Consider the following 72089-nt stretch of genomic DNA (forward strand, 5'->3'; position numbering starts at 1 on the left):
TTAAGAAATTAATTACATTAAGAAATTAAATTTCAAATCTTAAATATGATTTAGAGAAGCGATAGCATCTGCTCTTACTCTTTACTCTTTGAGTGCTGACATCCGTGTCAAACACTGTGTCAGGCTTTTGTTTTGACAAACTGCAGCCTAAATCCTCTGTGTTTAGCTTAAGGATTACAATCAAGAGAATTTAGTTTGCGCGTGTAATCCATAATTTGGATCGGCGCTTACAATTTGCCAACGTGACGACTACAATTTATCGAGCAAATGGCAGCGGCCCTACTGTCCTTCACAGGGGACAAAATATTTTTACAAAGCAGGAAACACAGCTTTTTGACGCTGCCTTACATTTTTACAATCTTAATAGCAACAGACATTCCTTGAATTTACGTGGCAACATACTGTATCGCTGCTTCGAAACAGAGAACAATATGGATGATGGAAGGTGAGAAAAGGAGTTGGAGGTTACAAATGACAATCCATCTACTGTACACCGAGTCAAATAACATGGTTTCACATATAAAAAAAATCCATTCTTTCACTTCTATTGGCACAGCCCTACTGTATACAAAAAATATTACACGAGGATTGATCAGTTCACATCATTAAACTAAACGAAAAATAAACCAATTCACAAGAAAAAAAAACGTTTTTAAAAGAAAAAGAAAGTGTACGTATAAAAGTGCTTGATAATGTTGATAAAACAGCACAAAATTGCTATAAAAAGGTAGAAGAACTCTGTGAAGCGGCACCATATTGTTGAGTATTTGCACCTGACAGTTATTCAGTTTAGAGAGGTGGAAGCCGAGGAGGAGAGTTACCCGGCCTGGTCGCTCTCCCTCCTTTACAGCGACCACGCTTACTAACAGTTGTACAGTAACGTCATTGTTCATGATGAAACTAGAAAAAAGTAGCTCATCACAGACTTTGATCTTAAGTTTTTTCTTTTGAATGACAGAAAACATCATCTCCCATGTGGCTAGCTTCACTTTCTGTTTGTGCAGATTCAGACAGTGAGCCTGAGTGTAGCAAGGCTGAGATTAGAAGAGCACCAGTACAAACTTGTGTAATAGCTGTAAAAACGCAGAAAAGAGTATAAGCTCTATTTTGCAGTCAAACGTCGGTCAACCGAACGGCATACAACATTATTTTATTTTATTTTTTTCGTTAAATGTAAAAACGTCAAACAAAAGTTCATCCAGCAACAGGTTAAAACGCTCCGTATTGTCTAAAAATGCATTGCCACATGGGCTATGATGTTTCATATCATCTTGGAGCACCATGGTATTGTAACCATATTACAGTAGTACCTTTATTACCTTCAGTTGTGTATAGAAACTGTAAACAAAGAGGTATATGTGATCTGGTGTTTTGGATTCTCAGAGACACAGCTCTCTTGACACTGAAGGAAACATCCCTGTGAGGCTCAGTAGCTGGAAGCATGGCTGCACTGCAGGTGGGAGTCTCGCAGTACGCTCACACAGCAGAAGCATTTCACATATCTTGAAAAAAAATATCCTACTTCCTGTCTTTCTGATGTTTCCCAATGTATTCCTATCCCTATCTCTCTTACAAGACGTATTTAGCACTCTTCTGTCTTCGTGTCTTGAGAAGAAAGCATAGTCTCAAGTATAGCTTGCACAAACAAATAAACAATACTTGATAACACTGCAGCGGCCCTACTGTAAAATGATATATAAAATTAAATAGAATAAGAATTGCAATTCAAATACAAGAAATAATGTGAAATCTATGTTTCGATTACAAATTATACCAGAGTATAATTTGAGGATCAAGGCTCTTGTTTCTAGTCACAACATACAGTTGTGGTTCCTAAATTATGAGGTGCCGTAAGGGACATTATTACTGAAATGCTCTCACACACACGACTAAAATTTTATCTCTCACACACACTACTGAAACGCTCTAACAAACGCTACTGAAATGTACTCGCACACGCTACTGAAATGCAGTCACACACACTACTTAAAACCAAGGCGTTTCAGCTGGATAGGGCAGTGTTGCCAAATCCTTAGTAAGGAAAGTCGCTATTAGCGTTGTTGTCCTAAAAGTCGCTAGAAGTTGCTAAATATGGTCATCGCCTAATTTGCATAATTGGTCATCCTTATGTAATTGTAACCTATGTTGTAGGAGAGAGAAATAACATCGTGGAAGAGACATAAAGTGGGTAAAATGGATTAGGAATATATTTAGAACTACAAATTAAATTCTTTGAGTAATTATTGTTTTTTTTAATGTCACAATTCTAACCCTCCTCCTTTATCCGGGCTTGGTACCGGCAAAAGTGACCCAAAAAAGGCACTCTGGCGGAGTTACACACACACACACTGTGTGTGTTTAAGTAGTTTTAAACCTTGTGATTTACAAAAAGTAAAAGAAGAACTGACTGCGTTAAAGTCGGGGTGGGAGCAGCGGCTTTGCTCATGCGTGATTCATTTGCAGTTTGGATGGGTAGGGATCAGCATCTCCTGCTCTGACAGCAGCTGGGGGCGACTCCTGCCTGTGAGCGCTTTGGCATGGGCGAAGTGCCCACGGCAGCACCCGCTGCTTGTTGGGAGTAAGACAGATATGTGCTTTCACGTCAAAAAGTGGTCATAGGTCTTCCTAATAACAAAAGCAAAAGTCGCCAGATTTGTCGCTAGTCGTTTTTTAGAGAAAAAAAAGTCGCTAAGGGGGTCTGAAAACTCGCTAAATATAGCGACAAAGTTGCTAAGTTGGCAACACTAAAACACCTTCCTGTTCAGCTGAAATGCCTTGGTGTTCAGTAGTGTGTCTGAGAGCGTTTCAGTAATAATGCCCCTTACGGCACTTCATACTAAATGGTTCTGAGCTAATTTTCTGACTGCTCAGTCACAGGCAAAGTACTCTTTGAGTGGTGCAAACAGGTGGCGGATAACTGGGACGCTCCATGATCTGCCCAGCAGCCTCTGCCTCGCCAGTCGGCTCATGTTGGATACGTCTGTATAGTGGACTGGAAAACCAAAGACCCTGATGTGAGCAACCATCCACACCACACGTGCAACCAGCGAGCAGACAGGGGAAGACAAAGGAAGAAAACCTTGAAATTCTGACCTCTGAAAAAAGCCTACACAGTAGTTGAAATCATTATGTTTACATACCTCTCCATCTCAGTGCACCACAGTATGTCTTCCTTCTCATTCATGTAGACTGGGAAGTGCTGGTCCTTGCCCTGTTTGATGGAATTAGACCTGGTAGTGATAGTCCTCACCTTGCCAAACTGGAGGACAATAAAAAAAAATTTGTTTATGCCATTTTTATGTCCTTGCTGCGTAACAAACTTACAAAACCTGAGATACCTTTTCTAAAATGTTGAGGTTATCGTGATCAGATAATTTGGTAAACATGAGGTTCCATGTGAAGACCTGTCCCTGGATCTTGGTCCCAGAGTTTTGAGTCTTCAGCTTTGTATTTTTGATCTTTATTTCATGATTCTGTATTGGTTTTAGTCCTCTGTTATGAGTTTTTCGTGTTCTGGTTTCTTGGTTTTAGGCTGGTTTAAGAATACCTGGTTATTCCCGCCTCTCGTTTCCTTTTCTGGCCCAGTATTGTTTCCATGTTTGTTTACCGCCCTCATGGTTGTGTCTTCTTTCGTTAAAGTTTTGTTTCCTAGTTTTTTGGACATGGAGTACTTTGTTCTTTGTTGAAGTTTAAGCTCTGCAATAAAGTTGTCTTTTAGTTTAAACTTAGTTTCTGAGTCATGTCAAAGCTGATTTTTTTTGTTAGATAAATTCAATTTGAAACTATTACATCTAGCTGCCACATGGAGCCACCAGTGTGCAGAGTTTTACACTCCTGAATCAAATGAACTGTATTACGAAATCCGAACATGTCACACAGTGGAAATTTGCATTTATCTTTTATATTGGTCTTATTCTGATTCTAGTGTTTATTTGTGAGTGTAGTTTTTATTTGCATGATTTTATTCTGGTTGTATTGCATGTTTTTTTCTGTATACTTTATTAATCCTCTGTAAGAAAATTACTCTCTGCATTTAACCCATTCACTCAGTGAAGCAGTGGGCAGCCAATCCAGCGCCCGGGGAGCAGTGTGTAGGGACGGTACCTTGCTCAGGGGTAACTCGGGGTAGCCGTTCGGTGGATTTGAACCCCCGACCTTCCGATCATGTTTTAATCCACTGTGGACTGGCTGGGCATGGGACAAATTAGCTGATAGCGGTCACCTCCTGAGGCATGGGTGTGTCCAAAGGCGGCCTATCAGCTGTTTAAAGGACCTATTAAAAGGAAGCTAGCTGAGCACTGGAAGGAGAGAGGCCCCAGATATGGAGAGGAATGCATGGAGGCCAGCTGATAAAGAGGGACCCGCTGCCTGATCATAGGGGTGCGACACCTCATCTGGAGACAGTCTGGTCAGCGTGACGTGGCGACCCAGGCCCAACAGCAGGAATGGCGACAGTAGGAGACAACATGTGGGATTGACAGCAGGGCAGAGGTATACCTCTGGCTGCATTTGTGAGTAGTGTCTCCACCGTTGTGCAGCCGTGTTGGGAGACGGTCGCCATGGCTATAAACCAGGCCAACTTCCGGGACGATGGTTCTGGCCCCTGTTTGTTTACTTACAGGGCAATGATGCAAGGGGAGCCGTGGTGGCATCGAGCAACGGACTCCAGTGCAGAATTCGAGCTGGGCAGGGATGTGATGGGACGAGAGGGGGATAGAAGGCTTCTCCTCGTCTTCCTGGGACGAGGCTGGTATGGACCCCGCTCTGGAAGAGGGATTTCTGCCCTGCTTGTGAACACCTAACAAACATTCGTCCTTGGCTGTGGGACAGTTACATTGTGTGACGGGGTGGGATTTTAGAGCGCATAGAACATTGCGTTTTATAAGGTTTTTTTGATATTGGGTTTGTTTATTCCTGGGAATTTTAGTACCTCTACAACATTTTATTGCTTATGGCTTTTAGAATTGTTTGTCATTCTTGCTCCCTGGCCTGGAATAAACCCTTTCTGATCAGACCTGCTTCATCTTTGTGCCCTGGGTTTCTGACTCGCTTGCTCCCCCCTTGTATGTAAAGAACCATCCTCTAGTATGACATTCTGCCACACCAGCTTTAGTGTCTACAAACACACACCATCAACTCTGATATTCTACTGTATTTAAATTGAATGAAACAGATTAACCAGAGAGATTACAGCTGCCAGACTGAGTTTTTGTGTGCACCGGTGAGCGAACATGATGTGTATTGAAAGACAAGCTGCAAGTACCTTGGCTGTTCTGCCATGTTCTAAACAGTCCTGGAGTTCCAGCCTATCAGTGCACATGGCAGTCAAAGGCCTGAAAGAGAGAATGAACAATTTACACTTTAACACGTTATTTAAATCTAACATGCATTTCATTTTTTTCCTGGTCCCTATATACACTTACAATAGTGGATGCTCACATTAAACTTGGACTAAGTTTCAAACAATTACATAACAGGTCAGGGTATGGTGACACGGTTGTCAGCACCGTCACCTCAAAGCAAGAAGGATGTGGGTTTGAGTTCACCAGCTGGGCGCCACGGACCTTTCTAGATGGACACGGGCTGTGGGAGGAACTGGTGATTCTAAATTGTTAATAGGTGTGAATGGTTGTCCGTGTCTCCGTGTTAGGATGGATGGAATGAGTGCAGGTACAAATAACCCTGGTGAGTTCAAATCTTTGTGGACAAAACGTAACAGTCAAAAACAGTCAATTTTCTCATTACTAGGTGTGCAATAAAGCTCATGCTACATTCCTCTGATTACTCTACCTTTTTCTAAGCCCTCCCCTACAACCTTGCATTTAATGCCACATTGCTACGAACTCTGAGTAACTGTCTTGAGCAAAGTCTACAGAAATGCAGACTTGTGAAACTATGGATAACGTCTAGCAGAGAGCTCTTCATGCATTTCATAATGTCACAGTGGGATAGCCTAAGTCTCTGAGTCTGTAAATGTAGACATTGGGATTGAGCCAAGGGAGGAACGGGGCCCAGAAAAAGATAACAAATTATTATTTGAACTGTGAATCATGCAAAGCTACACTAATAGAGTCCAAGAATAAAAATATGGAGCTGGAGGTAGTAAAAGGTCCCATTTACAAATGTGAAAGTAGGGCATAATAGACTGAATTGGATCTGCTATACTACAAGTCTCTACTTCATCGGCCTTTATCTGCAATTTTAAACAAGAAAAAAAATCTCTGCCGGAAGTATGAAATTACTTCTAATCTAGCCACTGAAATCAGTTTCAGTCCATGCCATAATGGCACTTCATTTTGATTCAATGATTTTGGAGATAATCTAATCTAATTTGCTGTTCCATGCTTTGAATGCAGTATTAAGAAAACAGAAGATAATCTGCCAGGACAAGAATAGTTTAAAAAAAAAGAAAAAAAAAGAAGCCAAATCAATTGGGTATGTATGACTCACTATCACTACCTTATCTATAGTCATAGTAAAAAAGACAGTATGATCCTTAAAATTCTGTTTTCCCATAAATAAACTAAAAATAAAAATAATCTGGTCTTTAGCAGGTCTTAAAATATGATACATAAAACCTCAAAGGGCCTACAAAACACGACGTACCACACTGTGTGACTATCTATTTAACAATCAAAAATCAGAAGCAGTGCGTGAGAAACTAAAGCCACACTTCTTCTTCCACACTGCTTCAATAGGAATTAAGAGAATAAGTAGCAGCCAGGTGCTGCTAATCAAGTTCACTCGATTCATTGATCATCAGCAAGCAAGCGCCTCTAAAAAACAAAAGGTTTAGGCAGTTTGTTCATCAGGAACATTCACATGTGTGTTAACACAATGCCAAAGAGGAAAAACATCAGCAATTATTTTCAGCAGAGAAGCTGTTTCCAAATAGTCTGAGGTCTCTCATTCTGCAGTGAGAAATATTATTCACGATCAGAAAACATTCACGACGGCTGCCAATCTCAGCAGTGGCCGGCCATGCAATGCTCAGAGAAATGACAAAAAAACAAGAGCTACGTCTCAGCCTCAACAGGCCTTAATTAGATAGTTAAATTCTACAGTTCAAGACACACTGAACAAATGTGGCTTACTTGGAAGGGTTGTCAGGAGACATCCTCTTCTCTCTAAAAATAATATGGCAGCATACTTAGATTTGCAAAGATGCATCTGAGCAAACCACAAGACTTCTGGAACAATGTCCTTTGGACAGATGAGACCAAAGTAGACATGTGTGGCTATAATGCACAAAACCAAATACAGCACATCAGCACAAACACCTCATACTAACTGTCAGCATGGTGGTGGAGGGGTGATGGTTTGGGTTTGTTTTGCAGCCACAGGATCTTGGCATGTTGAAGTCATTGAGTCTTTGTATACCAAAGATTTCTAAAGCAAAATGTGAGGCCATCTGTTTGACAACTGAAACTTGCCAAAATGATGTCATGCAACACGATAATAATCCCAAGTACAGCAGCAAATCTAAAACAGAATAACTAAAAAAGGAAATAGCGGAAATGCTATACCACATAAATTTACCATATAAATGCCTGCAAATCTCAATGAACTGGAGGAAGTTCCTCCACAGCAACATGAGAGACGAATAAAGTCATGCAGAAAACAAAACACTTTAAATTATGGCACCTAAAAGTTATAATGAATCACAGGGTGTGATTAGTTTTTCACACACCACTTTTTCTTTTGGGCTTACTTTTCTAAAAACAAGTAATAACATAGTGTAACATGTTCTGTGTTGTTGTTCATTTTTAGTTTGTTTTTGCATTATTGTAAGACTTGATACGGACTAAAGAATTTAGGTTGTACTTTGTTGTAACATGACCATATAATTTGACATAAGCAGTCCCTTTATAGTGTTACTTTTTTGTTAAATACTACTTCTTTTCTCACCATTCATACACCAACCTGTTCATGCCAGGAAGGTTACCCCAGAAGTAACGGGCACGGTGGGCAGCTGACACTTCCTTGGCATCGATCATCACTGGGTTACACTGAAAACAGAGATGAGGAAGAACAAGCACCAATCAGGACGCAACAAAGGTAAAAAGCTTGTGATTGCATACAGAATAATACAAGTGTAATCACACAACAACAACAATTTTACTATATAGCACAATGTTAATATAACAGAAAAGAGTCAAAATTAAACTTCAAAATTGTCAGTTTCCTCAGTGGACAGTCATTTAAAAAAAAGAGAGTATTCTAACAGCTAATGAGGGCTTCACCTAACAGATAACCAGAAACACCATCTAGGAGTAGATTGCAGCGCATTAAAGATGGCATGTTAAACTGTTGAATGAAGATCAAGACGTCAGAGCTCCGTTCTCATAATTTTTGCCTAAAGATAATGAATTATTGCCACAAGGGGGCATTCAAAGCCCAACAATACCCACTTCACCAACGGCACATCATACATCTACCGCCTACAGCAGGTAGAGATTATAAGTATCAGTAAAGAAATTAACCTCTAAAAAGCGAGATATGTCCCTCTTGTCACTGACGCCCATAGCAACCACATTTTCAAAGAGCCAGAAGAAAGGCCTGTCTTCCCCCTGCTTCGGCCGAGCCTCATGGAGCAGTCGGTAAAACTCAAAGAACAGGCGTCCGGTGCCCTCTGTGAGACAGAAAGAGGTATTAAACCAGGTGCTGAAGCAAAGCAAAAGACATAAACTCCTTATATTCTAGTGATTTATTTAGGCCAGTGACTTTATATATGAATGAATTTCCCAACTAATACATTAGCAAAGCAAAAAAGCAGTGGACTCATTTAAACTTACCATACAGACCCTTCCTTGCAGGATTGACTATTGAGAGGTCATTGCATGGGCTTCCACCTATAACTAGATCAAAAGGACCCCACTCGTTTATCTGTATAGAGAAAAGAATCAGAGTCAGGATTAGGGTTATGAACTGAACCAGCAATGTACTCCTAGTGAGTAGTAAATACTAATAAAACTAGCAATACAGATGCTAGAGTTTGAATGTTTTATAACGTCTTTATTGTCTTTTACTCTCCACTCTTGGCTTTTAATATGACAAGGTAAAGTGTCAAAGAAGAGCATGGTCTCACTGTCGGTCATTTGTACATCTGGTAAACAACCATACTGTTAAGCCTTAAAAATATCCACATTTTTTGTTTAGAAGAGTCTGCATTTAATTTCTGGTTTTCCACAATAGAAAATGATATCCAATGCTACTTAGTACAAGCGAGTAATGATATATTTGTAAGTTTGTAGCCATTTGCAAGTTTGGTGTCTCTTTTTAGTAACTTATTCTCACTCACATGTTTGCGCGTGATGTTCCGCACGTCTCCAACGTACATGATGCGACCCTCATGCCGGACGATACCCACAGTGATGGAGTCTTCACACACTTCAGAAGCTATGTAGCGACCCACTTGGATGCCAAGTTCTTTGAGCACCAGCAGTCCTGTGCAGGGTGTAGTTAAAGATTTTTTTTAAAAAAAGAAAAGAAGGAGACAGTCTAAAAAAATCTGTCCACTTAAATGATCTGATCTGAAGAACTGGAGCTATCCCTAATAAATAAATCCTATGATGACTAACACAAATATAGCTAATAGCTATATAGCTAGTATAGCTAGTTATATATGGCATGTGTAGTGACTGATACATGGCAACGTTCCGACTAATAAAGGAAGAAAGTAAATCCATCTAATTTTTGATAACACAAACTGGGGAAAATTGTCTAACCTGTGGCTATGCCATCAAATAGTGAAAGGACACGAATGGGCTTCCTCTTCTCCGCCATGACTGGGGCGTAAAGCTTTGGTGGATCCTGAAATTATTGGCAGAGGGGGCAACAGTGAGACACAAAGGAGACAGACTCCTCAGTCACATGGTGATTGAGATTTATGGCCTAAAGGTCAATTACTTACAAAATCTTGATCGTGATTATTTGCAAAGAAGTGCTGGAGACGGCTGGGCCAATCGCTACGACGCTCCAGCAAACCAAACACACCCTTCTGACCGCACATGTAGCAGTTCCATGGGTCTTCTTTGATGGCAGCGTGAGCGGCTCCTTGACCAACAAGAAGGTCCACGCACTCCACACAGAAGCACCTGCGCCAAGGACAAGGACATTTACTTCTAAAATGATAACTAACCCTAACTATTAAAAGCAGTCACAGTGTTAAGTACAGTAAGCGACTAAGTGACTAAATGTGGTAGACTGCATATTTTCCATTAGAAGACCAAAATAAACTATTAACTGTTTAAAATGGTCTTGATCTGAGAATAAAAATGCAGGAAATGTAACGTGCAAGTGAAAAAACTTCTGCATGTTTGATGGGGTTTACCAAGGTTGTCTAAAAGGCCCCAAAGTTCATAGGATAACTCTATTTGAATTCTTATACAGGTGTTTGTAAGTTTATATACACGTTTATATACTGTTCATTTAGCATTTAACCTTCTGTTAGTTTGAGCCAGCCCACCGTCTGGTGATGTCATATAGTTAGTAAGGTGGGCAGTTTTAGTGTGGATGAGCAGTGTTGGTCAGGTGGGGGTGCACTGATTCCTGTGGGATATGATGTGTGCGTGAATGGTAAGTGATTAATAACCTGTGTTGCATTTTGCTTTATTTGTGTTGATACTGTGATATATTTACCATTTAGGAGCTAATCTAGTTCATAGTTGGAGCGGTATAGGCCACGCACGCAATGCGTGAGTTCACCCTCATTTCACATGCTAATTGATGTCAGTTACTTCATCCTGGTTTGGCTTTAGTTTGCCACATGTACGATCCTCAATATGTTTCTAACGTAATTCCTGTGTTATCAGAGCTTCCCTGTATGGTATATGTGGTGCTCGTGATTCTTTAATTTAAAATACGGAGTTTATAGCGGATAATTTGTTCAGAGTACCGCTTAAATGCCGAGCGTAGTTCGACCGGAAGTACCATGTTCCTACTTCCCCTTCGCAATAAAAGCATTACGGCGGATTATAACGGAGAAGCCTTTATTTTCTACAGCTACCGGAAGTAGTTCCTCTGTACTGACGTTAACTTAACCTCGCAGTAATGCTAGTTAGCTGGCATAGTGTAAGCAGTAGAAGTGTACTACATTGCTCTGCTCATTTAAAGGATAGATTTATGTAGAGATACATTTTTTTGTGTTTAGCATTACTGCCTTACACTACTGTGCTCTTTTCTTTATGTATGGTTATGTTAACTATATTGTATTATGCATATATCTGGATATGTCACTTATCTCTTCACCTTATTTATCACTTATTTGTATTATGTACTTCTTTAGTAGAAAACCACACACACACACGATTACAGCCACAGGAATTGAGCTGTGAAGGAAATAAACTTCCTCAAACCAAACCTTAAGCTTTTTTTTCCATGCTCTGGGAGAATTGGTGAAGTGGTGTTCTGGCTGACACACCAGGGTGACCGTAGTGCTAAGGAGTGAATCAGTGCCATAACCGTGTCTATCCCTGATACCTCCACTACACAGGTTATTTGCATTTTTAGGAAAAATCGTTTAAAAAAAAACCTCAACAAATAAGTCTGTTAAGTCTTTCGTTTGTGCCAGTAGGACTGTAAGGAGAAATGTTTGGTCTAGCAGTAATGGTTTAACTAGAAGAGGAACAGGAAGTTGTGACTGAAAGAGCCCCACACACACAGAAGACAGAGTGGTACAATGCCTCTGTTGAAAATTTGATTGCCAGGGTAATTATTAGCCAACAGCAAAGCCAGATGCATCTGGCATAGTTTACTACCAGATTAGAAAGGAATACAGAGGATGGTCCATAAAAGATGAAATATCCAGTGAGCAGCAGTTCTCTGGGTAAAGATGCCTTGTTGATATCAGAGGTCAAAGGAGAACAGCCAGACTGCTTCACACTAATAGGAAACCAACTGTTACTCATATAACCACTTGTTACAACCAAGGTATGCCGAAGAGCATCTTTCAACATGCGACACTTGAAACCTTGAAGGTTAATGGGCTGGAGTGGTAGAAGACCACATCGCGTGCCACTTCTGTCAGCTAAGAACAGGAAAGTGACGCTCACCAAAATGGGAAACTAGATGACTGGAGAACTGTTGCCTGGTCTGATGAGTCTCAATTTCTTCTGCTACGTTCAGATGGTAAGGTCAGAATTTGGTCTTAACACTATAGCCAGTTTGATTACTCTTGCTGACCTCATCCACCCCCTTTATGATCACAGTGTACCCATCTTTTGATGTACCTTGATATAAAGCACAAATAATCTCAAAATTGCGTCTTCAGCATCTTCACTGTATTCACATGGCCTCCAAAGTCACCAGCTATCAGTGTGTGTTTTATGACAGACAAATGTTGCCCTGGAGTCACCTGCTGTAATAAGAACAACCACAACCACAAAAATTAGATTACCGTTACTTTCCCGTAGGAACGCTGCGTTACTAAAACCGTGATTTTTTTGCCAGAATGTCTCATGACAGTGATGTAAGCAAGTGCGACGTTCGTGACAACAGCTGTGTGCAGATCAACAATGGATCATATATCGAATGCAGGAGAGAGTATGAGCATGCAGCGTTTAAAGCGTGGAAGTACTGACCTTATTTTGAGTTTAATTCCATAAAAAGTGACAAAAACATTAGCGTCCATTGTGCGTGGGAAGAAAACTTCTCTTTATAGCGAAAAAAAGCCCTAAACTTCCAAGCAAGCACCAAGTACGCTGAGAAACTCGCGGATTCTTCAACTGACCGCCGCGGCACACCTGCACCAGGGTAAACCTCCGCCTACGCTACTCCTGCTTTACAGGTGAAAATAGAGCAACAGGACCGCTAGTCTTTGATGTTATTTATTTTCTGCTGTGTTTTACTTGCATCTATTTGAAAGAGTGAGTGTAAACAAAAAAAAAAATATTTTATGTGCTGGAATGTGCAGAAAATAAGTTTCAATGTTAAGCAAATTTCTTCCAGTCAGAGAATGTTGCATATAATTACATTTTTGCTTGATGCATAAAGTTAAAAGATTAAAACTGATAAAACAAGTTAAAAACAAGAGACTTTTCCATTTGATTACATTTTGTATGATTGATTATGCAGAAAAAGTAGAATTGGGCTGAAAGATCTATCGCTTTATCACCTATTCAGGTTGTAAATCGTGTTTTTAAAAAGTAACTAAGTAACTAATTACTTTTGGAAAAAGTAATCAGTAAAGTAACGGGATTACTTTTGGGGGGAAGTAATCGGTAATTAGTTACTGATTACTTTTTTCAAGTAACTTGACCAACGCTGGTCATAGGTCAAGAAAAGGTGCACAGTTTCATTATCACTCTTTGTTTTGTATTTAAAAGGTGTAGATAAAAAGGTTTTTAATGGGGTTTGTGGGTTTTGAGAAGCAGCAAGTTATCGGTAACACTATCATCCAAATGTCAAACGCCACCATCCAAAAATAGCATTGTTTGTGATCAGTCCAGCATGCCTCTGACAAAGCTCAATCTGTTCTCAATGGTATTTTTCTAGACTTCAATCTAACTGTGTGAGAACACCAGTCTGTTTCTTTATGTTTAACAATGCTCTATTCAACAGAAATACAGTGCAACCACACTTTATAAAATATTTGCTATCAGCAAGTTCTCCACTGGGCTGCCACGATGTTGCCTTACATCACTGCTACGAGATTAGTGACCCATCACAAAGCCTTTATTGTGCATCCAATATGAGTAGTGAACGCACAATCCTGCTATCTGTGCTGGAAAAACAACTGTAAATTTAGAGGCAAGTACTGTCCTATTCAAAAATAAAAAATATTGCTGTTATTTGCTACACAGCTTCACAATGTTCTTTATTAAGCAATAATTTTATGAGTATTTTTTATGACAAAGAGATTTGAGAACAAGTCAATTGGCTGATTATCCTGTAATAAAGGTGTGAAGAAAGCATATGAGAATTTTGCAAAGATTGCAAGTTTTTTTAAAGACCCTTTAATACTCTACTAACAGTAGATTTAGGTTATGGAAGGTCAGTTTATTTTTAGTTTCTTGTTCTTAGCTCACAGGAGTGCCACTTGGTGTGGTCTTCTGCTGCTGTAGGCTTCTAATGCTTCAAGGTTTGACGTGTTGCAAATTTAGAGATGCTCTTCTACATACCTCGGTTGTAATGAGCAGTTATTTCAGTTACTGTTGCCTTTCTGTCAACTTTGCACCAAGAAAATCCCTCATAGCTATGGTTTTAAAAATCCAACTGTTGTCTTGACCACTTAGCATATCAAAACTATAAAAAAGGCTGTGCTCAGGTCAGGTAATGTGTAGCTGTATATGTAGACTAAATCTAGTTCTACCAGACTCCATACACATCCATGTAATTGCAACACAGGCTCTCATGGTAGAAACCTTACCGACAACAATTGTTGTTCCCACACATGAGCACCTCTCGTCCCCCGCAGCAGATAGTGCAGTATGACTGGTAGCCGTCGTCGTCGTATTGATAAGCACATTCTAGGAAGCAGTTCTGCAAAAAATATCCAAAATATACTCTAAGACACGGGGTCACATCAGTTGCTGCTTAAAATATGTGTTGTTTATTAGGAGCTTTGAAATTGGCTGTGACTTTTAATAACACCCTAGTTGAGTCCAAGTCTAAGCCTTTATCGCAGCTTACCTTGCAACTCTGACACATTCCTCCAGCAAAAAGAGGGTGCTCAAGGCTAACATTCAGACTTCCACAGGAGATACAGATGTCTGCAGTAAGAGAAACACCGTGTTAGTATTTAACAGGCAGAGCTCTGAGAGGAGTGAGCACCCAGAACTCACACCTCTGTGAAACAAGTTGAATATCTATAAGATACAGTTGTGGTCAGAAGTTTCCATACGCTCATCATGGGACACGAAGGGTAATTTGTACTTTTAATGATTTCCTGTTATTTTTCCAGAGTGGGATGATTGTACAGCATACATCTTTGCACTAGTTTTAATTTATTTTGGATTTTCTCTTATCTAAACATGGTCAGAAGTATAAATCTTTGAATAACTGGTGCTGAAGGTTCTGCAATGTCTTTTAACTTGACAAGGCCTGTTAGCTTCTCATTAGTGATCATGACTGGTAGTTTCTCTTTGCCAGCATTACAGAGGATAGGCAACAACACCAAGAAGCATGCTTAGAGTAGTAAAGGTGAGTGTTTCAACCTAGAAACACTTCGCTATCCAGCTGTCAGGTAATTGTCAAGCATGGTGGTAGCATCACCCAATCCTTTAACTTCACCTCAAATCAACAGCTGGTTGAAACTTTGATATAATTGGATGTCCCAGCAGGGCAACGATCCCAAATACACATTAAACTGATTTTAAAATGAATAAAGCAGGCTAAAATTAAGCTTCTGGAATGGCCTTCCCAAGGCTTCAACCTGAACCTTATTGAAAATGTGTGTACTATGTACCAGAAAACCAACAAATTTAAATTAATTCTGTCAATACCACCTAGAAGACCAGTCAGATATACAGCCATAATTATTCCAGAAGCTTGCTGATGGCTCAGAAGGGTTGAGCTGCAACTTGCTAAGAGAGACTGAATGAAATGTATGTTTGAGCCCCAAATTATTATTCATGACCATAAGTGTGTGTAAACATTGACCACAACTGTAGGTCTAGATCTAGTTAGTTTAGCTATCAGGTTATGAGAAAACAAACAAAGCTGCTAATAAGGTAGATGAAATTACAGAAAACCCATTTCCTCCTTTTTACTCACTGTTATTTTGTGAACACAGATGCATGCATATAATCGGCTTTGCCCGTCAACAACAGGTACAAATAAGAGGTGTGTCGTTGCCTCCTGAGAGGCCCTTCGGTGTTGCTACAAGCAAGAGCACACAGAGAACGTTTCACTTACCCTCTAAGCTGCGGCACTTTTGTCTCACTTCATAAACAAGTCGCTCTGACACAGAGAAATGAAGAATCTGGGTTAGTTCCTTCATTTTTTTTAGAAGTAAATTAAAAAAAAATATAGGAAAAAATAAATAAAACTAAAATTTAAGATGGTATCACGCAAATAAAACTTCTTCGCCAAACATGTCAGAAACCACTTAAAGTATCAGTCATCATGATAATCCCTGACAGCACAAATGCTTTCATGATATATAAAGAAATAATGTAACAAACAGATCATTTGATGGGTCAGTCAAAATACACATTTGGTTATGTTATTGTTGGAGTTTCCTCTGTTTTCCTTGTATTACTATGGGATCTTTATTTTACATTATAAAGCACCTTAAGGCAACTGTTGTTGTGATTTGACACTACATAAATAAAACTGAATTGAATTACACTTCTTCTTTTGTCATTTGGAAGAGACGGAGGATGAGTAATACTTGTAATAAAGACAGGGCACTGTCTTTCTAGATAGCATCTATTTATTGTCTTTAGAGCAACCTGAATCTTTTTGCCTTCTCACGTCACTTGCTAATGGATCTCTTGTCCATACCTTACCTCCCAGACCACTATAGTGATGTAAAACACCGCCGCAACCTCCCCAAGGAGCTGGACACAGAGTTCATGACTCCAATATAACCCAATAAATGAGGCACCTTACCTCGTGTTCTCTCATCAATGATGTCCTTGACCTTCGGTTTCTCTGCTGTGCTTTTGCGAGGCTTTTTGGCTGGAGGAGGTGTATAGGCTGCTGCTTCTGGCTCTACCCATATTTCAGGATAAACTTCTTTGTATGGGTTACGCTCCTCTGGGGTGCACAACAGAAGCAAAAAATTAATATTGCACCAAATGTTATGGATGTTTTTAATTACCAAGTGTATAGAATACATCTGCTATGCCATTATATATAGCAATTTTTAACTCTTCCAGATGGGTCATAAATAGGGTTAAAATAGTGATGTCATCTTACCTTCTGGTGGCTCCAAGCCTTTGGGTCCAGTGGGCTGAAATCCTGTCATAGCCCACTCAATCATCTGCTTGTTTAACATTTCCACGGATTTTGAGGTCTCTGTCTCATCACTGTCAGGGCAGGCCATGAAGGCCTTTCCTGCCCGGCTGCTAGCCACCTACAAACACATTCAAAACGTTTTTCACCAAAAATGTATTCTTATTCTATGATATTTACAGTAAAGATCCTTTAGTCCCATTCAGTTTAATACTATGCCTAAAATGGGTGGATAATTTGAGAGGGCTCTGCCTGCGGGGCGTCTTGGATAATTTTGCTCTTGAATTTCTCATTGAGAGCACTTATTTTGAAATTACTTCTTCATTTTTTTTGCATTTGGCTCTCCAAATTATGGTAATTGCAGAAACGTTTCTGCAATTTTCATAAAGCTTCTTAAACACCCTCTTCCTGAGATGCTCAAAAAGACTGGGGAACATGGAATAAAGTTACTTCTTATTCTATATCTGCAAAAAGACACAAAGACACAAACAAGATGTGCCATGTTAATATTCGTGGCCTTTCTAAAGAACCATTGCAGCTGCTTCAACCCTACTTCAAGTCTTTATGCTATGCCAAGCTAAGTGTCAGTAGGCTTTGGTTTAATGCCACAGCAGATATTGAAATCTTTACATGAAAGATTGAAAACATGTAAAAAATATGAATGTCAGATACATTCGCTTTGTAAGTTTAAAGGTTTAACTACAACGAAAGCTGTGCCCTAAAATCTTCTCCCATGCTCACCTGTAAGACTTCGTAGATGGCTTTCCTGTACATGGGCTGCTTGTTGTAAGTTGGTTGGTGAAAGGCATTGTTAAAGGAACTTAAAGGCAATAGTTTCTCTACACAAACCTGTGAAAATACACATAAAAATAAACGATTGTTTACACCGCATGTTTAAAGGAATCGTGTTGAGGTAAAAAAAAACTTTCCGGACATTGAGTTTTCTGTTTATATTCTAAAGGATCATCTGGCTGAGTAAATAAAACCAATAAGCTCATTATAAAGTCTGTGGCTGTCACTATAAACAGACGTCTGTTTTGCTTGAAGAAGAAAAAAAAAAGACCTAACAGCAATATTAATGTTGGCTCTAAAGACTCACCACTGAGAATTTTCCATCTCCAAACCACATGACCCATCTGGTTCCCTCAGCAGCTCTGCTACGTCCCGTCATCCACCAGGATACGATGCGGCCTGGCCACCAAGAGAATCCTCGGAGCTTCCCCCAAACCAGCTCGCCGATGCCAAAACCACGACCGTCCTGCAGCCAAAAGAAAAGACAAATCATCCCCTCTGCTATGACTTGTGGGCAGAGTTGTGAAACCTTTTTTCAACAGCCTGTCTAGGGATATTTTTTACTTTTCGGATGGTTAGATCGCTTAGATAAAAAAGTTTATATGAAAATGGTGACCGTAGCAACATCACAAATCACCTTTTTTTTCTGAGAAAGCTAAACTCACTTTCCCATAAAATTAACAATGCCAGGGATTTTTATGTGGGAGAAAACTATGAAAAAAGTACAGCTTATGAAAATAGGTTGAATAATTGCCGAATTAAGTAATTGATTTACACATATCTACTCCAAATAACCGTTAAATTAGTGCATATTTAAAAACCTGTCATTTATTTGAATGCTTCGTTTGCCCTTTAAAGTTTGCAGATGTCACAATCAGAATTCTTAACAATCCCAGAAGAAATTATGTAAATATCTGAAATGAATACATTCCCAGAACGTGACCGGCTACCTTGCATGATAAAGATGAACCCTCACCGTCAACTGGATCCTTTATCCAGTACAGACTAGCTTACAACCAGACACGAGTCAGTGGGAAACCCAAAATGATCTTACCTCATACTCAGACTCAGTGTCTGGAGTCTTGGGGGATGTCTTGTCTTCTCCTTCGATGGCGACAGGCTCTGGGGTCGTGGCCACAGTGGGGGAAGCTGGGTCAGTAGGCTGTTGCTGCTGCTGAGGTGGCTGCTGATGTTGCAGTTGTTGCTGTTGCTGTGGCAGCACCAGCGGTGATTGCTGTTGATACTGAGGCTGTGACTGAGACTTAGTGTGTGGCTGCGGCTGCAGCTGCTGCTGCGGCTGCTGCTGCTGCTTTGAAGGCTGTGGGTGTTTGATTATTGAGACCTCTTCATTCCGGGTCTCTGTTTCATTATCCTCGTGATCCTTCATCGCGTTCATTGCTGACATTTGTTTGGCCTTTTTCTCTGCCTGAAACAAAGCCAAGTGATAACAGAGATGAGGACATGATGCGTGCAGTCACTGAGTTTAAGTAAGTTTAAGCTAGATATCAAGATATCAGGAATTTACACTATTAGAGGATTTAAAAAAATATAATTTACAAAAAATATGTATAAATGTGACCAAATCAGACATAGCTGTTTGTATATTAATACAAACAGCTGAAGAATAACTGTGAAAAAAGAAGAAAAAGAAGCCACTTGTGATGAAGCTAACCAGTAAGAGCACAAAGCTGCACTTTCTGGATTGGCCAGTTGAGGCTGGCTCCAACAGCAACTCAATAACCATACCCTCCCATGTTAAAACATGGTTTTGGTATTTATAGAAAAATTACTGCCCTCACACCAGCTGTGCAGGATCTGATTTGTTAACACCTCCGTTTTAAATATTATTAAGCCTTAAAATTACAGGTGGACGGAGCTGTAACAGCTAGCTATGTTCCAGACTTCATCTGCATCTCTCATTTTGTGTCTTTTCATGCAACTTTGTAGGGGTGGGCGGTATGAACGGTATACGGTAGAAACGATATGAATTTGGCCAGCAGTAGATTTTTACTATACCGCTCTACCGCAATAGCGCATGTTGATGGTGTCATTATCAAGCTGCGCTTGGTTGCAGCGGCTGCAAACAACATCATCTAACATTGGGTAGGATGTTTTTTCAGGTAGGATGGATTCCCAGAACACCGGGCATAGCAGTAATAGTAATAGCAAAGAGACAAAGCACTTCTGGAATATGAGGAAAGTCAAAAACTGCGCTTCCTCCACTTCCCTACCATTGATTCATTAATGCCGAATTCTCTCGCAGCTGCTCTATTCCCATGTTGTTGCTGTATATTAATCACTAACCTCGTATTGTGGATGGATTATCTTAGTTGTACTCCTGACTGAAGTTTGGTCCGTTTATAGCATCCTGCTATGCAATTGCATTTGTCCCTAACCAGCAGTTATGCTAACGTAGCTGTTTTGCTAGCGATCACGTAGGACATTATTATATACCAGCTAGTCCAACTTCAGTAACCCTACAAACGTCACTGCTTAGTTTTCTGTCTTCATTTATGTTGGAAGTGATAGCAGAGCTGTACGTTTAAATTACTTCAGATATCTCTCAGTCAGAACATGGCATGTCATGTTTAGGTGGAAACCAGCGAGCTAACTTCCTGCTAACTTCTAACTCCGTTGAATTTAATGAATTCTGTTTTCATGGATGCCTGGATGTTAAACTTAATTGTTACAACTGGTAAAGCAGCAACGCTGATCATTTTATTAAAGATGAAATAATTTAGACAGTTTTTAACTGTCAGTAATGCCGCAGTGTTCCTTTGACTTTGGGACCTGAAGCAGATGGAGTTTTGGACCCACATTACCAGGCTCCTGACTACGGTAGCCGTAATGCTCCGAGGCGGTGTGGCTTCATAGCTTACCAAAGTCGTACTAAAACATTTTTGACAGATTCTTGAGCGCCGTGTACCACATAAAATCTGTTTGAGGTCAGTAAGCACAACCAGAATTCATACATAAGGCACACTGTCGATTTTTGAGAAAATTAAAGGATTTTAAGTGTGCCTTATACTTTGTAAAATACGTTATACAGAAGAAAAGAATATATCGCAATATATATCGTTACCGCACATGCTTCAAATTATACCATGATATGGATTTTAGGCCATATCTCCCAGCCCTACAACTGTGTGACAAATACTGACTTGCTGTGCAAATAATTGTACCTTTTCAAAAATTCTGAGCATCAGTTTTGGTGAGTGATACTTTGTTTATATGTTACTTGGCGCTAATTAGCAGCTGTCTTTTTCAGCATGGTAGCACTAGCTAATAACTTAACTAATACCCCACCAACTTGTCAAGATATGTAATGAAGCACAGGAAACCCAGGTACTTGCAAAAAAAAAAAAAATCAGCCAAGCAATGATGAAACATCAAGATTTCAAATATTTGCTGTCTTAACTTCATTTACTACAATATTTCTCAAAACGCTGTGAAAAATCTAGCTTATTTGAACCAAATCCTCATATAACATACCTCTTGGCTATCAGAGCAGAAACCCCCACGCTTTGCAGCTAAACATGGGTGTGTGACCCTTTAGCCTGATAACACTGTGTGGTTTGTGTTTGATGGACAACCTACTGAAGTGTTAAACTGAAGCTTAATCATTTACCAACGTCCTTTAAGTGAGTATTTATCAATTTGCAACATTCTTAAACCACAAAAATAGGCACAGTTTGACATTTTCAAGTTAAAAAATTAATTGAAAATAAACAAAGGTAGATAAATGATGTGTAACCTGTGCCTCACTTCTAGGCTGAGCTACTGTAATTCGTTATAATCAGGTTGCTTTAAAAACTCCTTGAAGAGCCTTCAGTTGATCCTGAACGCTGCAAGGGATGGATCAGGTGACACTGAACCCTTCTTTAGTAATGCTGCAACAGGCTTAGGCTGCTAGGGGGGGCTTCCTGTTGCTCATTCAGTCTGTTTTCACTACCTCTGTTAATACATCACTAAATCACATTTAATCTTTATTAATTATTAAATATCTCTCCCATCGTGAATCTTTTGTCCTGTCTTCCTCCTGTCATGCCCAACCGGTCACAGCAGATGGCTGCCCCTTCCTGATCCTGCTTGTGGTAAAGGTTTCCTCATGTTAGAAGAGTGTATTTCCTTCCTACTGTCACAAAGTGCTTGCTTATAGGGGGTGGTGTGATGTTTCTTTTTGTTTTTTGTTGGGGTTTTTTTTGGGGGGGGGGGGTCTTACTAACCTCAAGGAAATATAGACGCAATATATCAAAGAAGTTAAAAAAAAAAAAAGTAAAACTGCCAACAACTTCTATGGATACAGCTTTTTACTCACAAGGGTAACAATTTGTTACGCAGCCCAGTCTTCCATAAATCTGGTCATGCATGAAATGCTTCCCTCAGATATAGATATAGCTGTACAGAGGCTGATGGATTTGAAGCTATTTAGCTATAGAACATAAGAGGCACGCCTCATTTCTGCTGTGTAAATGCAGAATGGTAGCCTTTGCAAACGCGTCTTTATCTCTGCGTATGAGACCTATTCATCAGCAGCACTGAATACAATAACTCTATAGTGTACAGACCTGCAGTGTATCGTTCACTTGGTTTGTGGTACCTGACACTGAACCGCTAGGTCGATCAGAGAGGACGAGACACAGCCGGGACTTAAGCCTCTCACAGCAAATCCCCAACAGCTGCACTCATTCTGATGTCTCTCTCTCTCTCTCTCTCTCAAACACACACCCAGTAGGGCTGTACTGCGAACACGTGCTAACTTTCTTCTTCCTTTCTTTCTTTTCCTTTGTCACACACAGAATATATGCAGTACCATATGTAAACACGTGCTGGTCATACTATAGGCTCCACGTGAGAGCAGTGCTGCACAGCTGTGCTTACTTTTGCTCAAGTGTTTCTCAGGTTCTCATATCTCACTCAGAGGCTCTGTGGGAAGAGGAGGAAAAAAAGTCAAACAGCAGAGAGGCTGAGAGAGAGTATAGCACAACGCTCCGTCCTCTCCCCCAGTGTGACTAGTAAACAATAGCGCCTTTAAGGGGAGGTAGTGCCGAGCATGGGGAGGGGTGTCGGCGCAGAAGAGTAGAAACATGTGCTCTTCAATCAAGAGGCTCTGCTGTGGTTTATAAATATCTGTACTGTAGTGCGGGATGGATGGTTCAAAGCCCTCGGCCATATGTGTTAGGCCTCTTGGCTCCAGTACAAGAACACTGAAGTTAGTGTTCGAGAGCCCTGCGTGAATGTGCGGTTCCAGTTGGTAAAATACAAAAACTACCAAATGCCAGTTAAGCTGACATAGTTTGCGGTGGAATAATCCGTGTTGTTATGGGCAAGTGAGGAGGGCAGTCACTGGTGTAGCTGTGACGAAATGAGCTGACTTAAGACTAACTGGAAGGGGGGTTTAATGAATTAAACTGGCACAGTGAGTTTCTTCATATTTGTTGACTGGTAATTGCAGGTATACAGAGTTATCTGTAAAAGCCAATGAAGCACCTTTTTCCTGCATTCGTTTTTGTGTTTTTAGGACTCGGCTGTCTCCATGACTCCTTCTCCTCGGAGCCAATGAGAAAGTGACGCTGAAAATGCCAGTGGGGGGAGGAGAGAAAGTACAGTGGCTATAAGAACCAGATATTTGTCTTGCCCCCTTTTGGGGGCCTCACAGTGTGTGTGCAGCTCCACCAGCAAGACAGGCCCTCAGAGTCTAAAGGGGAAAATACGAAAGGAGGTAGCAGAGACACAATGCGGTCTTTATCACTTACACACGCCTGCCCGTCACTGACAGCTTAGAAATACCAGATACCAGAAATACCATATATCCGCTGTCACGCCGTGCTGAACAACAATACCAAAAATGACAGCAGACATACTGTAGTTGTAAAAACACTGCAAAATAAATGTGCTGAAAACAACTACACAATCCCCCTTCCCCCGCCCTCCAAAAAACTATGTTAAATGTTCTAAAGTATCATGCAAGACTAAGCTTCCAGTGATCGTGGACTTTGTTATGAGCAGAGAGAAAACAGAAGCTCTGCAGGCCCCTGGCAGACTGTGGAGACATGTTGGGCGCACAATAAGGGATAATCAGACTTAGAGGCTGTGCTGCATGATACCCTGAGGGCTCAAGGGGTGACAGAGTGCACTGCAACGGAGGAAGAAAAAAAAGAGAAGTGATATTGGTCTCTGGGGTGTGCAGATGATACTTTACTATCAAATCTGGCAGCACTTGTTAACAAAAAGGTCACTTTTACTGCATAGCTGCAGTCAGCAACTGTCTATTATATGGTTATTAACTTTACAAGTTATAGACGTCTCAGTATTTACGGGTCAAAGATTTAAAAGTGCAGTTGCTGAGATGAAACAATATTAAAAATAATATGATCCAGCTACAAAGAGAAAATCAAATCTGATTACAGAGAGAAGCGTGTTAAAACTTCAAGAAAAAATGCCATTTAGTCAAAACAATCAGGTATCCTAAACATTAGATGAAATACACTGTCACAAAAATTACACTGAGCCTTTGAAACAACACAAAAGAGTGTGACCTTTGAATGCAGTAGTCTGTCATGCGCAACAGGCAGGGCAGGCACAGCGGGGACTCATTTGTGTGACTGTGTGATGGATAATGCAGTGAGATGTCTTTTCAGTGCAAAGACCTAAGCTTATCTGCTGAGCAGAACTGCAGGAAAATAATAAAAACTAAAGCCACAACAGGTGTAGTTAACTCCAAATGGAGAATAATCTGATCCTAAGCTTTGAAAAAGCTTTTAGCGTGGAAATACTTTGCAAAAATGCACAAATGTCAGGTTCAGCAGCTACTGCTTTCATTAGGCTGTTTTTAGCACTGATCCCTACAACACGAGTGTCCTCGGAAGAGGGGGTGCGGGGGGTCACATTGCCCAGAAAATACGTTTTAAAAAAGGCCATCTGTTTCTCATTGTATTACATCCCTTTAAGAGATAATTAGGAATTTTACAGAGCTACCCATGAATACATAAATCAACTTCTCCATTAATCCACAACTAGAGTTGTTAACAAAAAAAGCCACTTAAAATATTTCTAAGGGATTGAGTTTTTACAGTAATCTATGTTAGGAGTCAAACAGAACAAAGTGCACAAAGATAGGAAGAAAAGGGCTTTGAGGCCTACACAACAACTTCACTTCACACTTTTTCTAGGTGCATGTTATGTAAGGTGAAGGATACCGGCACTGAGGAAATAAAAAACAAACATTTTTTTCAAAAGTTAAATATACTTCACCTCTAAAAACAATGCTATTCTAACATTTCTAGCTGCTGCTCTGAAGCAGGAAATAGTTTGAGCAAGTATTCAACCCACGGGAAAAAGTTTTTTTTCATGCCAATCAACTTTTTCCCAAACACGGCTAAAGCTCCCTGCTCCCTCTTCCTTTTTAAAGAGACGTTTCCCTTTAAGCCGTGCAGAGCAGATGGTCCACAACAATTCTCGTGGAAATACCTGAAGTCAGCATATTCCCCTCGCTGTAAGCAGGCTAATCAGACATGCACACTATCCCCCTGTGTTATCAAACAAACAATGCAGTGCACATACCCATACACGCCAGCGTGCAACCCTCATAATCCAGTGTGGGGCTGAAGTTTTTTTTCCACCCCCACTCTTGGCGTAGGAGAGATCGCTTAAAAAAAGAAAGCATGAACATTTCTTTGTCTGGGAATTCAGGGTCAGGTGATTGCCGACAGGAACGCTGGTTGGCTAGAGAGGACTTGCAAAGTTTTGGCAAGGAGCCAAGAGGCTCTCTTGCAAGCAGGGTTGGAAATTTGCTGCAAACCTCATCTTCACCCTCATATCCATAGCACAGAGTTCATTTCCATAGCTGGGGGAGGGGTCCTTGGAAGAATGGAGCAGGGAAAAGGAGAGGGAGAGACCGAGAAGTCCACTGTAACACAGGGCAAATGAAACAAACAGGGATCCTGGAGAAAGTGCAAGACAGCCTTTCAACAACATATGGCCCCTGTTGCAGCAGAATGCAACAGCAAAGATCTTTGTAGCAAGAGCTACGGGATATGAATCATATCAAGAAAGGGCTTTTATGTCAAAACAAATCACCCTTTTATGCAAATGAGTTCAAAGCTTGCAAAAAGCCAGATAAGAAAAGGATGGGGAAGGGGGGGGGGGAGCAGGTACATTCAAAATTTGCATCTTGCAAATCCCCGTAAATCCCTGTCTTGTACAGCTACTTCTTCAAGAGTATCCACCTCTGTTTGGAAAATGTGAACTACCCACTTTGTATTTTATGACATTTCACTCGTTGAACTAATTTGGCAATATTTTCTCTCTGGAGACACTTTTACGGTCCCGAGGAGAGCAGAGGGAGAAGCGAGCAGCAGAAGAAATGGAAGACTCCCCATTATGTAACAGATGAAGGTAGGTGCCATCACATTACTATGAGGATTAAGTAAGCAATGTGGAGAATTTTACAATGATGAAGGATGATCTATCATCATTCACAGATGATAAATGTTCTAAAAAGAAAAATCAAGGATAAATATTTGCCAGAAGATAAAAGAGCAAGCTGTGTGATTGTTCTGAGTGTAGTTAATGGATATAAAATATTGTTTGAAGTGTGTTAACAGGTAGCACAGAGGTCTTCATAAAACCTGCGTAAAAATCCCCTCCTTTATTTGGAAGTGGCCACTGGTTCTGGCAAAAATAAGAAAAAAAGGAAGGCCAACTGTACCACAATGCAACATCATCCAACAGTAAAATTAGACAAGTGGAAATTCCTGGTTTGCAAATGCTGTTTGATTCAGCAAGAGTACTATCAGGGACCATAAAAACAGATCATATTTCTCCTATTTCAGCTTCTCTTTATTGGCTTCCTTCTAAATCCAGGAATGACTTTGAAATCCTTATTCTGACAAAGTCCTGAATCATCAGCCTCCAACATATTTTTTTGTATTAGAGCAGTTCACTCTCAGAGTGTAGACTAAAAGTAGAATGGGAGGCAGACCCTTCAGCTTTCAGGCACTTCACCTGTGGAACCTCCCAGTTTGCATTTGGTAAACAAGCATGCTCTCTAACTATCATATTTGATAAAGCTTAGAATTAGCGCTGTACTCGGTGACCCTGGACCTTCCCTTAATCCCCTAGAGACTGAATGGCGACCGCCTGGTCAGAAAAAATATATATGTAATTAGTCAAAAAGATGATGACATGCAAAAAATTTTCTTACAACTGCTTTGGTTGCTAGTATTTCGCTGCAGTCGCCCATACAGAAGAGGTCAGCTTGTCTAAAAGCACTCCAACTACATGCTAAACCATAGGGAGTCTGTGAAGAGTGGAATGCAAACAATAAAAAGGAAACCATTTATTTTCACAGTAAAAGTTGCATCTTTTGAAGTGTGTTGGTTTCAGCAAAAAGGGACAACTTTTACTTGAATAGCAAAAGTTCTACTTTTGCACTTTGCAAAAGTAGAACTTTTTCAAGTTTTGCAACCACATGTTTGCAAATCCATGCAACCACAGCCACAGAAATCTGCTGCTGAACAAACCAATTAGGTTTTTGATGCAGCACCTTCTTTGCATCCAATCTCACCCAGTAGCAGCCAGCAACCTCGAGGAACCACTCAGCAACCTGTCAGGGCATACACATTTTTCTCTACCGACTGGAGATTGGCAGGGGGTTGCCAACCTGTCTGAAGACCTGTGCGACTGAGGCCTTAGTTATGCTGCTACCAACTGAAGCTGCTGGGGGACTTCCCATGATGCACTGAGTGCTTCTTTTCGACTCATGATGCATTTACATGCCACTATAAAATCTACTTTCGGCAGCCCCATTATTCAATAGGGATTGCTACAGCTGGTTGCTCAGTATGTTTGATTTGGCAATACTGTCAGGGGGGCTTTACTTTAAAATACAAAACACCTTGAGGCGATTGTTGTTATGATTTAGTGCTACATATAGCTATATATACAAATTAAATTTACTCTGCAACTGTTGGGTTGAAAGATGAAATGATTGCTACTGTGATTACGTTTCAAAGCAGTAAAGTCGGCTGGTGTTTGTCCAACAGAGGAACTCTGACTTTGTCTATAATACGTTCTGCAGTACAAATAGCAAAGTACACAGCACAGCTGCAGATGGTGGGCAGAGTCAAGCAGTGTCTTCACATCAAGTTGTTAACAACCTTACAAATACATTGCTAGAATTTTTTTAAGTGCATCTATAATACACTACTTTTTTCTATTTGACTGAATACACAGGAAGAAAATGGGTTAATATGCTGATAATTACTTTTTTTACTCCTGAATCCTTTCCCATTAAATTATGAACCCGTGCCATATATAAGCATCCGCGAAAGCTTTGAAAATACTACTCTTACAAGATCATCCTCACACTGGACTTCTTTAATTTTTAAACACCATTTCTTAAATCTAAACTTAGTCTGATCTAGCCAATTAAAAGTACATTCGATATTAACAAAGACAGAGGGAGAATCTGTCCTTAGGAGACTGCATTGGCTGGCTCAGCTTCAACACACCAAAAGCAGTCAGAATGATGCAAATCGAAATGTAACACATTTTCATCCAGGAGGCATGAATCATATCAACACACCAAACGAATGCTATTTACACAGCTGTGTGTGATTTCTTCTCTGCAAATGCAAGACACAAGAACTAAGCCAGGAGACACAGGAGCCTACTGAGCCAGAAAGGCCTGGAAATCCACTGAAATAAATGGTACCTTCATGAGATATCAAATGACCCATCAAATACACTTGGCAGAGCATGAATGCACTACGAGCTCTGTCTTTTACCCTGGCGGCTTTAGTCAACGCCTGTCACTCATCCTGCCGTCTGTGGTGGCTGGGACAGAGCTGGGGTACTCACCTCCATCTTCCACTTGGCCAGCAACTCCTCTCTGGTCCTCTTGCTAATGTAATAAGGGTCACCAGCCTGGAAGGTTATTCTGGGCATGGGCCTCTGACGAAGGCTGATCTCCCAACCAACTCCCCCTCGCAGCCTGCCTCGACCTCCCTGTTTAAGGCGTTAAAAAAAAAAGTTAGCTATTTGTTTTTGATTCTTCTTCTGAGAGTTTCTGTCATAAGGAAGCATCCAGATTTGTAGTAAAATGACTGATCTGTCGCTACAACCTGCAAATTAACAATTTAGGTAACAACTGGGTAATAATAAACTTAAGATGGGGTTAACTACATTGCTAAAAATATGATGTCTCGCATGCTGGTGATTGGTCAGGCAGGAAGAAATGATGTCACCATGTCTAACAGACTCAAGGCCAACAATACCGACTTATACAACAAGCTCCCAAGTGTATTTGATATTTCAAATTTATACACCATCAGGTACCATTTCTTTCATAAGTCCAAAGGCAAGAAAACGAATAGCCTCCACTTGTGTAATGGTGCTGATACAGTTTAGGCTTCTTTGCTCCATTTATGGGAAGGCATGTGGCAAAAGTTTAATGAGTAAGTTTAAAGGAATAGCTTCTCATTTTTGCCATGTTCAGTTCAGAACCCAACCGGTTTGACTTCTGGTTTGACACGAGCAAGGTAATTCACCCACTTCAATAAATGAAGCTACACTTCTGCAACGTGGGACAGTCACCTTAGCTACATTAACCAAAGAATAAAGACACAACAGGACAGAAATCTTACCTCAGTCTTTACCGCATCACTCCCATCCTCCTCCTTGTGCTCCACATCTAGAGAGAAGACAGTGACACAATGGATGGCCTGAATCATTCATAAGAGAGAGGGAGCTGGCATCGGCTTTCGCTGTATCAATGTTGAGCTTCAGTGAGCTCTCGTCCATCACTGAGCCATATTATACATATATTAATCTGACCCCCATAAATGACGTGTTTGATCAAATTAAAGTCAAGTTAATAAACTGCTGAAAGATACCATAGCCACTCCGAACATTCGGAGGGCCTGCCCAAATTATGATGAAGATGGAGGGTGGCCAGGATTACTTGCAAATGTTGTGTTTCTGACCTGATATCCCCCCTTCATGAGAAACACAGCTGGCTGCCATTAACATGGCCCCTCCCTAACTACTGAGAGTGAGTTTTGAAGGCAACAGTACACTGCTTCACGTCTGTGACTCTGTATATAATCTCCCCGCCAATCTCCAAAGCCTGAAATGGATCGACACAGGATTCTCATTTCCCTGCAGTTGTCTTGTGTAGATGGAGATGTATGTAGTGAGGAGACACAATAGCCAGTGCTTGTCAACATTATTTTGGAAGGAAAAAAACTGCCTCCTATTTTGTGTATTAAAGCTGAGGAGTGAATAATTTACTTTGTACCTTAGCTGAGTACAATTTTGTCAAAGCTAAGTTTGGGCATTCAAAGATCACAGACTTCACAGCTAACAGGAGGGTTTCACCTCACAGTTCATTCAGTAGGAGTTTTTATTTTAATTTTATTTTTTTCTTAGTTTTAAAAGATTTATTTTCACATTTGGAACTGTTTTAATAAACCCCACTGAATCAATTTAATGGAAAAATAAAAAAGAATAAAAAGAAAACCTGACAGCTGAGGCCAGCTGGCTACAGTCCAAATGACATCTTAAATTATCCAAAAGATAACTGCAGTGTCATATCTTTGTCCACACATATAAACACACACACCTACACGCACACACGCACACTTACACAGTTACCTGCACACACCTGTTTAATAGACTTCTATTTGATACGCCTTTCCAAGCCTATCTTTAGTTTTCCATTTTAAATATATTGTTTGGGTTTTTTTTATTCCTTTCCACACTACACTCTTCATGATGGAGTCAGGATAACAGCTGGGGGGGACACTTCATACAAATACGCTGCTGCTGCCACAACTCAACTATTTTTCCTTCTTGGTTGTCCCAGTCAATTGGTTTAGCCCATTTTAAAATCCACTGATACCATTTAGACACATCACTTCATGATGCATTCCTGCTGGCTGGTTGGAAGACATTAAAGAGGTTGAAGCTCCAGTGCTTACTTGACCAATACGTAATGAAGTACCACAGGTTTTCCTGGATTGTCAACCTGTCTAAAACTACTGCTTATCTCCACAGACCTTGGAAGTAGGTGAAGCTGTGCTAGAAATGTCCTAAATATTAGACACTGTGAGAATTTTTTTGTCCCAGATAATCTTCGGTTGCAGGACTTCTACGGCGGCCAACATTGAACGCCTCTCGCTGTACAACACAAGAGCACCGTTTTGGGATTTCCATTATCTTGGACACCCCAAAATTGCAAGCTGGCTTTAACACTGCCAACACTATAGAGAAAAAATCCCTCATGCAACCATGGCGATGAGATAAAATGAGTATCACCAGTTTTGATATAATATTTCTGAGGGACTTCCTACAGATTATTAGTACGGTTTACTAGACTACATTCATGCAGCAGTTAAAAATGTCTGATTGCCACTGTACAGCTTTTAGAATATGATATCACACATTAAATTATACAACAGCACAAAAGTAGTTCAAATGTAAGTAGTAGGTCAAACTAGAGCAGGGCGATATGACCAAAAATATTTATCGCGATATACATTTGAAAATTTGTGATAACGATATAATTGACACTAGACAAAATACTTTACAACTCCACAACTTTATTAGTGCAAAAAAAATCCCATCAATGTATTTTTACTTAAACAAGCAGCTGTTTTTATGAGCATTAAAGTTATATAAAAATTTAACAGTGCAAATGCAAATTCCTTGCTGACAGTTTAACCAAAAGGCATTTCCAGTGTAAATTGGCCTCAGCATAACCATGTATAATATCCATAAAACTTAAAAAGAGGTTAAACACACACAATACAATAATATTATGTTGAAGCACAGTACGTATCACTCTGCGAGGCTCCTGCCTACAATAGCCGTAATGCTCCGACAATCGATCAAGCAGTCCGGGTTCGTAGGTTAGCAAAGTCGTATTAAAATATTTGACAGATTTTCGAGCGCCGTGTACGACATAAAATCATTTCGAGGTCAGTAAACACAACCAGAATTCATACATAAGGCACACGGGATTATAAGGGGCACTGTCGATTTTCAGAAAAATCAAAGGATTGATTTTAAGTGTGCTGTATTTTCCAAAAGACACGGTAATAACGACGGCCTCTAGCATGCTCTACCAAAAATAGTGCTTTGTTGTGTGTCTGACAGACGAAAGCTAAACCATTTCCACACCACTGAAGTTGCAGCATTTTTACAAACCAATTCTGGTTCATCCGTTTCATTCAACGACCCGCTTTCGCCCTTCTCATTCTCCGCCATGCTTTTTCCGCCATGTGCGTATGAAAAGAAAGGCACTACGCATGTGCGTTTTACCCATATTCTATCGCGAAATTTCATTTTCTTATCGTTGCCCAACATTATAACGGTATTACCGTAAACGGTATGATATGGCCCAGCCTTAGGTCAAACTATAACCAGCTACAGTAATAATATAGTAATAAGAATCTTTGTAAACAAGCAAGCGTTCAAGAATTTTGAGCAATATTTAGATTTTAAGTGGATGAGTCAATCTAACAACTATAGTCCTTCATTTATAAGCAAAAAGACAACTAATCATGGATATGTGTGGGTTTAAGTGGGCAGAAACTCAGTGTAAGAAGCTAAATTTTTTCAGGGTGCTATTCTTGCCAAGAAATGAGGAGATATTCATATAAGAAAAGCTCTAACCGCTGTATTATGGCATTTTGATCCAAAAATGCAAACCTCTCAACATTACTACTGGAAAATTCTACTCTTCTTTTTAAAAATCTGTAAAAACATTCACGCAATTACATGAAATCATCATGCTTTACCCACCGCTGATATATTATTACTGCTCAAGACGCTAAAGAGTACCAGCAAGTCCAGTGTTTTGCACAGGAAAGAGTGCCTAACTGTACAGAGGAAGTTGCGAAACCGTAAGTGAGAGGTACAGCAGCGGGGTAAAGCTGTCAAAAATGGCACTGAAAATATTTGCTGAAACGTGCACTGAAACCGCAGTCTAATAAAAATGCTTCAAACACAGTAAAAGCTCCAGTTGGGATTTCCCATTAACTTGGCCATGATTTAATGTCTGGGGGTGCACACCAACAACGGCATGTTATTCATTCTTAAAAGGCATTGTTTGCCTGTGTTCAGCGGAGCAGCGAGAGGTTAGCCTGCGAGCATGGATATCACCCAACTGAAACGCTAGCCTGGCAGCAGGGATTCATGATTTATGAAAAGTTTTTCTGCCACAGTGGCTGCAGAAACATTGATAAGCAAGCCAAAATCAGCTTCATCACAGAAGCTCAAACCAGAAGCTCGTGCATTACTTTCACTATGTTTAATCTGAATGAAGGCACGTGTTTTGAAAAGGGCCCTGGCTCAGTGATATTACACCGGGGCAGCATACACACAACATTGAGGCAGCTGTGGCCTGAATTGGCATGATGGCACAGCCAGAGTACACATAACTAGCTGCTGTTTTAAAGCCCAAACACTATCATAACACTCGAGTCCTAAGAGGTTAAGGACAACTTTTGATGGCGTGTTTTCTGCACAGGATTGTTAGTGAAGTGCCCTGCAAACCTGTCCAAACAATAGTCCGCTCTCTTAGCAGCCTCTTCAAGTTGGTTCCATGTGTGGCTGAACTTGCTGCACCACCACCACCACCCCCCCACACACACACCCTGACCCCACCCCTCTCTACTGGTCTCCTTGTCCTCATCGGGAATAAGTGACTATATAACAAATCGGTGAGGCATGCACACTGCCAAGGTCACTGGGTTTGCATGAGGAGCTGGCTAATGTTGCCCACAGAGAGTATACTTTGCCAGTTTGAGTGGGTTCCAGCTCTAGTATTGCTGGAGCTCAGTTCAACTCCTGCTGGAGCTAAAGTCCTTCCTGTACCCTCCAGATGGATAACAGAAACCCTGTTTAGCTGACTATTGATCGACCGCAGTGCCTCCCACCAAGGTCTCTCCACTCTAAAAAGGATATACCAACACATTTTAAATGTTTAGTTAAAACCTTAATAAGCCCCCTGCATGGATTGTTTTGGGATTTTTTTGCAGTCTGATATGCTGTTGAGTATAATGCAATAAGGTAAATGTTAACATCATACATGCGCATGCACGAGTGTTTGCATAACGCCTTGCTGCTTTCACATTTCTGTAAAATGTCACCATCCTTTCTCCATGTTGATTTAAAAAAAAATCTTAAAATCTCAAGCAAACTTTCTGCTGTATCATCCCACATAGCTGCTGGTGAACACCATGATGCAGCCATGTCACTAACATCTGCTGCAGATTTTGAAGGACTTGCAGAGTGCTTGCAAACCTCTACTCTGAGTATCTGATTGTGAAGGTTGTTTGTTTGACTTTGTGGCTAACGGTGCTTTATCACACTACCTAGTTCCTCTGTCTGACAAACTGGTCTGACATGTCGACAACTGGTCTTATCTTGTGAGAGAAACTTTGCTGAGACCTTTCATTTCTGTTACACAGCTAAAGTGGAAAGGAATGCTTATAGGTTGTTTCCTGCAAACTCCCACAATTCACTCTAGATTATCACGGCACAGGGCTCATTAAAAGTGGTTATCGTGGAAAAGAGTGCTGACAACCCTTTCAAAATTTTAGAGATTAGGTCATTCTTTATGTGGTCTTAATGTTTGAAAAATAATTACAAACACATTTGTCACTGAAACACTGGGAATTTACAAAGCTGCTGTTAATTTTCTGAATTAGCATGCTCCTATATTAGACTAAAGTTGTAAACAGTGCTTTAATGCTTTAATGTTGCACTTTCCACTGGTTTCAAATCAGTGTCCTCAAAAAAGACACATTCTTTGAATAGAGGCACGAGTAACACTTTTTCTGACAGTAATATTAGCCTTTTGACAGACTGGTCAAGTGCTTTTCAATAGTTTTAACTTCATGCAGTCCCTAATAGTATACTCCCTAATAGTTTTCACTTCATACAGTCTACTTCTAAGGCTTCTCCTCACTGTAAAAATAAAAAAAGATGCGGTGCATTGATTAGCGCTGTCACCTCACAGCAAGAAGGCCCTGGGTGTGAATCCCAGCTGGGACCTTTCTGTGTCAAGTTTACACATTCAGGTTTAACCGGTAATACTAAATCAGCTGTGGATGTGAGTGTAAATGGTTGTCCGTCTCTGGGTCTCTTCCACAGTGTTTTTTATCCTGTCTTTTGTCCAGGTCACAGCAGACAGCTGCCCCTCCCTGAGCCTGGTACCCCTGGAGTTGTTTTCCTGTTAAAAGGGAGTTTTTCCTTACCACTGTTGCCAAGTGCTTGCTCATAGGGGGTCATCTAATTGTTGGGGTTTGCTCTCTATTATTCTAAGGTCTTTACCTTGCAATATAAGGCGCCTTAAAGCAACTGTTGTGATTTGGCACTATATAAAAAACTCAGTGGAATTAAATTGTCTCACTGTGTTAGCCCTGTACCAAATTGGCAGCCCGTCCACGGTGTACCTTGGCTCTCACCCTATGACAGCTGGGATAGGCTAGTTCTCCCCACGACCCTGAATCAAATAAGCGGAAGAAAATGGTTGGCTCAAAACACTTTCATGATTTATCAGAGAATTACCATCATTAAGGTAGAAATGTGGAAATCAGATTTCCATGCCATCTGCGTCCCATGCTAATGGTGAGCGGCACTGGACTGAGCTTTAAGAAATCTGACCCTTTTTCACCTGCAGCCAATATGCATATTCCTGCCTTTTGCTTGGAAGTGAAGTAACAGATCCTAGAAGCACAGATCAGGTGTATGCAGAGTGCAGACTCAGTTTGTAAAGAGTTCTGGGCACAAAGCCATCCACCTGGCAGGACCCCCGACAGGGAGGTGGCCACAACAGAGACCTGCCAGCTCCCAACAGAGGCCCGTTGCCAGGAGAGAACTTGCTCCTCCCCTCGATTTATTTATTGCACTCATCAAGGTCATAGCCAGTGTGTCTGCCGACTGAGAGCGGAGCAGGAGAGGCACGTGGCTGAGGGAGAGATAGGACAAAAAATGGAGTGCATGTGTGCTGTGATGGGTGTGTTGGGGGGGCTAAGTGATATGGTTAATCTCCATCTTGGCCTAAAACCTACCTGTCAGCAGTATTTTCTCACAACAATGCCCCACTGATTTACATCGCTTTACATGGTTGTTTTATCTCCTGGTGCACTGCGACTGGTGCTGATTGAGTCCAACAGAACAAAAATCTGATCTATACAAAATAATTATATTTGCCCTAATTATTTTGTCAAATTATTTCCTGAAAAATAAATATTTGAGGCATTCTTCAGTACGACATTTCCTTTTTGTCCTAATTTTCTTGCATCCCTCTATTATAAACGATTTAATCCCGCTAATTTTAACTGTTAATGTGGCCATATTTTCAAAATGAACATGAGTAGAGTAATAAATTACATGCACTAATCATTTTGTCTGTTACGTTGTACAAAGTCCAATAAATGCAGCGAACATTCGCATTCGAGAAGCTGGCAGCAGAAACTACTTGTGCATGGAGAAATTATTAGAAAAACTGAACAGACAGATTAATAAATAATTGCTTCTTTAATCTAAAACTGCACACTGGGAGCAGAGCCTGTTCTTGTCTTATTAAAAAGTTAAACATCTGGGCATTTTCCCTAAATTTTTAATTAAGTGTTGTCTTCAAGATTAGTTTGTGAATTCATACTGTCAGAGCTGCTGGTACATGTAGTCTGCGTTTTGATGTTTTAATGAACTGCTGGATGAGTCGAAACCTTTGGGGTAAATTAAATTTGTATTCTTTTATATCCTGCTAAAACGGCACATTGTAATTAACTTAGAGGATAGCATAATAAATGTAAAGTGATCCACTCTTCTTTTCACTACATTATCTGGTAATTATCCCTTTCTTTTTTCATTACATTTGCAATTTCATTTTTGTCATATGGAGCACGCTGAGCTTTTAAATGCCAACTGCTTCTGCATACTGAAAGCATTTGGTAGCCCAAACTGAGGCAAAATAAGCGACATATTGCATGCATAACATTCTGCATACTGTGTCTCACATAAATGTTAACAGTGGAGATCATCATCACCAATTTGCTTTGCAGACTAGTCTGTGCAGCAGCATGAAGGCACCTCTTCGAGCCCAGTGTTACTAATCCTGGCAGCATCAGTCGACCTACTTGGTCTGACATCCATTTACGGTTCATTACTCAACATCTTGTACTTGTCACACGCCCAGGATTTTTTCTTCCTGGAGCCACACAAGACTGATCAAAAGATAATAAACCTCAACTAAAAACTAAAAAAAAAACACAAATGAAAATGGCCAAAATCTTACATTTAGTTGGGTGCTCCAGTTTCCGCCTCCCTCGTTTCTTGCGCGGCGTCATCAGGCAGTCATCATTGGCTTTCTCCAAGTCCTGTTCTTCCCGGCTGGACAGGAATCCGTTCTCTTGAGGATGACTCAAACTCTGCCCCTGAGAGCTGTCCTCCGCACGGCAGGAGGAAGGGTCTCTGGGAATCCCATTCTCGACTTCCCGCTTCTCCTGTTTTGGGAAGCAGGCATCGGGCATCCTGTCTCTGATCCCGCCCATGTCCCCATTGAAGACCTGTGCCATCGCCATAGTGTAGCTGTGGCCTACACTCGCACTGTCTTTAAGAGAGCCACAGCTCTCAACCTGCTGAAAGGAAAAGGGGAGGTTGAAATGTTAACATCCTGATGATCGATCATCCTTAAAGATTCTTACAGCTGTATGCTATAAATTGATGTTTTCAAGTGTACAACAGAGTTGTGCCTCAGCAGTCATGAAATATGACTGGATAGCTGGCTGTGAGATAAACACAACCTTTCTGAATTTACAACAAATCATCCAGTGGATCTGAACGACCCACAATAAAACAGTTGGCACTATCCGTGTCAGGATAAGCACTTTTCAGCGGTGGCTAAATGGCCTTTTTCAAAGAGAATGTGAATGAAAGCATTCATCTCTTTCATATTAGACAAGCCTAATTAAATTTCCTCAGCTCTATCTGGACAGAATCAAACATGTAGCTCAGCCCCCCACGTATTAATCAGTGAATTATGGCAAACTTATAAACTTCAAAGCTGTGCCAGTAAATGTGCTGTACAGCCATTAACTTGCAAGAAGGAAAGGGATTACATTACAGTTCATCAGGTACACTAGTGCACTTTTTGTAGTCATGTATTCATCATTACAGCAGCACAGAAATATGTTGAGAATGTTGGCTGTTTGACAATGGGAAGGCTTTTTCTCCGGCCAGTTTGGAACGCCCAGTCAAGTGTTTCATTCTATAAAGCGGAGTAAATTCAAATAGAGCTGACCTGAAGCTGAAAGTTTCAATGGCAGGAACTCAGTCATCAATCCTTAAATAAAACACCAACTATCTTAGAAGACCTAGAAAAGTCCTAAATGTTTGAAGCAATGTAATAGTGTCTTTGCTACTGCCTAAAAATAGCCCTAAAAACCGAGTTAGTGAGACAGTCCCACTATAGGGTCACTGAGGGGAGAAAGTGGAGTGTGTCTTGTGAGATTAGACTGTCAGCAGTTACGACAGTATCTGAAACTTTTATCTGCAGGTATTTACAGAAGTTTGAGGAAGGGGGAAAGCAATGCCTCAGGAGGCTTGTCTGTCATCGGACGACGTTGAGCAAAGATCCTCTCCAGGAAGGTAAGGATCAAATCCGTAATCTGATTCTTACAGTCGGAATAAGCAAACACAACTTAAATCAAGTTTTAATGTCTGTGTAATGGATGCAATGCAAATTATGAGTGGCAGACATGCGAAAGAAAAAAAAAGCTTCAGTGGAAGTTGCTCTGAATCGTAAAACAAATCTACAGTAAGCCAAAGTCGGTTTCAAAGCATTCTTCAGAGGCCACAGAACTCTAAACGACTTCATCACTGTAGTAACTGAGAACAAATTAACTGTAAACTGAACAATTGCACTCCTACAAAGAACAGCTCTCCAGTAAATCTCTTTGACACGATGAATGAAAACAACCCAGAGCTCAGACATTATTAATATTCTGACTCAGTTTACTACTAGAAAAAGTGGCTACAGTGTGTGTGTGTGTGTGGGGGGGGGTTACGCAAATATCACACACATGCAAAAAAAAAGAAGTAAGCAAAGAGAAAACCCAAAAAACTCATATTCTCAGACACACATGCTAGCAACACACAGAACTCACAGTGAAAGAATTACGCAACAGATTTGTGACATAGTTAACAACATGCGGCCCCTGCTACAGGTCAAAAGTCAAAGTTGGTAAATCAGGCAGCTTAGACAGAGAGAGAGGTTGAAAAAATAAAGACTAATTACCTCAACCAACTTACTGCTACAACACTCACACACCCTCATAGAACTAGGTGCAGTAATAATATGATTATAAAGGTTTCTAAAAATACACATTGAAATTAAAATTAAATGCAGATGTACACCTGAAAATATGAGCTAATAATTCATTACACTGCCTGATAACTTCTTACGTTATTCAATTAACAGCAACTGGAAACTGTTATGCTGCCTTTCTACATGTTATTATCATTGATTGAAGATCTTCTGTTTCTGGAAAGCTAGCTGAACAGGAAATATTATATGTTTATGGGAGTTTTTCTTTATTTTCAGGGGTTTTTTTTAAATACCACTCCAGTGTTTGATCTGTTTAACAGAAAACTAATCATCACATTTAACAGGCAACAGGGCTTTTTTGCAGGCAAGTTTTTGTTTGGATTTTTTATATTTTTAGCCTGAAACTTCAGAAATTCATCAGTTCACGTGAAACTAGTGCAGTGCAGCAATAAAGAAGCTGGGTGCCCTAAAAAAAGAGCTTAGTCATGTTACTTTGTTCAGGCAGGTTTTCTAAAGGATTAGCTCAACATCTTTCCAAGCAAAACCTGTTTATTCATGTTCCTGCCAAGTGCTACGTTCTCATGTCTGTACAATAAGAATTAAGCTATAGCAAGTATTTTATCAAAAAGACTTTACACACCTTATACAAACTTATTCTATACATATGATATAGTCAGTATATAAATGGCTATCTGTGTACAGCTCCTAAGCTATGCTAACATCCTGATGGCTTTAGTTTCATACTCACTTTGTTACCTAGTATATTGATCTTGTCCCTGAACACTTAAAAAGAACGCAAATATATGTAAAGAGCAGAATGAGTGAGTATGTACACAATAAGGACAAAAGTATAGACCTGAAGCAATGGGGCTAAGATTCAAAGATCAAGAGGTTTGACCCAATACTTTCACCCATATACAGTAGTGTGCATTGATAAAATACATACACTTTTGTAGAAAGGACATTTCTGAGAATTTCTCTCCACTGTCTTTGTCCATGTGGGTAAACGCAACATATGAAGAGGGCTAAAGGCTTGTTTACGCTATCCTTTCCAACAATTACCTTCTGTTTTCACTCAGCTTTTGACAGTTTGCATGGAAAACAACATTTTAAAACCAATGTTCCATGTCAGCCTCTTTTCAAAAAAAGTCAAACAAAAAAATTAAAAGAGGCTCTCTGACAGCATTTGAAGTTGGCCAATCTGGCATTTGAGTGACTCTTTTATTCAGAGAATAACAACAACAACTGTGAAACATCTATGTGAGCAGAACGCCTGGTACACATGGTCAATCCCCCACAGCTGTGAAAACACTCAGTGAGGCGCCCCGATTCTGCGTACGGCTTTTCTTAATCAGTTATTGATACCACTCCTCAGCTTCTTTAAATACAGGGGCACAAACCCTCTGGCATATCCCATCCAATCATACATTATCTGTAAATATTTGTCTAATCCTTTTTTCCCTTTTTGGTTTGTTTAATTGCACAGTGAGAGTTAATTAAGATGATTTTCAACAGAAGCTTATGCAAATGCTAACATCTCAGGGAAAGAAAAAATACCCAGAAACATGTTGGCCCTTAGAGTCATTATTAAATCAGAGCTTTTAACTACACAAGGCATCACAAATAGACTGCAAATGGTGTTAGTGTAGTGCATGCATGTATCTTGGAAACAAGGTTCAAGAATATGTCATGTTTATTCATGAGTACAAAGGAGTACACGTTGTGTATTACAGGTTAACAGATTTCTGAAGGCTAAAATAACACTTGTTTTTCTACTGAAACTGCTTATAGGTGCCATGTGCAAAGACAAAACAAGAGCTTTCATTATAAACTGGTACATGCCTCAAATAATGTGGCGTACAGATAAATGATTACTTGACGATGAGGCAAAAACATGGCGAAGGGAAGAATAATATCAAACATTTTTAGATGGGCTTTCCTTACAGGCATTTCCGCCATTATAATCTTTCTGCTTGAATGGAATGATGAGATTCACTCAGTACATCGGGCTTATAAATACCAGTGAATGAAACCGAATATGGCCAGGTGGGATTCACAAGAACAATCATGTTGAAACTGGTCAGATGGTTAAACACATCGTTCTGACGATGCTGGAAAAGGGCTGAATTTTGAAACCAACAGTCTAACAAGCACTTCACGCGAGCTACAGTATGTGAAGGTGAAAAGGCAGCCATCTGTCCTTCTGCCTTCCAGGAGGGTTTCAGTTCAGTAGTTTCAGTTCTGAAACAGCAAACCTTCGGTTGTGGTTGGACAACTTGAACCCATTTTGAGTTCTAAATTTATTTCTTTGCAACTTTTTTTTTTCTTTTGACATTTGACACTGAAGGCAGGAAACAACGCAAGTCAGCGAGGAGGCTGATATGTGACAAAGTGAAGTGGCTGTCTCGCTCAGAGATGAATTACAACAACAGCAACAGTGAACATTTGAGCATTTGGTACATGTGGTCAATTCCCCACGCAGCTGTGAAAGCACTTACTAAGGTGCCTTGATTCGAAGTAGAGTGTTACTATACCAGGTATTAATACTAACTCCAAGCTGCTTTAACCTCCTAGGACCTGGTGTCCACATATGTGGACATCACATTTTGTGTTATTTAGACCAAAATACTCAGTTTTGCTCTACAAGGGCCTGATATCCACTTACGAGGACATTATACTGCTACTGTTCTATCAAAATTTTAAACGAATATCCTCATATGTGGCTCTTATTTTTCTTAAAAACAAAAATAAGTTTTAAAAAAAAATCTGGTAATTCTTTGTTTTTACATTCATCGGGCCCCAATGTGACCAAATATCAAAGAGAAATTAAAAATGCATGCCGTGGAAGAGTTTGGGTCTTAGGAGGTTAAATTTACTTACACAAGCCCTCTGGCACATCATCTGCAAATATTTTTCTAATCCTATTTTTGGGTTTGTTGAATCAGACCTAATCACTGCAAAACAAGTATGCATGCGTGGACAAATGTAATTTGTTTAGACATGTCAACACTCACTGAAAACTGCTTGCGTTTTCTTCCAGGCTTGCTACTTTTAGGTGACTTCTCCTCCATCAGGTCCGAGTCCAGTATTGTTCTCTCACCCTATCAAGAAAAAATGCATGCCACAATTTAGACAAAGTACCTGCAGCTGCTTGGGTAAAGATGCACGTAACACTGAATGATTTAATTAGTGCATTTTTGTGTACAATCAGCTAGATGGCAGTTTCACCTCCACCAAAGATGCAGCACAAGTGATACTAGATCTATAGGAAACAGAGACAACTGCACTACAGTGAAACACTTGAACATTTGGGAGGGCTGGAGCAGGTCCTCCAGTGTCTTTGGTTGAGTGGACAATGAGACAGATAGAAACTGAATGACACATTCCTTTGAAGTAGGCTGAAATGAAAGCTCCTCGGACGCAGTGCTGACCTTCCACAGACAATTCCCTCTTGACACCGTTACAAAGACATAGATCGGCCCCCACCTTCCCCTGCTGCAATTTCCCTTTGATTAATAAAACTGTCTAGCCCCAGGAACAAAGCCCCATGTCTGCCATCACCAAGTACCCCTGGGGTTGACGGGAGAAAAGATGATCCTAATGTAGATGCTTTGAGTTTCAATATTGACTGAATAGAACCACCAGTACCAGGTTTGAATGCAAATGAGAGTGCAACGCCATTCCTGACAGCTGCAGTGGGGGGGTGGAGGGCCGGGTCCTTATTAAATTCCTTCAGTACTGAATGTGAAATTCCATCAAAGATAAACGGGGTCTCTGCACTGTAGGCATTCTCCAACCTCTGCTGACATGTTGATAAGTGTATGTATGTCTAATCTCTAGTGAGATGGCGTAGTACAACATGATAAAATGTTACTATGAGATAGTACAAGCTTTTGTCTATATATAAGGGGTGGAGTTAAGTCTAACAAGAGGAGTTACTGAATTACGGAGGTAAAGTGGTATAAAACATTAATAACTTTAAGAAGCAGCAAACCAGAGTAAAAGCAGTCTCCAGTGCATATCCACAGTTAATTTGTCATCTTAAAGACATTTAACTAGAAATTACAACAATGAACATATGAAACTACGTCAGATTTAGTGTATTTCAATATGACACAGAATTACTGTGCTATGCAGACTATGGAAGTATCAAACTGCAATTAAAGATAAAAGCAATTATGGCATTGCTTTAACCTTGGATGTTGGATCTCATGTTCATACCTGAGCTGTCTGCGCTTCATCAAGAAGGCGATGCCATGAACACAATCCTTCAGCAATACATGGAGTGGAAGGCTGCGACGCGTTCATGGATAGAGCCTGGTGGGTTTTCTATGTATGGCTTGTTTAGGGAGTCATAAATACACAAGACATGTTGCCATTTCAATACTGTTTGTGTGCAAAGGTGGCGCTGGCATGAACTCTCCAACTTTCCAAGTGGCACGTTGACTTGAATGGGCATTCCAGCTAAAACTTAAGAGTCTGGGAACTTCCTGCTTCCGACAGAATGCAGGATAACTGTGGGACTGAAAAGCGAATCCAAGGTGGAAATGCCTTGAACCTTAATTATTTCACAATGACCAGCAGGAGGCGACTCTTGTAGTTGCAAAAAGAAGACTTGCTGTATAATCTATGAGTAAATGGGCCTACTTCTCACTCAATTTATGACCTCAGTAAACACTCTCCTACTGAGTTTAAGACCTCATTCACTCATTTCGCGTGCTGTTTAACACAGCATGACGTTCATTTTTTAAAATTATGGTTCCATTTACAGTAAATTAACAATAAAGCAGGTTATGCTTTAGGATTTGGCTCATAGTGTGGTATTTTGGGGGGGGGGGAGATGGGCGGTGGTTCAGGAGGTAGAGTGAGTCATCTATTTTTTGGAAAATTTAATCCCTGATTCCTCCAACTCGAAGCATCCTTGGGCAAGATACTGAACCCCAGGTTCCTCCCGATGTATTCTTTGGAGAGTGAGTATATGAATGCTAGGTCATAAGTGTTTAGGAATAGAAAAAAGCACTTCTATGAATGTTTGTGTAAATGGGTGAGGCTTATAGTCAGTGTTGGGGAGTAACGGAATACATGTATTGCCGTTACGTATTTAAAATACAAAATATGAGTAACTGTATTCCGTTACAGTTACCGTTTAAAAAGGAGAGTGGAAAAGTACGAGCTGTCAAAGAGCAGAAACGGGAGATGAAAGCATGTAAATATAATAATAACCACTGCAGCCAAAAAGAGTGCCTGATGAGCCCAGTTGAAAGTAAGCTATTAAGACTCGACTGTACACTGTGATCGTATTTTCCTCTAAAACAATAAGTTACGTTGGAGCAGCCTTTCAACGCCTCTCTCTGTCTCTCGCTAGCAAAGCGGACTCAGACAACAAAGTAAAGCTAGTTTTCAGCTACGAGCCCGACATGAACCCGACGTATTAGCCAGAGGTCCCTTTACTACGGTTTCGGAGCCGCGGACCTGTTCTATACACGCGCGGAATAGTTTTCTATATGAAATCGCTGCAAAAAGTGCAGCCTTACCTAATGTCCACCTACTGTTACTCATTTTATATTAAGATTTAAAAATCTAGTTGCTATTGGTATGGAGAGTATCCTTCAGTTATAGTAATAAATCACACAGCAATACTACATTCATGTAGTTGTAAAAAGCATGATAATATATTAAGTAATCCAAAGTATTCCGAATACGTTACTCTCATTGAGTAACTTAACGGAATATGTTACAAAATACATTTTGAGGCATGTACTCTGTAATCTGTAGTGGAATACATTTGAAAAGTAACCTTCCCAACACTGCTTATAGTAAATAAGAAAGCAATTTGAGTCCATATATGCTCCTGTTACATTTTTTTTTTTAAACAAGATGGCAGCAGCAAAATGAGACTAAGCAGCCCACAAATCAACAAGCTGCTTCAAAGTGCATGTGCACGTCTTTTACTTACACTGCATGACTTCATCTGGTCTTCCACCCTGGTGTTACATGAAAACATTTACCTTATAGATTATACTCTAGTGTCATAATGTATTCTGGAATTAAAGAACAGGAAATGAGGCCACAGGATCCATTCAGCATCAGATCTAATTAAATCATTTCCTTTTATCAGCACAAAGGGTTCAAAAGTCAATTAAATGTTCAAATTTAAACACTCAGGGAGTAAGGGGTTCTTGATTTGGGCAAAAAGATTACAAGCTGCTAACTGGGCCTTGGAGTTAATTATTCTTTCCACTGCTGTCTCGAAAGTCAAAAATTCACCTCATATGTTAAACCAAAATGGACGGGATTTCCTTCATTTTCTCAGAAAATTATTTAAACAGGAACAATTTCATTTTAGCCGTACAAAATGTGCCCTTTGACAATGATCTTGTCATGTGAAAAAAAAAACTTGCAGTATGCAAAGTGAGTTTTTACAGTAGCCTTAGTGTTGAGCATATTTCATGAAGTACCTGGTAGCTGTGACATTCTGGGTTTGAGTCAGTCCTACAGTAAAATCTGCAACTCATCCGATTCTGTGCTGATGAAATACTATAACTATATAATATGTTTAAAAAAATACCATAAAAGTACCACAAGGTCTACTAAATAATTTAAGGGCAAGGGGTTTTAATCATTATAGGCAGTTATTTCAACCGTCTGGCCACGTTTCGCCCTCAGTGTCTGCCATAGCCATCAATGCTCCTGGGAGATAAACTAATTTGCATAAGGAAATAGATATAATCAAGGTAAATGATACTCTGATTGATGGGCAGAGGATTAAAACTGGAAGAAATGGTTATAAAATAAGTGAAAATAATGACATTTTTGTTAGAGATAAGCATTTGAACGGTTATTTTTACACGTAGATTTGAAACCTTTTGTAAGAGAATGTGTTTTGATGATGGTTCCAGTTCATTGTGCGATCACTAATAGAGTGCCTGGTGCGTCGGTTTTTCCCTACCAGGGCGGCAGAATTTGCATAGATAATAGCACGTTTTGAGTGCAGCCTGGTGTGCAGGCTCATTTGGGAACCACTTACATGGATGACACAATTCAGTGGTGCCTGGCTATCTCTGCAAGGACAGCACAGCACAGCACACCGCTCCTCCAGTTCTCTGTTAGAGAGCTCAGGCTGAGGTCCTCCGACTGAGGACAACACGCCATTTTCACATTCAGCTTCGCCCTAATATTTTCTGAGAAAAACAACAAAAAAAGCCTGGAATATAATTTGTTCTTGCCTGGAGTGAACCCTACTACATTGTCAATATCTCTGCACTATTTCCGTCTGGGTAGCCAGTTATTTAAGGCAATGTCTGTTGCCAGGCAACAAGACTAAGGGCAGTACTGTGTAATGGGAACACAGAAGAAGAGGACAGATCCCCCCAGCAAAAGAGCTGTCGAGCCATTCCAGCTCCATCTCAACCTACACCAGCCAACGCCCACGTCACCAACCACCATTATACCAGTAAATGTCACAGAATACAGCTGCACCTCCCAACAGCCTCTTCGGTGCCGCTGCTATTGCTGCCACACAGGTGATGCTGCAGTTACACAGAGACTGAAATTACAAGTGCGTCTGCATCATGAAAGGTGACAAGGCACGTCACGTGCTGTTGGATTCTACTGTAAAAATTTGCCCATTTCTTCACTGAATAGAGGAATTCATTGCAATGAGGTCTGCTCTAGCAATTCTTTGGACTGCACAGATTAGTGAGTGTGGGTTAATGATTAACGGGAATCGTAAAATTGAGGAAGATTTGAATTGGTTTTGGCCTGTAGTGACTATAGAAATCAATCCAATCCACTTCCTTTCATTTTTAAGGCTCTATCTGTGTAACAGCACGGTCATAAAAAATACAATTCATGTACACATACTCCGTGCCAAGATCATATGAAAATACAAACAGGCAGTGCATGCTATATCACTGCAGGACGAGCTCAGGGGTGAATAATGTCTTTTTAAATCAGTGCTTCCGAAGACATTAAAAGAAGCACTTTTCAGTGATGGACGAGCAAATCCAATTCAATCTTGAGCTCAAGTCAAGTGATTCAGAAACCCTCCCGACATCTTTTTAAAATCACCAGATCATGAGTTAAGTTCCGCAACGTGTCAAGTGACGCATTTTTTGTTGTTGTCACGCACGTGTTTCTTACCATTGGATTTCCAGGTGAATCAGCAGTGGTGGTGGTGTTGGTGAGAGTGTTGGACGGCATCATTGAGAGTCTTATGAGCTTATGGGTAATGTCTGATGATGGGTAGTGTAGATATGGACTTTCACGTTAAAAGGAAGTTGAAAAGTTTAAAAGAAAATAAAGCAATGACGGATGATCCCCTCTTCTTCCTGCTCTCCTGGAAGTTAAAAGAAGAAAAGCAATGGTAAGATATGTTCAGCAAGTTTGTCTTTAATGTGTTGATTCTTTAGTTCCATGCAGACTAGATAATCCAGTGACATATTTTATGTATCTTCTCTAAAATGAAGTTGTTTTACCCCGAGCATCAGCTTTCTCTTTGCTGAGTACACGTCATGTAGCTATAGGACCCTCACAGGCTTCTATAGATACTGTATGGCCACTATATCCTACAGGCCCCTTTACACCACATGAATGTGTGTTGTGCAGTAGACGACATGAACTGGGTGCATCGTGCAGCCTGAAAATAAAGAGCGCGATGCTCCAAACTAAGCGCAAAAATACTTGTATTTTTGTGGGGACATTTTTCAAAATTCATTAATATTTCATTTCCATCGTGAGAGTCTGGGTTAAAGTTACTCCAGCGGTCTGCCTAACGCGCAAAGCGAAGCCACAGTTACACTGTTTTGCACTCGTGGAAATTTACAACAACAACAAAAAAAACAACAACCTATATTCGTACAGGATGTGTTGAATCTAAGGGCTAAAATGAGACTGATGACACTCGGTTGTGATTTATTTAAAACATGCTGTATGTAAAACACACTGCCGGATTTACGTCCACGCTCGTGGAAAATAAATGTAGGCAACAACCAGAACGTGTTAAAAAATAATTTATTATAAGGCCACACAGGCGTTCAGTGTCACCGCATTTCCATGCCATCAGCCTGCAATCAGGCCACACGCTTACACCATACTACGATCGACTGATGTGCATATATTATTCAACCGGCTATGCGTTAAAAATTGCAAAGTTTTAGACGTCTTTTTACAGCAGGGGAAGTCTGCAATATGACCCAGGGGATTGTGGATCTTTTACAGGCCACGGACACTGAAGGATAACCCCCCCGTTATTTCCTTTAATGAGGCCACAGCTTTGAGAAGCCGCGATGCTGGTTCCGTGCTCCAAAACCGGTCAAGTTCACATCTCGACGTCCAATCAGCACATCTGCAAAAAGCGAACCCTAAATCGCTATTTCCCCATTTCCATCGAGCGCCTTCCGGTCGTTCACGTTTTTTGTTCACATAAAGGTTACCCTTCCTGCGTGGTTGCTCGTGGCGGGTTAAACAAATTTACATGCGTGAGTCACTGTGTGTCATTACCCGGTTTTCCCAAGTCCCAGGCCTGACCCTTTTTGTCTCGCTTGCTCCCGGAGCCTCCTTCCTCTTCTCTCCCCGTCCTCCACCTCCCCAGCCGGCCAGCTCTCTTCCAGATGCGCCGCTCTGACTGCAGGGGCCTGAAGTGTGCCTGCTTTTCTCTGGGTCCTAGAAACAGTCATATATCGTGGACTCAAAACATTTGCAAATATCTACATTTTTGCACGATAATAGGGCTGGTATCGTCACTGATTTATATAATCGATTAGATTCCGATTCACAAGGTCCCGATTCGATTGGATTTCGATTGAAATTTTGCGTCAGATAAACAGCTTAAAAGTAATTTCTTCGTTATTAAACAGCAGAAATAAGCAATAAGCAAGAAAATTATGCAGAAAACTGAGATTTAAGATGGGAAACTATTCTTGAACTACACTGACAGAGAGAGAGAGCTGTGCAGGAAGTGTGATTTTATCCTGATGGAAGCAAAACAGCAAAAATAAGAGTAATTAATGACCATATTTATCAAATTTAAAGCGTAGTTTGATCTTCTTTTACTGCTGGTTCAGTGCATTTTGGTCGGAGAGCGACAAAACCTGCACCATCAAAATCTATGAGGTGTCGAGTCTGCGCTTTGTGTTTACGTCTTTGTGTTAATAAGAAAATCGATAATTGAAACCCAGCCCTACTCCATGTGTATCCCCCGAACATTTGGGATGCCTTCATATGTTTATTCTTGAGTATTTACCAAAGCTATTATAATTAACTAAACGAATATTTGGGGAATGCGTCTATTGAGATTTGTGTACATTGTAATGTGTGCATGACTGTGAAAATAAATGAAACTAAGCTGAATTGAATTGAAAACAAACACTCAAAGTAAATTTTTAAAAAAAAAAGCTCAATTGGAAATGCAAGTCTTTAGTAACTCTGGCCTTTACCTTATACTCTAACATGAGACAGGTAAAGGGGAATCCTGTATAACAAAGATAATTCAGGCTGGGACTCATGCTACCACACTGTGTGCACTGAAGACCACAAGGCTGCAGGGATGCCTCTATAACTTTATTTACAGGTCTACGCATTATTGCACAATTGGAACAATACTATGCTTAGTTTCTAAACTGATTTTACACCAGAGACATTTTAATGGTCCAGATGTCCCCTAAGTGCTGCTCTGGTTGGCCCCAGTGATGTGACCTTAGGGTAAAAATAAGCAGTAAACCAAACCACATTTTTACCACTGCCCCTTAGAGAGTCTCTGCGTGCCTGTGCCAAATGACAATATGCACTTGCAGTCATAACCAGTCCTGAGCTGTTTTGTCCTTTATGTGTGTGTGTAGTCCCCATCTCCTTTTCTGCTCATTGCATATTCAAAAGATTGTCCAAATCTCACATATTAAAAAAAACCTGATGAACCTGATCATTTAAAGCTATCACCAGCAGCTGTTGAAATGCCGTGCACGTAAAAGTGACACACTGACGAAATATGCAAGATAAGTTCTTAAATGTATCAAAATACACAAATACTAAGTTGAGAAAAATGAAACAACCAAGCATGCAACAAGTTTCCTGTTTGAAAATGATTGTTGCATTTTTAGTATTGGCACTGAAACACACAAAGGCTTGAACTTGTTCAAATGTAGTGTGTAATACAAGTAATACATGTGTAATACAAAATAATGACAAAACACACACACACAGGAACCTGGAGAGACTTCCTAGTTTTTATTTTGTTTCTTTTATGGGCCCCCTGGTGGCTGTGGGGCCCCAAGCAGCCATGTAATTAGCTGTTGCCTGAAGCCAGCTTTGGGGTCTGGTGAAGTAACACTTGTGTCATCTATACCTATTTTAATTAAACTGCAATGTGTGTTTTACTTCTTGACGCTGGTGTAGACTTTTTCTTTTAATGCCCCACTTTTTTTTCTTTTTTTTTTTACATATTTATGGATTGTAACATTCCCTGCACAGTCTGTTCATCCCTGTTCAGACCCTTCAAATGACTCGTAAACGTGCCTTTGTTAGATTTAGACATTTATGATTCCTTTTTCATTCTTTTTTTTTTATCCTAGATTTCTTATTCTGTACGCTAATTGGTACCTGCGATGCTTTGTCTCTGGTATCTAATAAGGGATGGGAGGACAACAGTAGCCTTCAATCCTTTCTCGGTCAAATCAACAGTTTTAGAGAAGCAGACAGTTCAACTGGCGAAACGCAGTTGGGACTAATAAAATGTTCAAAGTTTCACTGTGATGCCTGTAAGCGCTGGAGTGGAGGCTGTGACAAATCAAAAGTAATTTCTGTGAAAACACTTTGGTACGTTTCCTGTAAAAGAAAGTTTACTTACACAAAGACAATTTAAAGTCATTTACATTATGCATTAATACATAATAATAATAATAAGGCTTTTAAATGCAAATTACAAGAACAGAACATCAAACAAAAGGAAATAAAAACAAGTTTAGAGATGTAAGAGTAGGATAATTCATGACGAGCTTTTAAGGCTCAGCTGAAGGCAATACACAATATTAAAGGTATTAACATTTAGTATCTGAGATCTTTGCTCGGTTTTACTCAGTAACTTCTAAGTCCTTGTTTAATTTGCCCCCTGGGAACAGTTAGTATCCTTTATATCGCATTAAAGAGTCACATTAGTAGGATTTATTAAGATGGCAAAGCAACACATTAAAAAAGAAGCTGGACAAAGGTATGAGTTTAAAAAAAAACAGTGCAAAGGTCTAAGATTCACTTTATTTCAAATGTATCTTAAATTAAACGTCCAAAAATGCATGCAGTATATCAAAATGTTTGGGACTATAGTCCATATAGAATTCTTCATCTTGCACCATGTCTGTGGTTTTATCATTTTCATTTTATTACTCACTATTGCAAACAACCATCTATACCCGTACATGCTACTAGACGCAGTCGCCCAATGCCAGATTCCAGGAAGGCTAAATGTTCACCGAACAAATCCCTTTGGGGCAGCTTGAAGGCTTTTCATGGGCAATGAGGAAGAGAGGACATGTGTGCGTAGCAGGCAGATGTGGTTCACTGATGTGGAAGTAGCAATGGCTCCTCTTTCTCATAGTGTCATTGGGACTGAGTGGTTCATCTGAGGATAGCAGCAGCAAGACGATGGCACATGACCTACAGACATAAGCAGCGTGCTGCTGGCTGGTGGACACCCTTTGTCTATTCGTGGAAACCCCAAGAGGAGGATACTGAGAGGTCATAGTGTCCTGACCTCATGTCAGCTTCATAGCTTTTGATATGATCTACGCCTGAAGTATTGGGAAAAAGGCCACACTCTTTTTGATATAGAGTTTGGTGGGCTTCAGTTTTTGCTCGGTTATTCTGTTTCTCTGCTTCTTGTTTAAAAGAAGATGCTGAAAAGGTGGTCGCACACAAAAGATTAAAATCAAGGGTACTCACACTTTCTTGTGTCTGCAACTTGGAAATACTTGTGTAAGGTTGGCGAAACAAGCAGTAACTGAGATGTAAAGAAAATAGCCTGTTAAACAAGTAAAATATGGATGGATATTACACTGTAGACTTACCTATATTAACAAAGGATGAAACACTCATAAGACAGCAAGTGATGATTTGTCCTTAGATACACATTGGAGTAAACGGTTTTTTTAATCTACTCTACATGAATGAAGTGCATATTAAATAAAAGGGATGTGACCAACATTACTTGCAAAGTTTATCTATTTCCTTGAACTCTATACTTCCTGTATTAAGTGAAATACATGTTAAAATAGCATAACAGCATGTGTCTTCACCACTAATGCATTGAAATAAAGGAAGTAATACTTTAAATGTGTAAGAATGACCTCATTTACAAGTGTGAACATCAAACTAGACAAAAAAAGTGATCACAGAAACCCAACTCAACATTTGCACTGCAACAAACTTGCAAGTACATTTCAGGATTCAAAAGCAGTTATCTTAATGTTTCTATGCTACAATGAAACCTAAGACTTTTACTGCCCCTATTCTTTTAATTGGTATAATTAATGCTGGAGAACGTAGTCTAATTAAAAATAATAATACTGCTATGTACAATTCAGCAATGAAACACTAACTAAAATTAGTGAATGAGATTTTTGTAAGAACATTCACTATAAATTAATAGTGATGAGAGTTGCTATGAATGATGCTTCCATTATGTGTGAATTGTAGCCTCAGTTTCCTGTTCTTAGCTGACATGAGTGGCACCCAGTGTGGTTTTCTGCTGCTGTAACCCATCTGCTTCTAGGTAAGACATGCTGTATGCAAATTTCTGCATACCTCAGTTGCAACGAGTGGTTACTTGAGCTATTGTTGCTTTACTGTCACCTCAAAGCAGTCTGACCATTCTCCTCTGACCTCTGGCATCAACAAGGCATTTTCTCCCAGAAAACTGCCACTCACTGGATATTTTCCCTTTTCCTGACCATTCTCTGTAAACCCTAGAGATGGTTGTGTGAGAAAAAGACGACAGGCCAGCAGTTTCTGAAATACTCAAACCAGCCTGGCAACAACAACCAAGTCACCTAAATCGCTTCAGTTTGAACTTCAGCACGTCATCTTGACTATGTCTACATGCATAAATGCATTAAGTTGCTGCCGTGTGCTTGGCTCATTAGAGATGCATGTTAATGAGCATTTGCCAGTGAGTACATGTTACTTGCCACCAATGATAGCCGATGTATGCATCGAGTGATGATAAATAAAAAAACGTGACCAGCCGCAGCCATATTTTAAATCTTTTTAATATATCTCACATTTGATTTATTTACAAAAGACAGTGGCTTTGTGACATAAAACTCTGTTTTGTAAAATCAACATGAGAAACAATGGGTACCAGAAGCATAACCATACAGAACACATACATAGATAAATAACATCAGGGGAGCGTTGTCGCCGAGGTTGTCCTCGTTACACATTGTCTCTCTGCAAACATTAAAAGGATCACGATGTATGCACCTCTGTGTGACCAGCTATGTTATAATTGTATTACCCCGAGTTTGGTCTGACAGGGTATGTACATACAGTATTGCCTCTGCGTTGGTTAAAATGACATCAGTGACTCTCTATCAGTAGATCTGGAATGTGTGTGTGGTTTTTTAAATGATCTTTTTTTCTGAAATATTTAATATGAGTTTGTTTGGGGATTTTTTTTCCCCAGCAGATGAAATCATTAAATACGAACATCTTCAGGCATTCTGTGAATAAACTATGAACAACAACGTACTAATGCAGATATACTTTGATATACACCTGGAATTTGACACACAATGTCTGCAAACAGTTTGGCACAAATGTAAAGGCTGAGCATGAGTAAGTTTCCCCCAGAACATAATAAATAAATAAAATCAAAAGCTAAAACAGACATAAAGGCTGACAGTATTTGCTGAATGGTTACTTTGTACAGCACTCTACAGAACAGCTACAGGCACGGACTGAAAGAACAAACGGAAAGCTCAATTTTGCACCGGAATGCATGGTTGAAATGACGGGGAAGACAGGAACTCGCTAAATTTTTACCTGTGCAGTTTTGTAATTTTGGGACCTTTGACGCCGGATGAACTTTTTGACAGCAGGGGTCCCAGAATTGTACTTTACGGCACCTGCTATATATTATATTTGGGCAATTATACAAGTGAATCCTTATTCCAACAAAATCATTACAATAACGATACTCCACTAATATTGTAAACCATAATAACAGTAATGAGAACGCAGAGCAGAAAAGAGAACTTAATGAAAAATGTCACATTAAGAACAACAATAACAGAGGAGTGTCTTTTTGTTGTTTTTCTTGACACAGTGTAACAGGTTGTTCAAACCCTATACTTAGCTTATAGCACAGGCTTAATTTACAAATCTCAAAGCAGAAAAAAAAAAAGGTAAATAAATAGATCACACTTTTTGTAGTTTAACTGAGGCAGACTTTACCCTGTGCTTCTTTCTGGGACTGAACACATCCCTCTTAAACTGCTCACCAATGTTTACCAATCAAGCATTTACTTAAAAACCCGACGTTGCCTGTTTTCATATGAGATGAAAGGCTACTCTGAAGGACAAAACAGTGAGCTAGACAAAAATGTAAAATTAACTGAGACTCACTCTACTAGTGACGTAGGATAAACTTCCTTTCATGTTAACAGCTGCCTCCTTAACAGGCGAATCACTCTGCTTTTCCACAAAAAGTACAAATTCACACACAGACAAACTATATTCAACAACATGCTTCACTGAAATCTCCTTTTCTTCGAATCCAATAAATAAAACAAACTTGACTTGGTAGAATGTGAAACTATTTTGGGAAACTTCAACAAAACCAGTGACCACAACTGCACTATTCTGCAGTTAAATCCTCCATAATCAATTAACATTGATCTTAGTTTGTGGCAAAAGATTTCTTCATGTTACCATCACATTTCACCTAAATTACCTCTGCAGTCCCTGAGCACCTACCTTCATTGCACATACACATTGTCAATATTCTCGAAATAACAAAATAAAGCTATTAAAACATTATCTACTTGCTCACTAAAACCTTAAATCCTCAAATTTTATAACTCAAAACTAAAAGTCAGTGCCTAATTCATTACTATTTAACATCCTGAGGTGCTTCTCTATACTTTAAACCAGTGTTTCCCAACCCTTTGGAGCCACGGCACATATTCCCCATTAGAAAAATCACACGACACACCACCAAACAAAAATGTCACAAAAAGCATATTGATCATTTTCCCCGGCACCAGCCATAGCGGAATTGGTTTGGTTTGTCCCCAGTATACCTTTTTTGCTTTCTTCTGACCACTACTCATGCTAGGGCAACCCATTTAATTAGAGCAGCCAGTTATACTGCCCTCTAGTGGAACAGAATATAATACAGTAGTTCTGCCAGTCGCTGAGTACTAATCAGGTGGAAACAGATAACGGCACACCTGATCATTTCTTACGGCACACCTATGTGCCGTGGCACAGTGGCTGGGAAACACTTCTTTAAACAATAAATACTGAGGCTACCAGCTAGTCAGTGTCATTTGCAAGGAGGCACCATGCTGTGCTGAGCAGTACAATGCCCTTCAGGTGGTTCAGTTTTCACTGGGAGGAAACAAGGCTTGGCTCATTATTGTGTATAGAGCAGCCCCTCGGTTTGTAAGCGCACAGCCCTCTTTATTTGCAAGGGTTTGCTCACTGAGAGCACATTAGCAGCAGAATAGTATAGACTCATCGAGTGTGTTTACATGCTCCTGATATTCTGGAAACAACAGTGGTAAAAGTTCCATGCTATTCCTTATTCATTCCAAGATTTTTTTAAACGATTAAAGGAAAAATTCAGCCTTGTGGAAACTACACCTGCTTGCTTTCTTGCCAAAAGGAGAAAATCAAAATCAGTGTCAGATGTGTACTCTGGTCTGGAAGGTAAATGCAGGACAATAGCAATCCTTGCAATCACTGTGGTTGCTGAAAGGTTGCCATGGTCACCAGCAGTTTGCATGAAAGACTTGTCTGCAAACATTTGCAAACTACTCACCAAGCTGTAGCGAAACTGTTTATAGTAAAACAGAAACCAGAAATGGAGAACTTATGCCGTCAAAGTAAAAGTTGTGCCTTTTGAAATGTGTTAGTTGCAGACGATAAGGAAACTTTGATATTTTTTTTTTCTCACACTTTTCACAGCATCACTGTTGCTTGCAGACAAATTACCATCTCCATTGCAAACTACAGGTAGCCATATAAAGGTTTTTTATGCATCACCTTATGTGCAACTAGTTTCAACTAGCAACCAGGGGCTCGTTGACTGGTTTCCTGTGACCTGTGTGAGTCAGGCTTAAGCCAGTATTCTTGGCTAGAAGCGGGTGCTCAACAGCTAACTTGGTTTTGCTTGCTTTTAAATATTCGTTGAAAGAAAAATAGAAAAAACAACCAAATCTAGTGATTTTATTTTATTTTTCCCAGCTAAGTTAGCTAGTATTTTGTTTTTGTGATTCTTGATTGCCAGGCCAATGGCTTCTGACAGACCAGCTAACCCTCCTCCGGCTTTTATACTAGATTAATCTAATTTTGTCCCAGCTTAATCCTTTCATAGCACTACGAGAAAGGAAATGAAATATTCCTTAATATGAAGCTTTTCTCCAGGCTGTGACCAGAGCATAGAGCGTCTTTGCTATTGGAGACTAGAGTGGCAGAATACAGATGTGCAGGTAAACACACTCAGCATGAATTCTGAGGCAGGACACTTCTGACACTCCAGCTGTCATCATAAACCCACAAAGAGCTGGCATAGTGTGGTACAGTACCTTTATCAAGACACGAGTGCAACGTCATGCAAAAAATATCAAAACAGAAAAAAAAGAAATGCTAGTGCTAATCATACAAAAAGCAATGACAGGGAACATGTGGTGACAGCAGGTCGCCTTCATGTCGGGGCATTCCCAAGGTCATGTGTGTACAGAATCTTATATACAGATGATCTGCTGCGGTGGAACAGTTGGGAGAGAAAGCACAGCAAGCCATTCCTTAGCAGTCATGAGGGAAATCATTGGGTAATTACAGCAGTTTTTGTTTACAGGACAACATACATACTTGCTAATTATACACATCTTGCTACCAGCAAGGTGCGAAGAAACTTTTTTTTTTCACATAGTGAAATCCTGTTAGATTACAGCATGCATTACTCTACGTGCTAATGCCAGGGGGGTTCTTGTTGTTATTGTTGCTGATTCTTCCCAGTTAATGACTGTATGTCCTTACAGGATGGGATGGTGTTCTCTTTCCCTCAGTGCTTCTGTAATCTCACTGTGCCTGGATACAAAAACAGAAGAGCTTGTTGACAGCCCGAAGAGTCTAGATGAATTAGTTGTTGTTTTTTTAAAAAAAAGAAAAAAAAGAATGTGGCAATACGCCACAGTGCATCGCTGCTTTTGGATGAAGTGTGACAGAAGGAGCCCAGTTCGAAGAGCCAAACAAGTATATTTTTCTTGGCTGATATAGGTGCCATGCAAATATTTAGTCGGAGCCAATCATTCAAATCCAACAAATGAAGAAACAACACAGTCATTGTCATCAAAAGCTGCTGTTTCTGCAGTAATTTTATATTATCCTGTCAAATTTTGATTGATTTTATGTTGCAACAGAAAAGAAACCAAATATTGCATATTTTGATCCTGGCCAATCGTTATAATTACTATTACCAGACTTACCTCTGTCTCCACCATTCCTCATGTTGGTCTCCTCATCCTCTGCGGCATCGTCCACTTTAAAAAACAAGAACTACATGTTAGTGACAGCAGTTCCTTATTTAAATACTTGGGCACAAAAGGCTAAAATATAGCAGAAAGAACACAGAAGTGCCTTTTTTAAGATAAGAAAAAAGGACTGAAGGCGAAGAGGAAGAAAAAAAAAGCTAAAAACCTATTTTGTCTCGACTAACCTGAGTGAAGCTCTTTCACCAGTGACGACATGGTGTTTGTGATTGAGTCAGCAGCAACTAAAAGATCATTCCGAAGATTTCTAGGCACACCTGAGGAACAGAGAACGGAGAAGATGTCAAATGACAAGTCTTGGAGTGTAACTTTGCGTAAGTATAATCTGCTTCAAATCCTCTTTGTTTTACTGGTTTCAGACGAACCCTGAGCAAAGGCCTCCAGCACATCCCCTCCCACACCTGCCAGGCAGTCCTGTGGTGTGTGAGTTGGGGTGGACCCAGCCGAGGTGGAACGTATGGGCATAGGCATTGAGCAGCCCGCACCGTGGCTGGGAGAAGAGTGAGGGGAGCCTCCAGACTGTGACTGCAATGGATAAAACCATTTATGATAGTTACGGTAATCATCAGCACATTACCTAACCTCCAAACGTAGGAACCACATGCTGAAAGTTCACATGCAAGAGGGTAGAGCACAACTTCCAGGGAGCACTCTAAAAATAGTAGCAAAGTTGAAATTGGAGAGGTATACAACCAGATAAGCTTAAAGAAGAGACTGGCTACATTTACATCAGGACTGATTTCTGATATTTATGTGTTTGACCCTGGCAGGTACAAAGACACTAGCTGACCGGTGTCATCTTCTTCCAGAAGCATAATAAGCGAAAAACATGGAATCTATCCTTGCTAACCTTTAGTGATTCTACAGAAAGAAGATAAAAAAAACAAAGAAACCTAAATATCAGCCTAACATCAACTAATCAAATTCTCAAACAACCAGTTTAAATAGATGATGCTCTATTGGGATCACAGATTGCAGCTTTAGGAAACCTTTTTGCTTCTAAAGGTGACTTCTAATGAAATAAATCTTGACACAGATGTGACCAAAAGAACTTAATCCTTACTGGGAGAACAAACAAACAAACAAACAAACAAACAAAATATTGGCTAAAAGCCACAACCCCCCCCCCCCCCAAAAAAAAAAGACTTGTGGTAAAGCTATACTGATTGGCTTTACCTTGTCTGTCTATAGTACACCTTTACTGCATTCACAGGGTTAATGAGAACCATGCGTAGGTGTGCATGTGGGGCTTGTGCTGAGTTGGGAGCTATATCTCATAGAGAAAGGATCAGTGTGTGTCTCTGGGACTGTTGCAGGCCTGGGTTGATGGCTCCGTGCCAGGCAGCAGATGGCCAGCCAGACTGCAGTCATATTAGAAGTGAGTTTGTTAGCGCCAATGAAAGGAACAGGTCCCTGACATTTGGACCAAGAAAAACACAGTTCTCTCAACTCGCCTGGGTTAGAAAACAAATTTTAAAGATTGTGCCTCTACCGCACTGGCATGAAGCTAACAAGGAAGTGGTGGAGCAGAATCAAGTTTGACAACTAGATCAGTGTAATCATGTTAGGTAGTGGAATCCTATCATCTTTCTTAACAGTCGTCTTAAAACCTATTATAAACGCTTCCTTCAATCACATCTGTGTGGAGAGGGGAGCAGTGGACTAAGTGATGTGACTAGAGCAGGTATTGAGCCTTGCAAACTGAATTAAGGGCAACTTACAGCCTGCTTCTGCTCCTCATCCTATCAGCCAGCAAAGGTAAGCAGAGAGTGAGAGAGCAAGGAGAGTGAGAGCAACAGAATTAAAGCAATAAAAAAAGAGGAAAGGGGTTTCTGCATGCACCACATGGCACGTTTACATAAGATTACTGCTGTCTTGGTTTTGAAGACTTAAGGAAATTTTCAATTCATCAAATAAAGCCTAATTATGTAAGGTAGAATATCATTGATAAAACCTGTGAAATATAAAAGAATAACAGCAGATTTAGGACAGTTAATATCTGTTCTGTTCTGGGTTATTATATATCCCTACTTGAAGATAAATCTTCTCCAAGCAGGTGAAAGTTTTACCTTTAGCAGCCTCATGAGACCCTCCAGCTGCACCATCAACTCCCGCCTGCTCTCTTGCAAGGCTGACATGCGCCTCTCCAGCTCATCCTTCCTGTGTCTGCCGAGGAAGGAGGAAAACAAAAGATTTATGCATTCCTGTTTTATTTGTAAGGCATAATCTTACACCAGTGCTTTGCTTTAAACTCCAAACAGACAACAAAAGATTCCTGGAAAATATTCTGTAAAGAAGGCGGTGTCATCTGAAACTGAAAGCATTTCAGATGAAGTCTATTTCAGAGACTTCATCAAAGTCTATTAGCAAATTATTTCATACACTTATTCACTTCCTGAAGAGCAGCTAAGTGAGGGGATTATTTTTGTGTCTGGGAGACAGACTTGCCTTTAGGTCCAATAATCCCCGGATCAATTAGAGCCACTCCAGTAAGCAGTCTCTAATATATATAGAGTCCCACGGCATTTGCATCAAGTATGTGCACCATAACCGGCATTATTAGGTAATATGTTTTCTCGATATTGAAAAAATGACATCAATGTCACACCTTAAACCAAGTGTGTCAACCTACAGCCATTAAGGTCAAATCCAGCCATTAACCCTCACCCTGACACTAACACTATGCTATCAGAATATGTGTTCTTTCACGTTTTGGCATTCAGGAAACAAAGACTCCTGGATGCCAAATAACAAGGCTCTAGTGTGTTTTTCTGTTCTTGCTATGATTAAGCCCCAGTGTTCCCTTTTATTCTTCATGAGCTCTTTGTTGTTCAGAGGTCTGTTTTAGGATAAAGTTTTGATTTGCTGCTTTTCATAAAGTACATGCACAAAAAATGGTCTAAAATAATTCTTTTATATATAAAAACATGACTCTGTGACTGCTTGTGGCCTCTTTTCAATTCAGCTTCTGGCTCTTTATCACCCCCTGGTGTCCATACTATGTAACTGTATATTGAAAAAAAAAATTAAAGCACAGTAGCAATCATTTGTATGGCTAAAGTTGTCCTATAAGAAACGTACAAACATTTGCAGATTGTAAGCAGCAGTTATCTGTTCTTCATCCTGTGGCTGTATAAATGCAATAGGACATCTGTTCAGTCCAAATACAGCTCCACACAGAACACTGTGCTGTTAAATATTTACCATTTGATGATGTCTGCCCTAAAGCAAACATACTAAGAGAGCGTATTAATATATGAAAACCTGTTTACTAGTAAGAAACAATGTGGTTACGTGACATAAGACAGAAATTACCTAATAATTACCATATTATGAAAATATTATCAACACTAATATGCCAAAAAGAGTCCACGTGGGGAGTAAAACTGGAAAAAAAAACAAAACCATGATACAAATGGATGAATGACTAAAGATTAATTTCGAAGCTAAACAGTTAAGCTATAAAACATTAAAAGATGATGTGATTTGAACCTTTGGCACAACTGTTGACTTGCAATGTTGCCTCTGATGCATTATTTAGGCCAGTTGACACAATCAAGGAGTCGTTCAAGGTAAAAAGTGCTGTAACATGTCCTCACAGGGTGACTCTCTCCCAGCAACAGAACCCAAGGGTCTCAGTGTCCTGCCAGCAAGACAAATGTCCATGCTGTTGTGGAAGCAAATGCTCCCTAATTAGGCACACATTAATTTTACGTAAAGAATGAGTTCAGTCCAAAAAGGTACAACCGCCCTGAGGTTTTGTTTGTTTTTATTTCTTTATCTTTTTGACCCCTTAATGATGATGTTATATGTGATGTATCGTGTCGGCAGGTTGATACCTGAGGAGTCGTAGTTCGGTCAGGAGTGTGGGGTTCTGCTGGGCTTTTTCTGGTGTCGGCTGAGAGGCCTGTTCATGCTCCAAACGCAGCCTCTGGATTTCCTGCAGGATCTCTCTGAATATAGCAGACAGCAGAGACGAAACGTGAGCTTTATTACTCATGCTGTGTTGTCACATGTTTAAAAATACCTTCAAACTTGCATTTGAAATGATTTAAAATGTGAAAGGAAAAGCACATATTGCTCACATACTGTACTCAGATGAGTCAAAGGACAAAGATTTAATAATGGGTTTACTGCTGATGCATTCACATGCAAGCAGCATTTTAATATTACAGATGGCTGAGAAACTTTCAAAGGAACAGCTTGATTAGCCACGCTGTGCACCGTTGTAATATTTTTAGCACACATATATAATCATCATCTCAACTAAAGGCTGTAACAGAAAGCAAATGAGTGCAACAAAATCATGCATCACTGCTTTACCACCAACAAGCCAAAAAATCAAATCAAAACCTGTCACACATGTATGACAATGGTCGCATGATAAGCTGTACCTGTTTTTGTTCTCCAGCTCTGCAATCAGCTGCCTCTGCTGCTTATTGGCATCAAAGTTGAAACTGAGATCTGTTGGAGGACATTGTTGCTGAAAAACAAAATTATCATAAAACAGTATTAAAAACACTGTGGGGAGAACAAAAGTTAAATACAAACAGATATCGCGTCTGACCACAGCGAGCAGTAATGATGCTCCGCTGGAGACTTATTATGTTTCAGCATAAACAGGAACCACAGCGTCGCTTTATCCCTTCCATATATAACAAACAGTGACAAAGAAATCTACTGCTGCTGCTTCACAACAAAAGAGTTCAGCTGGCGAAACCAGCGGGGCGCTTTTTATTTTGAAGCATGTATGTGTCACCCTCGTTACCATTTTTCTTCACCAAAATGTGCCTTCAAAACATATTTTTTTCCATTTCTTGGAGAGGTTTAGGTTTAAATTTCTAAAAGGTAGCAATGGAATATGAAAGAGTTAAGAAGGAGAGAGTTGTACTCTTCCAGCTCACGACTAGTGGAGCATAAAATCAGAAAGCAGTTTTTATTAAGAGAACCTGATTTTGTTTGGCTGCAGAGTAAACAGACCCAGCAGTTGGTGTATTTGTGATAAGGAATCTGGCTTGAGGAGTATTTGTTGCATATTTGAGCCACACTTTGCCGTTAACATGTTACCAGCATAGAAAGGACTAGAACTTTTAATCAGATGACATGTGCTCCTTACTTCACTGTATTTCTAGAAAAGTCATCAACGTAAGGGCTACGTTTCCCATTGCTTAGAGATTTTAATGCCCTGAACATGTTCAACTCCCAGCTTGGCTGACCTTCAACTTGAGTCATTTCCCTGCTCACTGCCCCACGTGCCCTGCCTATTTCTCTACAGCGCTCTGCCAAAAAGTAAAAATTCCTTAAATCTTTCTAAAACAAATACAAGTCATGGAAAATAAAAGCTCACATTTCAGTTTCAAAATCCAAGTTCCCTGTGCTGATGAAGAAAACCTGACAAAAACTTCAAAGCATCAAATCTGAAATGCAGGGTGACTGATGCCCACCATGGGGTCTCATACTCACTGTGGAGTTGCCCGCCTCAGCTGCCAGGCGGGCAGCGTATCGAGCGATGAGGCGGTGCTCTTCATCTAGCCGGCTGGGACTCTCCAAGACACTGCCCAAAGTCAAAGATAGAAAGACACATCATGCACGCGTGCACACATGCACACAAGCATAGACAGCAACAGTGACTCAAATGTCAAAAGCGCTTATGTAAGTAGAAAGGAACAAAAAAAATTGCATGGCGCAAGTGATTATATAAAATAATTTGCATGAAAACAAAACTTCATAATTAAGGCGACCTTAACAAAGGACAATTGGCTTTGACTGCAGTGTTGATAGACAGTCTGAGGTACAGTAATTGGTCATAACAATGAACTGTGATGGATAAGAGAGAATGCAGCATGCCAAATGCATTTGTGACTGTGCCAATGCCCATTCTGGCCATTTCATCACTGACTGGAAATGTCAAATAAGGCGCAAGACTTTAAATGACCATGGGTGTGGCATATGGTGCGGACAGACGACAGGACATATGCTGTTCTTTCTCGGCAGGCGGTCTGCAGTGAAGAGTGAAGGACAGCTGATATGGAGTTGGGCGCTATCTGAGAGTAAGTGATGATTAAGACCATTAAACCCAATCTGGCTTCAAACCCGCTGCATCAGCAACCACACGGCCTCAAAAGGACTGATAATCAGCCTCTTAATTAACATTTGTATTTGAATCTTATCTATACACATAAATCTGCTAGTGTACTGAGATCATTTCAGCTATTTTTTTCAATGTTTTTTTCCCATAATTTCACTGATTACATCATTAAATAGTCACTGTACGATTTGACATATTTTTAGATACTATCACCTGACTGGAGGAGATTAAACTTGGTCCACTAGAGGAGAAATCACTCAACCAACATGTCATAGCAGTCGTTTTGAGCCAGATCTCTGAAAATGTCTCGTTAAGTGGGGCACTTTCTAAATAATTTACCTTCTCGTCCTCAGGCCAAAGCACAGGCAGAGTCTGAGGTTTCTTGTAGAATTAAAGTAAGGCATTAACATACGTCAGGGAGCCGTTTGGGTTGAATCTTCAGGCTGGAAGCAGCTCCAGTGTTTTGTTCTTCAGGGAGTTTCTTGGCACCACCTGATGGCCTGAGCCAGGTTTCAGACAGAGATGCATGAACTACCTTTAAGCGCTCCAAACTGGCATCTTTCCCAGATACTTATTTTAGTTGTAAGCATTTTTACTCAAACACAATTTCTCAGACACCACTGTGTCTGTCATGTTTACCTATTTCAGCTCAGCGTGGGCAGGCTCAGAGTTCAGATTTCTGGTTTCTTTGACGCTCCTATAAATAAAGACTAAATGACTTTTAAGTGACAGATTTTGGATATCAAGTGTTTACAGCACTAATATCAATATATATGATTTAGAGTAAATTCATCCATTTTCATAAAAAACAGCAAAACATTACATTAGGTCATTTGCCAACCACTATAAGTACGATAGAGTGACGTTAATATGTTTTTGAACAATGACGCAGTGTTTGTAGTTTTACCTAGGTCACCATCACATTGGATTTTAACCAAACACTAAATATGTCATTGAAATAAAGACATTCAGCTTTAATTCAAAAGTTTTGCATCAGCTGTTTAGGACATTCAGCCATTTATACATAGTTTGCCATTTTCAGCGACTCAGAATTAAATGGACAATTGGATGACGAGCAGTTTTGTGGCTAGGTGAGGCCTGTTTCCTGGTTATTTACAACGATCTAAGTGGATAAAAGATCTAACGCCTAAATCCCAAGTGTTGAACATTTGGCCGCTTTTCGCTGGAAATCTCAATATCAGGTCCAAAGAGATTCTGCTACAACTCAAGGAGTCTATCATCAGACAAAAATCAAAATCTATCAGAGAGAGAAGAAAATTTCACACCCTACGTCAAGAACACTCTCAGGGATGAAGGTGTATTATTGTCGAAGTCTATAATCAAGAGAACCCTTCACACATATAATTACAGGGGGCTCACAACAAGATGCAAACCACTGGTTACACTCAAGAACTAGAAGGTCACTTTGCGAGGAAACGTCTAAAAGAGCCTGCACACTTCTGAAAAAAAATTCCTTGGACAGATGAAACCAAGGTGAACTTGTACGAATGTGATGGGTGTACACGGCTCAGATTCAGCCTAATAGGACAGTGTTTTATAGTAGATAGATAATGGCCCAAAGCAAACTGCAGAAGCAACCTAACAGTTTCTCAGGTTAAACAAATGGTATATTGTTCACTGACCAAATCAGTCACCTGATCTCAACCCAACAGAACATGTTTTTTTAGTTAATAAATACAAATCTGAATGCACAGAGACTCAGCAAAGGCCTGGTAGGCCATGCCATGTGAGGAAATGAAGCATTTGGTGATTCCCACTGGTTCGAGAACTCAGACAGCCATTGATTTTATTTAAAATCAGGTTAGTTTGTCCGATTACGTTCAAGCCTGTAAAAAGCTGCCCATTATTCTGTATACATTTTAAAACCCTTGAATTAAAGCTGAAAATCTGCACTTCAGTCTAATATTAAATGCTTGACTAAAAAAATACGACGACGGTGTACAAGAATTGTGCCTTTATCCAAATGTGTATGGACCTAACTCTATCTGTTCCATTTCATTTACTCACTAAATACACCAGGTAAGCCTGCTTCATGAAAATTATTCTCAACTTCAATGTTAAGCAAGCAATAGCAGTTCATCAATCACATATAACTACAGCTGCTTTGTCAATAGTGCTTTCATACTGACGTTTGGTCAATAGTGAGTTGACTCTGAGTTAATGCCCTTTAAGTCTGAGACAGCATTTTGTTTTTTGCTGCTATAATGCGGCTAATAAGTTCTAAATTGTGGGCTGTTGGTTTGCTTGCTTATGCTGAGATATTGCTGTGTGAGAGGGAGATGTGGAAGAGAGCAGATGCCCTGTCAGCAGAGCAGACAGTATCAGAGAGCACACTGTGATGGAGGCTAGGAGCACAACACGCACTATTTTTTTTTTTTTTTTAGAGAGCATCAGTTTTTTTCTTTTCCCTGACATCTTATAGTTCTGTTTCTGTTTTTTCTTTTGTTTGTTTCCCTGCAGTAAAAAATCTGAAAGAGTCAACAAACAAGGACTGCACTGGTGCTGCTTTTCAGTTTGAGGCTTTCAAACTGAAGCAGAGCCACAAGGAGCTTTCCATTATTCAACAGTAACATCTTTGACTCGTACATCCTTAGTAAAAAAAAGCAGGCAGGCTAGTGCTGCGCAATTATCAAATACAATAATATGAACCCACTTTGACCTGCCTACTGATATCCTCACTGCCACTCACAACACAACCTATTTTAGAAGCGTCACAATGGCTCAGTGCACAATTCCTGCCCTAAAAATGGCAGCTTTGTGGTTGTTAGGACCCCTCCGAGGCAACAGCATCTTCGGTGCATGACATCTTCCCATACAGCCATGACTCACAGAGCAAAATGTCAAGACAAAGGTTACCGGGCTTCTTCAATGCACACAATGAAGCAAATCTCAGGAGAGTGTCGCCTTCTGCCTGCCCATGCTGCAAAACGTAATGTCTTCCACTGACCTCCACAGGTTTGGATGTGAGGTATTGTTTACAGCCTCGGGTGACCCTATCTTGTCGGCTTCCCTCAATGCAAGCTGTAATCTCGATACCGTCGGGCCACACAGACAAGACTGCACTGCACAAAATGTTGATCTTGCAAAGAAAACTAATCCGGTATTGATTGCTACTTTGCTTTCAGCAAGGTTAAATACTTACACTTTGTTACCAGGTGAAGTGACTGATCTTTAAAACAGAAAAACAGGCTTATATTAACACGTCTCTTTAAAAACACAGTTTAGGGCTAAATCTCGTTGCACATCATTGGACCCTTTTTTTACAAGGTGCCCTTCAGCTGCGAGGGTCCTTGGCATATTATTGTATGATACCTCAGCCTGGAGAAACACAAGTGGATTTAAAAAAAAATTTAAAAAAAGCATCCACAGGACTTCATTAAACTGCACACTGAATTCTTAAATAAATTCTTTATAGTTCAATCAAACGCCGCATGCTAAATAGGTTTGATATTCATGCCTCTATTCATTCTCTACAGTGGACTGTAGCGTGTCTGCTAATGTGCCTGTCTTGCAAACACAAATTGCTGGAAAGATATGATAAAGAGATCGTGAACACAAAAAGGAAAATTTAACCAGCACAGACCTGCGAGAGAGAGTGCAGATACATTACAGCTCCCTCAGAGTGCTCTCCATTATTGAATTCATAACCACAATGGTTCATTAGCACTGTGAGTAAATAATAATTGAGGTTGCCTTTAACTGAGAGGGGCAGAAATAAGAGGACAATTAGGCTGCTTTCACAGGGCCCTCGCCTGCTATCTGCTTACATGATAAGGCTCCAGTTCTATCATAATCTATTTGTCAAATCAGCCCTTTAAGTAGGAGTGCTCGCATATTCTTCACGACAGCGGAACTAATTTTCCTCTAAAATTACTCACAAGGCAATGCTGTTCGGATGCAAAAAAAAAAAAAACAACAAAAGAAAAAAAAGAAATGTGTGTCAAGTGTGAAGGAACAAATAACATCTGTAGTTTGATTCACTGACTGCCCTCTGTTATTTCCACTGATGGGAGGAAACCCGAAACCATCTGAATCCTGTGATTAGAAGAACTGACAGCCAGAGTGTGCAACTGCAAGTGACGTCTGGTCATCTTTTAAAGATGTTATACCTTCAGAATGACACCAGGCCTGAGGGTCGCTTACCTTTTAGTTGGAGTAGGTGCCCCAGAGGACATGAGCATTGTGTCGTTCATGTTGTTGGCCGCTGGTTTCGGCTGACTAAAAGACAAGATTAGAGGTCTTTAATGCTGCGCTGCAGAGGTCTGTGGTGCTTGTCACCAGGGAATGGAGGAGAGGGCATTTGCATTTTATTAATAATCATGAATCAGCGATCCTGGCTTCAGTTTAATCCAACTGTACCAGGAGGGTGAGGAGGGAAGCAGGAGGATCATTATAAACCACTGAGTGTGTTGCAGGAAAAAAAGCAACATACTATACTCCAGTTAACTTAAAATTGTTGCAAAATAATTGACTATTCCGGGAACAGCGAATTAGATGTTTTTGGGCTATTAGCTTAAACCTAATTAACATGAGCAAGAGCAAGAGCAGCAGACAAGAGATCTAATTAAACTGGAAGTCTGTGAAAAACTAGCAAAGGTGACATTGTGGGAGGTAATTTGTGAGAGTAAACAAAGCAGTGGGGTCCATCTGGCGGCTGAATCAGTGGCAAACTCATCGGAGTCCAAACCCCCGGACCACAGAGTCTCATTAACGCGCCGAAATATCACTCTGCACATCTCAGGTCCTCTCAGCTTCACATCCGACACAGAAAACAGCAGAGGAAAGCATTTGATTTTCAAATCCTTGAAGACGCATCCGCAGTATCTTTGTGTAGTTATCAGCTTTGATTCTGTTGTAACAGTTTTATTTAAAACACTCATTACCACATAAAAGAAAATGCAATGTAGAGCACTGTGTCTTATTAAGATTATTTGTCCAATCAGCTTTTCCTTTTTTCTTTTTTCCAAATCAAACTATTTATATCTACATTGTGCAAAAAAGCCACCTTTACCCCCCCACAAAGTGCATCAACAGCACAGGCAGTTCTGTATATTACTCAGCTACTAAAAACAGAAATCAGCACAAAATATATGAAAAAATGCAGCAGTACTTCTAAATGCATGCTCCTCGCATTAACGTGGGTGCTCAAGGGGGTCAGTGTGTTCTTTTTGAAGACACACTGCAATTATTAATTCATTCAGACGTTTATGCCCCTCAAGAGTTGCCTAATGGGGTCGTAAGAGAAGCAAGTCCGAGTATTTGTTTCTGGGGCCGTTTGCACAACCACAGCACTGCTAATTTCTGGATCACGCATTAGGATAAACAGGAAAGCAAAAGTGTCACTACTTAAACGGCCACGCGCTGCCTTCCAGTCTCCCTGACAAACACTCCGGCTAAAATCCCAGCGCATGTGAAAAATGTTTACCTCTTTTTTTTTAAATCACATTAAAAAAAAAAAGAATCCACCCTGAAGGTGAGCTCCAGTCTGAGGACAGGAAGCGAGGCGCCACACTTACCTCTGTGAGGAGAGAAAGCACCTGTCTGGCTGGCAAAATACATCCAATTGCTGCTGTTGCCAGATGCCTAATCTGCCCTCAACTGAGCAGGCGAGCATCTCACTATTACACTGCTGTTGTCTCCAAGGAAACTCAGCGGTCATGTGACTTTGTGACGACGTAGATTTGCTCTCTCCCCCTCTCTCTCTCTCGCACACGCTCACTCTCCTCTCTTCACCTCTCGCTAACACAGTGGAAATTAGGGGGAAATGCCTTTTGCTCAAAATACCTCCTCTGCAACCTCTAAACAAAAAAAAAAAAAGCACAAATGTTTTATCATCTCCTCAGCAGACAAGCGCACAATGAACTCTACAGTTTCTACTATAATTGCAATTATATATCCTTACTCTTCCCCTTACCTTTAGTGAGTTACATAAGTCAAAGCTCTTCACAGTTAGCCTTCTATAAATAATCATCAGCCCTTTTTGAACATACCAATATAACTCCTCTGGCACAGCAGGGTGCCATAAAAAAGCTTCCTCTTATGTAAAGCAGTATTTCATTCTCCTCTAAATGTTAGAATGAACTCTAACAGGCATCCCGACTCGTTCACATCAGTGTCTGCAACGCTGTGATTCACTGACTCCCTAAACGCTGATTAAGGACACACAGGCCAGACATTTGGGCGGCGCCTCAGAGGTCAACCAGGAGTGAATTGACACAACATTTAGGCACTAAGAGATCAAAGTCTGCAATGCGCTAAGCTTTGTGTTACCTGCGTGCAGCGAATGACAATGTACCACGTGCTATTTATACTTGGCTTTGAAGGGGGTACTGGGAAAATTAAGTCTAGTGGCACCTCATGCACACTCGTTCGCCTTATTTCTGAAAAGGACGGGTGCCTTCAATCGTCCTCAGTCGGCTAAAAATAATAAGCAAGCGTGAAGCATCCTCTCCTGCTGTGCTCCTATTTCCCGCGAGGCTGACAGTACCTCGGCCATAAAAACCCAATGGATCACGCTCTCAGTGAAGTGAATTATATGCCTGTTCTCTACATTTTAATGACACTGATGGAATTTTCATTGACCTGGAGAATAAAAAAAAGAAAAAGAAGAAGAGGCATAAAACAGAGGAAAGCATTTTAAAATGTTAATGGATTTCTAGGGATTATATAGAGAGTGGAAAATTGGTTACTAAATATTAAACACTGGAAGAGAGAATTTGAGCCTACAGACTCACAGACTTGGTGTGTTCCACATTAAATGCAAAGTACGGCAAGATGCCTATTTTTTGACTCTTAGTCTGTTTTGGTGCTTAAAGTCTTTTGGCAGAAGCGGTGCTAAGTCTGAAGGTAAGAAGCCGCATCCTAGATTTAAAGTTTCTGAGACAGACAGTGCATCCCAAACCTATAACTCCTCTCTAAAACACAAATCCCCAAGAATCTCGCTGACAGTTAGAGTGGAGAGAAGAAATTCACAGCTCAGCTCACTGTTGGTCTTTGCTTTCAGATGCCAGTAAATATTTCAGAATAGTTTCAGAATAGATGCACTTTGTCTGAAGATGATATGAGAGTTTGGACAACTGGGAGACTCGTGTCCGTTCGATTTGGGCGTTTTGATCAAACTTGACTCTCTAGCCTGATTCTGCCATTATTAGTCACTCACAGAAGCTCCGTCAGCCATCACAGACACACACACACACACACACACACACCTAAGAGATCGCACTGATGTATGTCCTCTGCTTTTACGATATGAAACACCATCTCTTCACAAATAACATTCATCAGAATTGGCAAGCAGCAGCAATAGTTTTAGTATTCCAACACTGCATCTCTCTCACTCTTATGCATCACCAGTAAAATGAAGTCGATGTAGAATAAAACTAGAAGCCTGGCAGTTTTCCTGTGACTAATTACTGAGGGATCCATTTCTATAGCCAGCAGGGAACTCGGAATGGTATGCAGATAATTGCTGTGTTCCCCCATCATTTTTTTTTATTAAACTGCCCATTAAAAAACAGAATTATTCCATTAGCGGCAGAACTCATGGCTCATGGCTACAACGAGGGCATACGATTTACAATTTGATGTTGGATTTAACGGTACAGTTCAATTTAATTTTGTCCTTGTCTTACAGTCAAACAACAAATATCATATAACATCAAAGCGTAGTTGTTATTTTTCAGTTTTTATGTTTTATTAAACATCACAGATGTAAATTAATCAGCTCTAGAGGTGCTGGGAGGCTTTTAAACTTTAAACTTTCATCTGGAGCCAGATTAGCTAGCTCCCCCATTTCTGGTATTTATGCTAAGTTAAGCTAAGTTTTAAAGCTGCTTCTTCATAATTACTGAAAAAACATGGTTGAAGCACCGCTCTATTCACAGCCACTAACTGTAATTTTTATACACTGAGCACCTCTTTTCACTCTTTACCACTGCAGTATGTCATTACAATTTAGTCTTCTCTCTCTTAGTTGGTTTTGTCCTGTCTCCCTATTTCCACTTCACCCCAAACTGGTGGAGGGCAGTGTTGGTCAAGTTACTTGAAAAAAGTAATCAGTAACTAATTACTGATTACTTCCCCCCAAAAAAGTAATCCTGTTACTTTATTGATTACTTATTTTCAAAAGTAATTAATTACTTAGTTACTTTTTAAAAACATGATTTACAACCTGAATAGGTGA

General features: G+C 40.2%; 2 protein-coding genes across 6 annotated transcripts in view; both read right to left on the reverse strand.

The window, feature by feature from the left end:
- Positions 1–2696: 2696 nt before the first annotated feature.
- dnmt3ab (DNA (cytosine-5-)-methyltransferase 3 alpha b) lies at positions 2697–48644 on the reverse strand. 4 transcript variants are annotated; one of them, XM_013911707.1, is made up of 23 exons: positions 48536–48644; positions 47177–47372; positions 42049–42135; positions 37004–37343; positions 29340–29386; positions 28555–28701; positions 18746–19117; positions 17999–18157; positions 17641–17748; positions 16864–17020; positions 16555–16701; positions 15856–15900; positions 14632–14711; positions 14369–14481; positions 9914–10097; positions 9729–9813; positions 9302–9447; positions 8796–8886; positions 8484–8632; positions 7909–8009; positions 5264–5333; positions 3141–3259; positions 2697–3009 (listed from the first exon to the last, which is right to left on the reverse strand). In XM_013911707.1, the coding sequence occupies exons 2-23, from the start codon at positions 47237–47239 to the stop codon at positions 2868–2870; spliced, it is 2952 nt and encodes a 983-aa protein (XP_013767161.1). In that variant the 5' UTR covers positions 47240–47372; positions 48536–48644; the 3' UTR covers positions 2697–2867. The 4 variants fall into 4 exon arrangements, with proteins under 4 accessions (XP_013767161.1, XP_005736594.1, XP_013767160.1 ...); XM_005736537.1 differs by having other exon boundaries at positions 7924–8009; positions 37004–37346; XM_013911706.1 differs by having other exon boundaries at positions 37004–37346.
- A 7506-nt stretch (positions 48645–56150) lies between these two features.
- The window catches only part of dtnbb (dystrobrevin, beta b), a 37227-nt gene continuing 21288 nt past the window's right edge, over positions 56151–72089 (reverse strand). For both annotated transcript variants that reach the window (XM_005736544.2, XM_013911742.1), the window contains exons 11-20: positions 68051–68125; positions 63262–63352; positions 62193–62281; positions 61638–61751; positions 59868–59964; positions 59520–59540; positions 58164–58323; positions 57966–58055; positions 57736–57789; positions 56151–57337 (exon numbers count right to left, since the gene is read on the reverse strand). In XM_005736544.2, coding sequence (XP_005736601.1) covers positions 57312–57337; positions 57736–57789; positions 57966–58055; positions 58164–58323; positions 59520–59540; positions 59868–59964; positions 61638–61751; positions 62193–62281; positions 63262–63352; positions 68051–68125 — 817 coding nt within the window. In that variant the 3' untranslated portion in view covers positions 56151–57311. The remainder of the gene's footprint in view (positions 57338–57735; positions 57790–57965; positions 58056–58163; positions 58324–59519; positions 59541–59867; positions 59965–61637; positions 61752–62192; positions 62282–63261; positions 63353–68050; positions 68126–72089) is intronic.

Source organism: Pundamilia nyererei, unplaced genomic scaffold (assembly GCF_000239375.1).
Source record: "Pundamilia nyererei isolate P.nyererei 1_Seehausen unplaced genomic scaffold, PunNye1.0 scaffold00070, whole genome shotgun sequence".
Lineage (NCBI taxonomy): Eukaryota > Metazoa > Chordata > Actinopteri > Cichliformes > Cichlidae > Pundamilia > Pundamilia nyererei.

Bases quoted from the DNA above. Each gene is read 5' to 3' on its own strand.
- dnmt3ab (XM_013911706.1), bottom strand. From the start codon at position 47,239: ATGATGCCGTCCAACACTCTCACCAACACCACCACCACTGCTGATTCA. The intron at 9,448-9,728 runs GTTAGACAATTT...CACCCTGCACAG, and splicing joins ATTTGATGGCATAGCCACAG to GACTGCTGGTGCTCAAAGAA. The intron at 5,334-7,908 runs GTGAGAAAAGAA...TCTCTCTTTCAG, and splicing joins AACAGGTTGGTGTATGAATG to GCCTTTGACTGCCATGTGCA.